Source organism: Xenopus laevis, chromosome 2L (genome assembly GCF_017654675.1).
Source record: "Xenopus laevis strain J_2021 chromosome 2L, Xenopus_laevis_v10.1, whole genome shotgun sequence".
NCBI lineage: Eukaryota > Metazoa > Chordata > Amphibia > Anura > Pipidae > Xenopus > Xenopus laevis.
The window spans coordinates 152,309,433-152,381,521 of record NC_054373.1 but is presented as its reverse complement, the minus strand read 5'-3'; the positions used below and the strand labels follow the sequence as shown (position 1 = coordinate 152,381,521).

General features: G+C 39.9%; 3 protein-coding genes across 6 annotated transcripts in view; 2 read left to right on the top strand and 1 right to left on the bottom strand.

Moving 5' to 3' along the window:
- LOC108707555 (protein TESPA1) overlaps window positions 1–8,900 on the bottom strand; it is an 11,944-nt gene extending 3,044 nt beyond the window's left edge. The window contains exons 1-5 of one of the 2 annotated variants that reach the window (XM_041582576.1): window positions 8,820–8,900; window positions 5,525–5,721; window positions 2,739–2,784; window positions 1,204–1,250; window positions 386–439 (exon numbers count right to left, since the gene is read on the bottom strand). In XM_041582576.1, coding sequence (XP_041438510.1) covers window positions 386–439; window positions 1,204–1,250; window positions 2,739–2,784; window positions 5,525–5,690 — 313 coding nt within the window. In that variant the 5' untranslated portion in view covers window positions 5,691–5,721; window positions 8,820–8,900. The remainder of the gene's footprint in view (window positions 1–385; window positions 440–1,203; window positions 1,251–2,738; window positions 2,785–5,524; window positions 5,722–8,819) is intronic. The other variant, XM_041582577.1, reaches the window with a different exon arrangement.
- Window positions 8,901–15,401: 6,501 nt separating this feature from the next.
- endou.L (endonuclease, poly(U) specific L homeolog) lies at window positions 15,402–45,533 on the top strand. Of its 2 annotated transcripts, XM_018247536.2 has the most exons (11): window positions 15,402–15,523; window positions 18,032–18,151; window positions 20,204–20,248; window positions 29,791–29,835; window positions 33,805–33,999; window positions 35,645–35,792; window positions 39,572–39,771; window positions 40,173–40,283; window positions 41,989–42,095; window positions 43,504–43,646; window positions 44,960–45,533. In XM_018247536.2, exons 1-11 carry the CDS (start codon window positions 15,448–15,450, stop codon window positions 45,069–45,071), a joined length of 1,302 nt encoding a protein of 433 aa, XP_018103025.1. In that variant the 5' UTR covers window positions 15,402–15,447; the 3' UTR covers window positions 45,072–45,533. The 2 variants fall into 2 exon arrangements, with proteins under 2 accessions (XP_018103025.1, XP_041438509.1); XM_041582575.1 differs by lacking the exon at window positions 29,791–29,835.
- Window positions 45,534–59,983: 14,450 nt separating this feature from the next.
- On the top strand, window positions 59,984–65,355 carry neurod4.L (neuronal differentiation 4 L homeolog). Of its 2 annotated transcripts, XM_018244853.2 has the most exons (2): window positions 59,984–60,181; window positions 63,307–65,355. In XM_018244853.2, exon 2 carries the CDS (start codon window positions 63,342–63,344, stop codon window positions 64,287–64,289), a length of 948 nt encoding a protein of 315 aa, XP_018100342.1. In that variant the 5' UTR covers window positions 59,984–60,181; window positions 63,307–63,341; the 3' UTR covers window positions 64,290–65,355.
- Window positions 65,356–72,089: the final 6,734 nt, after the last annotated feature.

Sequence of the window (72,089 nt, the reverse complement as noted above, 5' to 3'; positions counted from 1 at the left end):
ATATTCAATATAACATACTAAGCAAATGCTCCATTTGAGCAAAAATAAACTCTCTAAAGGATTTTATTGGTGTCACGAAGGGACACGAAGGAAGCTGCCACTGGTGTAGCAGAAATGGTTGGCCTTTTAAAATAATATAAATGTATTGCAATAAATTTGGAACTTAAAGGAGAACTAAAGCCTAAACAAAGAAGAAGACTAGAAATCCAATCTTTTTTTTTACTGCAGCCATTTGGCAGGGAAGATCCGTGCCTCTGAATATGCCCCCAGTTATTGTCATTTTAGCTAGAAACGTAAAATGAATTATTGCTGTCCATGGCAAAACAAATGTCTATAACAGGTTGAGGACATTATCTAATTCTTTATCATCTAGCGTTGAATTTACCTTCAGCTCCCAGGTTGAAATCATCATCAGTGCTGTTTTCTTTACTCCATGTGCCTGCAGGGGAAAATGTCAATTAGTGCCACTAAACGGCTAAATATTTGAACATTGCCCAGTCCTATTGTGGCTGTACACCCCATATGGGATGAAAGTTACTTCTGAGCTTGGAAGCATGATTTACAGTACACAGTAAAATATCTGGCTTTGAATGCACAAGTCTAAATGTGACCATAGATGGGAGTATGTGCCCTGCATCATCAGCCCATGGGCCAAACGGATGGACAGAATATGGGGGCCGGTAGCCTCTGAGCAATTTCACATTCATTTCTTTTGAGGGCTTTACATTTTCATTAAAAAAAAATCATCTTTGTTTCTATGTTTGGCCACATGATGGCACTGTTTGCTGCATGTATGGAAGTTTCACATTTGCATTAGCAGCTTTAAAATGTCTTTGGAGGCCTTAAAGGGATAATGTCATGAGAAAACATGTTTTCTTCAAAACACATCAGTTATTAGTGCTGCTCCAGCATGTATGGGATCTGTTATCATGAAACCTGTTATCCAGAAAGCTCTGAATTACAGAAAGTCTGTCTCCCATAGACATTTTATGCAAATAATCCAAATTTATAAAAAACTATTTCCATGTACTTATAATAATACTTAATCCTTATTGGAAGCAAAATCAGCCTATTAGGTATATTTAATGTATAAATTATTTTCTACTAGACTTCAGGTATTTTCAGAAAGACTTCATATCCGGAAAACTCCAGGTCCCGAGTATTCTGGATTACAGGTCCCATACCTGTACAATTGTTTATTACCTTTGAGAGATTGAGGCGTATCTTCAGGTGCTCCTTCCACAGAAGATCTACAGGGTTTGGAAATATGCAATGTTTCATTACGGTGAAATATATATAATTATCTATATATGATTGTCTAGGGGCAAAAGAATAAACACACTTCCTGCTAGATGCAATGGGCCACTTACATAGGTGCTAATTTGCACAAGTGCAGTTGCCAAGAGCGACCGATTGGCAACCAGTTTACTGCAAGTAAGAAAATACTGAGCAAAATAAACAGAAATTTATTTCAGTTACAAGGGTCCATCTGTAATATCCACTTTCCTAAACTAAAGGAAAGATTGTTTGTGCATGAGATGTGCTAGCTTTAGAAGCAGCAACAAAACATTTTGACTTGGTGTATTTTAGATGCATTTGGGTGGGACGTTAGCATTGGCGTTTCTGCAGAAAAACGCAAATACTGGTGTTGCGTGACGGATGTTGGCTCACAATCACCCAGTGGGTATTGCTATATTAATTCCATTCATTTCAATAGGGCTTCATTTTGTGCGTATTTATGCTCGGCTGCACGTTTTTAAAAACGCATTGTAAAAATGACACGTTACCTTGCCCTAACTGTCCCTGTACAATTAAATTAACTCTTGAGTTTCTGACTTTTAGTTGAGCCAAAAGCCTGCTCTTAGCAGTCCAATACAGTCTAATAATTCACTAAAGATAGAAAATAGATGTAAATTGCAAAGCTGCTCATAGAAGCATCCCAAAAAATTTTACACCAACTACTATTTTGTGCTAAGATGGCATTTTAATAAATGAAGCAATTATTACAAAAGGGGTGCTTCTAATACTTGGGGGCCCAGAGAAAAATGCCCTCTGTTTCATATATTATATTGGCAATTCCTATGGTCATTTTGCTTCTCAGCTTTAAGCAAGCGAACAGTTTCACTGTTATACTGCTGGGTCACAGGGTGGCACTGGGTGTGCCTGATATTGCTAGTTTGCACTTTCCTAAGAAGCAGGGCACATTTTACACTTCCTCTGCACATCCTCTGCTATGAACTAACCGTGGGATATAGTAAACCCCTTCTATATGCAGTGGGCTCTCTCAATAAATGCACCCAAATGTGCATTTATTGCATTTATCCTTCCACCTTTTGATACTTTTCCTCAGTGCTCCGCCGGCGGGACGGTGCAGCTGTACAGGACTTGGCTTTTGTCAGCTCACTGGTAAACACAGGATGTGAGGTTTAGCTGAGAAACAGTCGGAAACTAAATTTAGTACTTTGTTTTGTATTCATTCTATTTTAAGAGACAGTTCATGATTTCCTTTGGGGTTTGGCCGATCATTAACCTAACCTGTATTGTTTGATCATTCAATAAAGAAAGACATTGTAACTGCTTTGTAGATGAGAATAATAAATGGCCCAGTTCCTGATATGATCCACCTGCATGAAATAGCAGCTAACACATAGGCACAGAGCATTCATTTGCCATACTGGCATACATTGTCCAATATTGCTTTTTTTTTATTATTATTGCGTGTCACCTCCCATAACTACCTGCAGTCTTGAAGCCAATGTTGGATCATGTTAATGGAACTTCCTTCTGAAAACAGAGTGATCAATATTAAAATGACAGAATGTGACATTAGTCAGTAGGCTCAGTGCACCCCTAGTGCTAAAGATGCGCCATGCGTTCATTTAGTGTGTCCTTAAAATACTTTCTTAAACAGTGCCCCTCCCATTTGTTGCATAACTACAACACTGTGTCAGCATCAGAAAACTCTGGTTGAAGCTGCAGTTTTAAAATGTCAGAAGTTTAGAAACTAGGAATGATGGGAGTTGCCTGTATTGTAAAAACTGAACAATGCAGCTTAGAGGGATCCGAATTTATCTCATATTATATAAAAAAAACATGACCAAACTCCCATGCCCAAGTTTAGCTTATTTATTAACTTATTTATTAAAAACTCGATAAAAACGAGTGGCAACCTGAATCAGGCTTTTTTCCTGAATTGCTTGGATATTTTAAGTTTTTGCCTGAAAACCCCAGTCAGATTTTTTGGGCTAAACCCAGCGCAGACCTAACTAAAATTGAGATAGGTGCCTCTCTGGCTTTTTTGCAGATTTGGGGTATAATAAATCTCACAATAACAAGTTTGAGATTTCTAGTGAAAAAAACTCAAATTTCTTGAGATTTTGACATTCAGATTTTAATAAATAACCCCACAGTGCTTGAATTACACTCACAAATCCATAAGGGCTCATTTACTATAGCAAGTGCAAAGTGCAAAAGTGAACGCAAACCAGTATGTTTTTACCCACAATGCAATGTGATTTCCCAGGATTTTAAAGTAAATGTTGGCTCCCATTACGTAGCGTGCTCTTCAGCTTGCACAAATGGTATGTAAATTGCATTCACATTTTGCTGGGAACAGTGTGGGTACAATAATCATGGCGCCAGTAACTGCATTAGTGTTCAATTCATTAGGTGCAAATCAGTGAATGTAGGTGCTTTTCACCTTATTTTGCAAAGCAAAGGAAGCGCAACTGTCATATTTAAGGCAAAGTGTAAATATAATGTGCCATATAATTTTGTGCTTTGCACTAGTATTACCAATTAAGCCTCTAGTGTAAAATGTTTCTATTAAATAGCATCAAAATTGGACTGAAACCAGGGCAGCAATTTTCATCCAACTAAACTGGGCCAATAATAACACCAGCGATATAAAAGTTTAAGAGCAACATATTTAAAGGAGAACTAATGTTTAACATAAAAGTAGGCTGGAAAGACTGTGTATTACCGTATATACTCGAGTATAAGCCGACCCAAGTATAAGCCGAGGTACCTAATTTTACCTACGAAAACTGGGAAAACTTATTGACTCTAGTATAAACCTACACAGATTTAGAGTGCTCACCTGAACGTAATTACCCTCTCGGGTGCCGGGTGCTAGACAGTCCACAGGACCTCCTGCTCAAGGTCCAAATATTTCGAACATCCAAAGAAAACTGTAGCACACCGATCAAACTTGTCTTGTGAAGAAAAGTGTTTTTATTGGCTCACGGCAGACATAAAGTTTGGCAACGTTTCGGGCCACGCAGGGCCCTTTATCAAGCCTTGATAAAGGGCCCTGCGTGGCCCGAAACATTGCCAAACTTTATGTCTGCCGTGAGCCAATAAAAACACTTTTCTTCACAAGACAAGTTTGATCTAGTATAAACCTAGACACAACTACAGCCCTGTCTCCCAGCAGCGCACATTCTGCCAAAGCGACCCCCCCAGCGATCAACCGGACTTCTTTGCAAAGTTGATGGTGACAGAGAATTGCCAAACAGATTACTGTGTGCATTGTCCCACTGTCCCACTACCATGTGCAGAGGGTGCTGTGTGATATTGCAGTCACTGTTATTCTTTCATATAACCAACAGAGGGCGCTGTGTGATATCTCCCCAAGTGAACTGTTGGTATAGGAATGATTAAAAGTGACTGCAATCTCAGCTACTGCCCGCTGACCCGAGTATAAACCGAGGTAGACTTTTTCAGCACATTTTGGATGCTGAAAATCTCGGTTTATACTCGAGTATATACGGTATATGCTGAGATTCTGTACCAGCCCAAAGCAATGACAGCCCTTTAGCAGTAAAGATCTGTGTCTCCAAAGATGCCCTAGTTAGAGTCCTGCATTGGTCCATTTTTTGGAACCCGTACCTGACCTGTACCCGCAACCTGCAATCCGCAACCCAGACCCGCAACCCGCATTCTTACCCGCTCGGACCCGCTACCCGACCCAACCCGCAAGTACCTTATTCGCAACCCGGACCCGCGACCCACTGACCATCAAGAATCAAGAATTGCTGTCATTGTAAACCGGAAGTGACATCATCGGAAGTAGACGTGATCAGAAAAAAGGAGTAAAAATCACTATTGAGAAGACCCTCGACCTGCAAACCCACACAACCACTGGTTTTTGTGGGTAACCTGCGGGTACTCGACAGTCAGGGGCGGATTAACGCCTAGGCTACCCTAGGCTATAGCTTAGGGGCCCATTGGTGGTAGGGGCCCATGGGTTTTTTACTAAAAAAAATTTTTTTTAATTTTAAAAATCTACCAGGTCCAGGTGCGGGTCCAGGTGCGGGTCCAGGTTCCCCCCCCGGGGACTGGGAGAAGTACAAGGTATGCGGCGTGTGTGCACAGCGTGATGATGCTCTCTGCGTTAAACCAATGGTCAGCAGAACTGCTTGAATAGGCCCTTCCTGACTAGAACTGGCATTTAGGAATAATCACCTCCATCAAAAACACATTCCATGCCCTGACTAGCACAGTACTAACAATTTGTACTCACTTTCTGCAAATACGTTATCCAGATCTTGGTATGTGAATGCTGGCATTTTCATGATTACATCCACGGTTTCATCCTCATCCACCACTGTCTGCCAGTGACGTGAGCGTTGCATCCAGGCTGAATGGCGCTCGGATGTGCAAGACCTCTTTGAATGTGAGCATTTCATGTGCGATAGGACTTGGCACCAGCAAGGCACACTGCCGGATGACATTAAAATAATGGAGGTTTTTACTTTACAGTTACCTTAGTGCCACTTACCCAACCTGACAAAGTCATAACTAAAGGGGAAGCTGACACAGCGAGAGGCCTATAGGACAACAAGCCCTTTAAGGCCAAGCAAAGTTCCCATGTATTTGCATGTGGCAAAGGAGGAACACTTTTGCCAGGGGACAGGGTCATGGAGTTACATCCCTTTTGACAGTACAGGTATAGGATCCATTATCTAAAAACCCATTATCCAGAAAGCTCTGAATTACGGAAAGGCCATCTCCCATAGAATCCATTTTATCCAAATAAAGTATTTTATTTTTAATTATGTTCATTTTCTCTGTAATAATAAAAAAGTACCTTGTACTTGATTAGGGTTGCCACCTGGCTGGTATTTTACCGGCCTGGCCGTTAAAAATGATGGTAGATCCCAAAGTTATTAATAGGGAAAAAGATAAATATATTGGAAGGCCGGTGGCAAGCTTATACTTGATCCAAACTAACATATAATTAATCCTTATTGGATGCAAAACCAGAATATTGGGTTTATTGAATGTTTACATGATTTTCTAGTAGATTTTATGAAGATGAAGTTCTAATGAAGAACTAGTGTCCTTTCTTTCTGCCCTGCTGGCCACGCAACAGTTCTACAAATGGAACAGCTTATAGGCAGGACTCAATCACCTTTTTATTGGAATATATGGATTATATACAATCATAGGTCAGATCTTTGGTCTCTCTATCTCTCCAAAACCAGTAACAAGAATGTAAAATAAGACTATGCATTTTAAACAATATTGTTATTCTGTACAGCATATGTATAGCAAAATAAAGCTAAACTATAATTATAAATGACATATATTTACCCTTTAATTCTCTCTAAGCATATACACATATCTCAAAACTTTCGAAGGCAATCCCACTTTAAAAAATGAAAAAAACGCCAGCGTTTTTTAATAACTTTTATGAGTTTCTGGCACACATGATATGATGTCACTTACATAAGATTAAGGAGGATGTAGCTCTGTTATTTCAGTTTCCCTGGTCTAAGGTGGCGAAGGAAACTCTGGCGAAAGAGGTAACGTTTTGTAAAATTCATACTTTAGTGAATTTGGAGTAACGACCATTCACCTGAGCGAAAATAAGCCTGGCGAATGTGCATGAAACTAGTGACAGTCTCTTTCGATAGCGAATTGTCGTCTACACTTTTGATGTCCCTGCGATGAGATTTCTGGCAAATTGTTGATATCGACGGCCACTTCGCCCTTTAGTAAACCTGCCCCATAAACTCACTTTTATAGGACACAAATATTTCTTAATATGTCATTCTCATTTATTCTAAGTCAGGAATGTTCAAGTGGACACACTAGGATTACATAGAGACATTCAAGGGCCCGGTATGTCCTGCAACGAGTTTAAAAATTGACATTCCTGTTTGAATCACATAATTTGCATATAATATCCTGTAAATTATATCATTATAAACAGTGACTAGCGATGTTGTCAGTTATAAACGGTGAGTAGTGATGTCATTTTTGTCACATGACTCGCTAAAACTTGTGTATTATATAATAAATAAAGTACCCTTTGTTGGAAAATATGAGGATATTAGAAGTCTTTCGCCTCGTGCTTTTATATGGTCATGGAACTCCTCATATCCTTATATTTTACAATAAAGGGTACTTTATTCACTATATATTATACAAAAGCCATGAATATCCTTTAAATTATATCCCTGTAAAGTGTTGTTAGTGATGTTGTTGGTTATAATCAGAGCTTTGTGTGTCAAATATCAAGTCAGGCTGTAGCCAGAGGCGTATTTACCATGTAGGTACTCAAGGGCCTGTGCCTAGATTGGCAGCTTTAAACGGTGACCCTTGGATGCCTATATGGTCCAAAAAAAAACTTTCTGAAAAAAAACACCACTTCCCCTGCTGCTGGAAACATTACTATCAAATCTGGCAGCAGATGTGGGGGTCCCAGTAGCAGCATGCAGGCGGAGGTGACGTCACAAGTATTAGTGCTGCACAGTGACGCCACATCTTTCAACATCACAATCTGTAGTGTAACTGGCTGTAGCAGTGAAACCTTTTCACTTGTGAACTCTCTGGCTGGATACACTCATGACAGGTGATCAATGTGTTTCAGACTTACCAGTGGGCATAAGATAAAGTCAGTTCAATCTTATTAGTGACTGGCAGCACTATGCATAAACAGCTGCTGACCCTACATTATATAGATATTTTCAAGTGTAGGAAAGTGCAGTTGTAACTGTCTCAGCTTTAGTTTTGGGAATATACAATATGTACGGTATAATAGCTTATAATAATTATCCATTACCTATGTTCCCCTTAGGCCAGGGGGCAAAAACATTTTGGATTCTCTGATTTACATGCATTGCATGCATAATTTGCTTTATATATTTGTATATATTTTAATGCATTTGTCTTGCTGTAAAAAAACTCAACAAAATCTTAAAGGGGTTGTTCACTTTAGAGTTAACTGTTAGTATATGTAAAGAGGTACATTCTGAGACAATTAATTTGCAATTGTTGTAATTTTTTTGTTTTTTGGGGTTTTTAAGTTATTTAGCTTTTTATTCAGCAGCTCTCCAGTTTGCAATTTCAGCCATCTGGTTGCTAGGGTCCAAATTACCCTAGCAACCATCCAACTGATTTGAATAAGAGACTGGGATATAAATAGGGGAGGCCTGAATAGAAAAACGAGTGATACAAATTAACAATACCAATGCATTTGTAGCCTTACAGAGCATTTTTTTAGATGGGGTCAGTGACCCCCATTGGAAAGCTGGGAAGAGTGAGAAGAAGAAGGCAAATAATTCAAAAACTATAAAACAATGAAGACCAGTTGAAAAGTCGCTTGGAATTGGCCATTCTATAACATTTTAAAAGTTAACTTAAAGATGAACAGACCCTTTAAGGCTCCTTCCCAAGCCTGCCTTCCTCCCATTTAGGGTTCATTTAGAATTTACAATTTCCCTTTACCCCCCCCCCTTATAATATATTTGTTCTTTAACAAAAACAACCTGAATTGCAAACAAAACACCCAGGCATCACCATTCACTTACCAAATGCTCCGGCTCTGACTTCAACTGCCGGCTTGAACTGCAGTGAGAAAGTCCCCAGCAGATGCTTATGGTACAGGAAGTTTATGTGACAGTTATGTGAGGTTATCTTGACATGGCAAGGCTTTTTTTTTTTTGTAAAACCACAGATATGTCATTTCTTGCTCTCCATCGTCGCTTCCTAGATCTCTATCACAAGTGGCTGAAATTACTGTTATTAGTTACCAAGAACTGCGCACAAGCATTTGCATATAGCAGCCGGTGAGCCAAATTATACCTGAACCGGAAGTACAGTGAAGGCAGAGAAATGAGCTTCCCTATCAAGTACCTACAAAGTCTTACAAGGTACAATTTACTCTTTACAGGAGTTTTTTTTTTTAAATTTTAGTTACAATCTTCCTCGTAAATCTTTATAGCTCTTAGACACACAAAATAAACACTCTGCAATGCCAAACAAGTGTAGTTTTTTACTGTATTTACCATGCTCTGTTGTTGCCTTGTAGAAAGAAACATAGAAAGTTTACACTGAAATGTGCAATGATTTACACAAGTAACTGTTGGTTCTGTGGAGCTGGGCCCTTCTTCCATCTGTCTCTTAAGGGCTAGTTCACACGAGGAGATTCGGGGAGGTTTTGTCGCCTGGCGACTAATCGCCTTGTTTTTTGTGCGACTATCCCCCCGAACTGCCTCAGCGTTTTTCCACATAGGCTACAATGCAAAGTCGCCTGCGCTAATGCACACGCGGCGATGCGTTATCAATAGTCGCCCAAAGTTGCCTCAATGACGCAAAAGACGAGGCGATTAGTCGACCAAGTGACAAAATCTCCCCGAATCTCCTCGTGTGGCCTTACCCTAAAGGGGTGGTTCACCTCCCAGCTAAATTTTAGTATGTTTAACAAATGGCCAATTACTAGCAACTTTTCCGTTTTCTTGTAGTTTTTTTCTATAGTTTTTAAATTATTTGCCTTCTTCCTCTGACTCTTTCCAGCTGTCGAAACATCTAAAAAAACAAATGCTCTGTAAGGCTACAAATATATTGTTATTCCTCATCTTTCTATTTAGGCCCTCTCCTATTCATATTCCAATCTCTTATTCAATTCAAGGCATGGCTGCTAGTGTCATTAGGACCTTAGCAACCAGATTGCTGAAATTTCCAAACTGGAGAGCTGCTGAATAAAAAGCTAAATAACTAAAAAAAACACAAGTAATAAAAAATGAAAGCCAATTGCAAATTGTCTCAGAATATCACTCTCTACATCATACTAAAACTTTATTTAAAGGCAAACAACCCCTTTTATTCACAGTGATTGGCCCCTACATACCGTAGGTACTGTAAGTTTCAAAGGGATACTGTCATCAGAAAACATGTTTTTTTTCAAAATGAATCAGTTAATAGTGTTACTCCAGCAGACTTCTGCACTGAAATCCATTTCTCAAAAGAGCAAACAGATTTTTTTTATATTCAATTTTGAAATCTGACATGGGGCTAGACATTTTGTCAATTTCCCAGCTGCCCCTGGTCATGTGACTTGTGCCTGCACTTTAGGAGAGAAATGCTTTCTGGCAGGCTGCTGTTTTTCCTTCACAATGTAATTGAATGTGTCTCAGTGGGACATGGGTTTTTACTATTGAGTGTTGTTCTTAGATCTACCAGGCAGCTGTTATCTTGTGTTAGGGAGCTGCTATCTGGTTACCTTCCCATTGTTCTTTTGTTTGGCTGCTGGGGGGAAAAGGGAGGGGGTGATATCACTCCAACTTGCAGTAAAGAGTGATTGAAGTTTATCAGAGCACAAGTCACATGACTTAGGGCAGCTGGGAAATTGACAAAATGTCTAGCCCCATGTCAGATTTCAAAATTGAATATAAAAAAATCTGTTTGCTCTTTTGAGAAATGGATTTCAGTGCAGAATTCTGCTGGAGCAGCACTATTAACTGATTCATTTTGAAATGTATTTTTTTTTTCCCATGACAGTATCCCTTTTATGTAAAGCTGTACAGCATTACTCTCATTGAGTAAGGGATGAGAGGGAATACACTCCCCACTCCATATACCTTACCATAAAAAATGTGCTTCCCACCCGCCAAGAGTATTTTCTCACAGCACTAATACAAATTTGCAATAATGCTGCCACATTAAACACACCAGTTTTATAAATATAAACACACACACAGGGCAAATATGTTCACTGTGCAAATCATGCTGTGCTGCTTGGAGTTTATGAATGAGCCCCCTGTGTAATGTTATATATTCTTACATATGGTAAAGTAATTAGACTTGTGATCCCAAAGGCTGCACAACTACACTGGGCTATAAATGGAACTGGATTGTACAATGAAGAGACTGTGTTTACCATAGAGCTGAAGCTTCAGAGACCAACCAATCAAAACCCGACCATTTTTGCCAATATAATACTTGTAAATGCTACAGAATACTCTAGGAACAAGGAGCAGCTTGTAGCGTAGGTGTCATTTTCCTCTAACATCTGGGCCATGATTAATAACAATTCTGTGGGAGCCAGTTTAACCAGTCTCTGCCAATTACAACGGTAATTATAACAAGGGCAGCACCCACAAGCTTATTGTGAACTAGGATGAAGCAAAGCACCACACCCATGTACAAATATCCATCTGTCTCTATCTGAGCAATGTAGGATGATATCAGGTTGCAGGAATGTCTGAATAACCAACTGAGTTATTACTAAATTATGGTCATACTACTAATAATAAACCTGTATGTTGAGGGAAGGAAGATTTCTTTTACATGGAGGCCACATAGGGTGATTCGCCATAGGAAATAAATAGGAAATAACACCCAGTAGAAGTCACTGGAGCTCATTTATAAACACTGGGCAAATTTGCAGTTACCCATAGCAACCAATCAGATGATTGCTTTTAGTGTTTATCCTGCAGCTGGCTGAAAAAAAAGCTAATCACTGATTGGTTGCTATGGGTAACTGCCCAAGTGCAAATTTGCCCGTTGTTAATAAATGAGCCCCGCTGTCAATATAACAAGAGCACACGAGTGCAAAGCAGCGGTGTAAATGATTAATCTAACTGCATTAATCTGCTCAACAAAACTTCTCTCTTACTAGTCTCATGCAGTTTTATCCATCTCCTCGATGGGTCTGATAAAAGTGTTATTCTGATCTTGTCCTCCCACAGTGACTGAAACCAGTGCTCCAGTCAGCAGGCGCCATCAGTTACCCAATGTGAAAAGAATCATATCAAACAGAAATATCAATACAGACTTGTGATATATTGGTTTTATCTGCAGCAGCAGCAGCACTCATACAGCGCTAGAGCCTCTCTCACTAACATCATACTGCCAGTATAATAAGGAACCAAATCTAAAAGTCTAATATTCTAATACTCTATAGTAGCTAATATTCCCACAGATGGAATGGTTGCACCACATCACTTGTGCTAAATGTGTATTTATAGCTAATTCACAGGAAAGAGGAAGAATTTCATCTAAGGCTGCAAACTGTCAAGGCAGAGATGATTTTAATAAGAGGCTTATAGGATAGAATTGGTATGACTAAGGCTGCACCCCCAGCTAGGACCTACTAAAGCCAGAATCTGCATCTATTGGCAAAGCATAGAAAGCTGTTGTTCACACAGATATTTCAAATAGTTCCACCTGAAGGAGTTAGGCAGCAACTCAACATATAATATATATACATATAATACACACACACACACATATATATATATATATATATATATATATATATATATATATATATATATATATATATATATATATAATGAGATCACCTTTGCCTACTGCCCCACATATTTCCAATCTAAGAATCTATTATGGTATGGGATCTGTTATCTGGAAACCCGTTATCCAGAATTTTAATCAAATACTTTAGATTTTTCAAAATGATTTCCTTTTTCTCTATAATATCAAAGCAACACCTTGTACAGAATTAGACTCCATTTTATCCAAATAATCCAAATTTTTAAAAGCTATTGCAGTATATAAACAGGTATGAGACCCGTCAATCAGAAAGCTCAGATTTACGGAAAAGGTCGTCTCCCATAGACTCCGTTTTATCGAAAAATTCAAAGTTTTAAAACTGATTTCCTTTATCTCTGTAATAATAAAACAGTATATTGTACTTGTTCCAAACTAAGATCTACTTCATCCTTATTGGAAGCAAAATAAGCATATTGGGTTTATTTAATGTTTACATGATTTTCTAGTAGACTTAAGGTGTGAAGATGAAAATCACCATCTTGGAAAGTGTCTGTGACTCTCACATGCTCAGTGGGCTCTGAGCAGCTGTTGAGAAGCTAAGCTTAGGGGTCGTCACTAATTATCAAGCAGAAAATGAAGTTGGCCTGTAATATAAGCTGATGCTACAGGGCTGATTATAAAATTCTGATGCTAGTTGCACTGGTTTCTGTGATGCTGTGTAATAATTATCTGTATTAATTACTAATCAGTCTTATATTGTGACATTTCTATTCTATGTGTACTGTATATTGTGAGTGGGTCCCTAAGCTCAGTAAATGACAACAGCACAGAGCATGTGCAGTGAATCAGCAGAAAAGAAGATGGGGAGCTACTGGGGCATCTTTGGAGACACAGATCTTTACTGTTAAAGTGCTGTGGTTGCCTTGGGCTGGCACAGAAGCCCAAAACTTTATGCATAACATTTCTAGCTACTTTAGTTAGGCTTTAGTTCTCTTTTAAATAAGTAAGTAAGTAAGTAAGATTCTTTATCAAGACTCCCCAGCTATTTGTATTATCTGTGAGGCTTTTACAGAGAAAACAATGCTTAGTCAGATTATTTACAAGAGGGCAGGACATTATTGTACATGGGGAACAACTGACAAAGCAGGTGAATCGAGTGGCATTCTCGCAATGTACTTTAGACTCCTTATAAACAGAAATTCGACATCACCAACAAGGAAGCAGTAAAGGATAAGCCTTGTATGAGCCAAGAGGTGTGCCTGGCAGTTTGCAGAAGATATGTTATTAAATGTGTAGATGCCAGACCAAACATCTAATATAATCGGTGAGGCTAAAGCTAACATCTCTACACATAGCAAATGTCTGAATGATTTTCTGTAGCAGATCTGCAATCAATAATCTGATATAGTTCAGTACTAGGCCACATTTAGTTCTTCAAACACAACAGAACTACAATTACCAACATACTACTGATTTATTATGACAGGGATGCATGTTGTGGATTTAGTGCTCCAAATAGGTCTAAACTGCATCCCGCAGCCAACTTCTCTGAGAACTGTAGAGAGGTGTAGAGAGCTGAAATTTGGTGCCCCTAATATGAGACAACTACAATTCCCTTAGAAGAAATAGAGGACAGCACAAACAGTATAATGCCAAGTGTTACCTTATTTTAGTCAACCACAGTTAACTGGGGAGAAGGGGAGGATGTGTTTATCAACATATTCCATAACACTGTACATCGCTGGCATTGTCAATGCTGGATACCCGTATGGTTTGGACACCCATACCACTTGTACCGGGCTACGTACACTAACATTTACCAGACACCTAGGTACCCAATAATCCATAAAATTCAAATTTGGAAGAAAAGGCATAATTTATGAATTTAACAGTCCATTGTGTATAAAAACACCATGAAACATTAGCACAGTTATTGAGTAAAAATACAACTTTATAAAAATGAATGACCCAAAATCACTTTTCGGCTGCACCAATAGAACTCACTGAGGCACAGCCCCCTGCTGACCACCTATATTGGTTTTCTTCCAAGTCTGCCCTTCAAACCTTCTTGGTGGCCTTCCACCTTTCCATAAAACCTCAATACTGACCAATCTTATCATAACCTACACTCCTTTTAGAAACCTAAGGGCTTCCTCCCAAGGAGAAGTCCCCCCCAAGGAGAAGTCCCCCCCAAGGAGAAGCCCATAGTCACTGATTTAACTATGTAATGCCCACCCCCTGTTAACAGAAGTTATATAATTTCCCAGGCAAAACAGTTGGTTTATTGATGATTGACTTGCTGCATCATTTCTAGTCTAAATGTTTTCTTCAAATATGACAAAACATTCCGTAAATATTGATTTAGTGAGAGGGCAAACAATGTCATTATATGTAGTCAGGGAAGCTATGCATGGAGAATGTTACAGAGCAGAATACTAGGAATAGTTTGCAGTGTTATTGAGTATACTAAGTCACACAGTCCATCACAAACTTCACAGAAATACCACTCTTAAACTGCAATGCATGAAATACTTGTATTACAAGTACATGCTATAAGTATATATTACAATAATGCTCAGATAATTTTGCTCTATTAATCCGCTGACTCAGGATGGGTAACCCAGTGAAATACACTCCTACCCGCTCCGTATAAAAGAGGGAAGCAATTGTTAGAACTGGAATGACAGGGTTGCTCAACATTTAATTACTAGCTGCCAGTTGTGGGAGGAAGTAGTTAAGTGACCTGGGGAGGATGGAGGTGCCTTGACTGGTTCACTTTGCAATCACTTTAATGTCATAAAAAATGTTGTTGTTTTTAAATCATAAAAATATGCTCCTCCTTTTCCAAGTTTCCTTTAAAAAGCCGAACCCGTATACTGAACAGTATCACTGGGAATTAGCAGGCTGGACCTGCCTTAACGCACCATGAGGAACCTTCAGCTACTCCTTGTCCTGTCCATTGGCACTGCCATCCTTGCATTTGATACCTGCCCAAGTGACCGTAAGTTCTGCTCCTTACCTGTCACAACCAGGCTTATTTACTATACTGGGAATGTGGTTCACTGTCCTATTACATGATGGGTAATGGGATTATTTTACCATGGAGCTACAGTTTTATTATTGCAGAGAAAAAAATAATTATTGGCTTAAAATGGACTCTGTGGGGTATGGCCTTCCCACTCAAGGCCTCATTTACTACTGTCTCTGCTGCAAATTTGCAACAGAAGCAGTGGTGGGCTCATGCTGTGCTTCTGACAGATCTGACAGACAGTACAGGGTTCCTGTATGATTCACAAGATAGGGGATATGTAGGGGCACCCGAGGCAGGAGACAGGTATATAGATTTGCATCTACCCGCAAGTAAAGACCTGCAGCTGTTTTCAGCAGGGTTGAGTGAAAATGTGCAAATATATTTAGCACTTTTTAAGTGAACCTTTACGTGTACTGTTGAACTGCAGGACTCAAGCATGTGACTGGTGAGAGATTACAAGAGTTATTGTCAAATAATATATGGTCCCAATGCTGGACATATCTGCAGAAGCAGGATTCTCTAGCTGCAAAAAAAACTGTATTGTGTATTATCTGTTTATTGTCAACTGAGCTAATTGCAGTGCCATAATACAGTAGATCCCACCCAGGGGTCCCCTTCTCAATTCCACTAAAGTTCACCACCAGTCGCAATTAAGCAAGCGGTGGGTAAGCAGTTGGGGGGGGGGGTGCAGAGTTACTGGTGCACAAGCCCCCCCCTAAAGATTTTTTTTGCAGGGGGATTCAATTGTTAAATGCTCTGTGAGACGCACCAGTTCATTTTGTGATTGGTTGCGTTTCCCAGAAATTAATACATACACATCTGTATCTACTTTACATGGTGGTGAGAAAAAAAGTCTCCTACTCAGCAGCTCCGAAATTTCACACTCATCTCAAATTTACATTCACATACATATTTATGAACGCTACATAATACTTACATAGTAACAACCTGTTCTCAAAGTATCATTTTCGGTAGAGATAAGGAGCAGAACAGATATATTCTTTCAGAGGGTTGCTGTGTTTGAACCTTGGGGAAAATCTAAATAGGGATAATTAAAAACCCGAAAACAATGTGATGATGGAATTCTTTCTATAATTGCACAACAGGGTGGCTTCATACATCATTTATATTAATTTGTGTTTGTTGTTCAGAAACATGATAGGTAGATGATTCATTATGTTGCCAAAACACTGACTGGTACAGAAGGCAATCTTTCCTGGAGAACTGTATCAGGGTGTTTGGATTTTTTGCTCACTTGTGGCTTTACATGGTTCTTACCCCCGATGTAAATGGGTTGGACAAAACAGCGTTGGCACTTTCCCTGAGGCCCCTGAATGAGAGACCCCCCCCCCCAAGTAGAATATGTAACTGGTGAAAGTCAATATGACATATTCTCCTTTTCCTGTAACTCGTAACAACTATAAATGCAACTTTAAGTGGTCTGCTGTTTAAAAGCAAACAGTTTTAAAGGGATCCAGTCATCGGAAAACATGTTTTTTTTTCAAAACACATCAGTTAATAGTGCTACTCCAGCAGAATTCTGCACTGAAATCTATTTCTCAAAAGAGCAAACAGATTTTTTATATTGAAATTTATAATCTGACATGGGGCTAGACATATTGTCAATTTCCCAGCTGCCCCCAGTCATGTGACTTGTGCCTGCACTTTAGGAGAGAAATGCTTTCTGGCAGGCTGCTGTTTTTCCTTCTCAATGTAACTGAATGTGTCTCAGTGGGACATGGGTTTTTACTATTGAGTGTTGTTCTTAGATCTACCAGGCAGCTGTTATCTTGTGTTAGGGAGCTGCTATCTGGTTACCTTCCCATTGTTCTTTTGTTTGGCTGCTGGGGGGGAAAAGGGAGGGGGTGATATCACTCCAACTTGCAGTACAGCAGTAAAGAGTGATTGAAGTTTATCAGAGCACAAGTCGCATGATTTGGGGCAGCTGGGAAATTGACAAAATGTCTATCCCCATGTCAGATTTCAAAATTGAATATAAAAAAATCTGTTTGCTCTTTTGAGAAATGGATTTCAGTGCAGAATTCTGCTGGAGCAGCACTATTAACTGATTCATTTTGAAAAAAAATGTTTTTCCCATGACAGTATCCCTTTAAGGACAGGGTTGCCTTCCAGTCCTGTACCTGCCAGTGCTCCCTAATTTGTGTGTCTGGATGATTCGCAAGTTGGGGGATGGCTTTGTAGATGGGTAGTAGAATTAGGGTCCATGAGCACAGCCCTGGACCAACAACCATGGGAGTGGATAAAACATCATAATATAGCAAAACAAAATAAAAAGTAACAAATTTAGTATTTTAGCAAAGAACGGGCTGTGTTGTAGAGCCTTCCCAGTGGATTAAGGCTCTGACAATTCCCAGTGTAGGGTGTAAAGAATATCACAACTGGTTTATGGTCCAGACCTCCAGGTCAAATGTTATTAGATCTTATGAGATTTCATAACTGCTGTTTCCTTTCCTGAAGGTTGTGAAGACTCATGCAAGAATCGCTGTGGAGACAAGCCAAGCAAATCCTTCGGATGTCAATGCAATGAGAAGTGTGAGCAGTTTGATGACTGCTGCCATGACTACCACTTGTGCCTATGTAAGCCAAGCGTACAAACTACATTGATCATGTATAATGCACAGGGCTTAGCGTCCATCATGTACAGTATGTCTTGTGGCAAAACCAGGAAAAGGATGTTCTGACTCTGAGCTGGGGGAATTACAATTAGTTGATAAATTCAGTCTGCCTTTAAGGGTCACTGTAATATAAAAGATTGAACTTGCTCACCTTGGGGAGTAGAAAGCTTCAATTCAATGTGGTTGATTAACATATGGTTTAAAATACACAGAAGACCATGTGTTATCCTATTTTCACTTGGATGGTTACTAGGGATGCACCGAATCCAGGATTCGGTTCGGGATTCGGCCAGGATTCGGCCTTTTTCAGCAGGATTTGTATTCAGCCGAATCCTTCTGACAGGCCAAACCGAATCCTAATTTGCATATTCAAATTAGGGGCGGGGAGAAAAATTGCGTGACTTTTTGTCAGAAAACAAGGAAGTAAAAAATGTTTTCCCCTTCCCACCCCTAATTTGCATATGCAAATTATGGTTCGGATTCGGTTCAGTATTCGGCCGAATCTTTCTCAAAGTATTCTGGGGTTTGGCCGAATCCAAAACAGTGGATTCGGTGCATCCCTAATGGTTACACAGCTGCTTATTTATATAAATTACAGTATATTCAAGCCTTTGCAACCCTGCTACTTTACTTTGGTTCACCTAATGTTGCTGGACTACAACTCCCTGCATGCATTTATCTTTTCATACTGTATATGTTGAAGAATGCTATGGGGTCGAAAAAACTTAGAAATTCCACCATCAAATAGAATCCTCCGGAATTCAAAGATGGAAGATTTTATACATCGTACGATCGTATTCCGATCGTAGTACGATCTTACGATCCTACTCCGAACGTACTTCGAATCGATCGATTCGAACAATTTTATCGTACAATCGTACGATTTTCCTTTGAATACAAAAAACTTTGCTCTGGAAGGTCCCCATAGGCTAACATAGCACTTCGGCAGGTTTAAGTTGGCGAAGTATTGAAGTTGAAGTATTTTTAAAGAGATTATCGAATGGTTGAATTGTCGAACGATTTTTACTTCGAATCAAAGTCGAAGTGAATTCAAAGTCGTAGTATCCTATTCGATGGTTGAAGTATCCAAAAGATTTTCGAATATTTTTAATGCGAAAATTCCCTCAAATTCACTTTGCCCCTTGATAAATCTGCCCCTATGTGTTATAGTCTAGATATCAAATCTGGAGTCCCAAGGTTAAGATATTTTTAGGGGGTTCTTAAGTAAACATGCAGTTTGTATCAGCGAAGGTCAGCTTAACTTTATATTAAACTGTACAGAAAATTGTGTGTCTTACAGGTCAAGTTATACATGCTTCACATTAAAGGCAATAGTTGTTCAACATAACCCAAGAACATACAGTAAATAATTATTACTTGTCATGTTACTTTAAATGCAAGGACTGGGCCATTTAGCCCAAAAACATATATGTTGCTCAGTCAAATATAAAGTAACCTAAAGGTAAGGGCTGGTCAATATAGCCCAAGGACCTATATATATACTGCCCAATAAATATGCACCGACTAAGAAATTACAATTGTTACTTGAATATTTCAGAGTGGCTGTAATGTCTCCCCCTAGTGGCCCACAAACTTACAGTAAACTACAGTAATGCTGAATCTCCTGATTCGGGGAAAAATGATAAGATTTCAAATAAACACATTTTTCTAACACATTCCCCACATCAAACAGTGTTTTTATATAATACATTAGTGGGCTTATCAGAGACAGTAGGAAGAAGCTGACAGTGACTCTCTCCAACCCACTGCAAGCCTGGGATCATCTGAAGTTTCTTTCCATTATAGGCTATAGAAAGAAAGTGTCATAAAATAAAGCTGATATGCATTTGACCCAGAGACAAGGCAATCAAAATCGGGGCTTTGTGTTACATTGTTATATTACCCTAATGGTTGTAAATCATGTTGAATTCCTGTGCATCACCCTTGATGTCAGAAATGCTGTATAACTGCTTTATGTTCCTAAAGTTAATGGTCTTTCATTTCTGTTTAACAGATAAAGACGCTTCCTTAGATGAATCCTCTCATCACAGCAAATCAGGTAATATTCTGCCTTTGGGTATTTAGAGGTTATCCATTCATATTTAGAGCAGGTGGGTATGTATTGAGTAATATCAGGCATTTCAAAGACAAAGAGACTTACTAAACTGAATTGGTACAGCGAGTATGCCATGCTGGTGTTTTCTTTTGGAATAGCTATAGAAATAATTACATGCAAAGCTACAGAATTAGATCAAATTCTAAACCAGTTAGTGCTGGTATTCCCAATAGAGATGTCGCGAACTGTTCGCCGGCGAACTTGTTCGCGCGAACATCGGGTGTTCGCGCTCGCCGGAAGTTCGCGAACGTCGCGCGACGTTCGCCATTTTGGGTTCGCCATTGTTGGCGCTTTTTTTTGCCCTCTCACCCCAGACCAGCAGGTACATGGCAGCCAATCAGGAAGCTCTCCCCTGGACCACTCCCCTTCCCTATAAAAACCGAAGCCCTGCAGCGTTTTTTCACTCTGCCTGTGTGTGCTGAAGAGATAGTGTAGGGAGAGAGCTGCTGCCTGTTAGTGATTTCAGGGACAGTTGAAAGTTTGCTGGCTAGTAATCGTTTTGATACTGCTCTGTTATTGGAGGGACAGAAGTCTGCAGGGGTTTGAGGGACATTTTAGCTTAGGTAGCTTTGCTGGCTAATAATCTACCTTCTACTGCAGTGCTCTGTATGTAGCTGCAGTGGGCAGCTGTCCTGCTTCTGATCTCATCTGCTGACTGCTGCAATAACAGTAGTCCTTGTAAGGACTGCTTTTATTTATTTTTTTGTTGTTTTACTACTACTACTACTACTACTACTATAAGAGCCCAGTGCTATTAGTCTAGCAGTGTTGGGGAGTGGGACTGGTGTGCTAATCTGCTGCTCCTAGTAGTTCAGCAGCACCAACTTTAATTTTTTTTTTTTAATATTCATTTTTTTTTTATTTTACTACCGCTGTAGTAGTGTATAAGTTGACCTTTTAGGCATTATTTGCCCTGTAGGCATTATTTGCACACTGTTTTCTTCAACCCGCCATCGAGCTGTGTGACCTTGTTCCCATTCTGTCTAAATATCCATAATATTACCGTCTCCAGAAAAAACACCGGAGTCACTTTTTTCAAGCAGCCATAATATATTTTACGTAATCCGTATCCACCGCTGTAGTAGTGTATACGTTGGCCTTGTAGGCATTATTTGCACACTGTTTTCTTCAACCCGCCATCGAGCTGTGTGACCTTGTTCCCATTCTGTCTAAATATCCATAATATTACCGTCTCCAGAAAAAACACCGGAGTCACTTTTTTCAAGCAGCCATAATATATTTTACGTAATCCGTATCCACCGCTGTAGTAGTGTATACGTTGGCCTTGTAGGCATTATTTGCACACTGTTTTCTTCAACCCGCCATCGAGCTGTGTGACCTTGTTCCCATTCTGTCTAAATATCCATAATATTACCGTCTCCAGAAAAAACACCGGAGTCACTTTTTTCAAGCAGCCATAATATATTTTACGTAATCCGTATCCACCGCTGTAGTAGTGTATACGTTGGCCTTGTAGGCATTATTTGCACACTGTTTTCTTCAACCCGCCATCGAGCTGTGTGACCTTGTTCCCATTCTGTCTAAATATCCATAATATTACCGTCTCCAGAAAAAAACACCGGAGTCACTTTTTTCAAGCAGCCATAATATATTTTACGTAATCCGTATCCACCGCTGTAGTAGTGTATACGTTGGCCTTGTAGGCATTATTTGCACACTGTTTTCTTCAACCCGCCATCGAGCTGTGTGACCTTGTTCCCATTCTGTCTAAATATCCATAATATTACCGTCTCCAGAAAAAAACACCGGAGTCACTTTTTTCAAGCAGCCATAATATATTTTACGTAATCCGTATCCACCGCTGTAGTAGTGTATACGTTGGCCTTGTAGGCATTATTTGCACACTGTTTTCTTCAACCCGCCATCGAGCTGTGTGACCTTGTTCACATTTTGTCTAAATATTGATAATATTATCGTCTCTAGAAAACCACTTGAGTTACTTTTTTTCAAGCAGCATTCATATATTTTACGTAATCCGTATCCACCGCTGTAGTAGTGTATACGTTGACCTTGTAGGCATTATTTGCACACTGTTTTCTTCAACCCGCCATCGAGCTGTGTGACCTTGTTCACATTTTGTCTAAATATTGATAATATTATCGTCTCTAGAAAAACCACTTGAGTTACTTTTTTTCAAGCAGCATTCATATATTTTACGTAATCCGTATCCACCGCTGTAGTAGTGTATACGTTGACCTTGTAGGCATTATTTGCACACTGTTTTCTTCAACCCGCCATCGAGCTGTGTGACCTTGTTCACATTTTGTCTAAATATTGATAATATTATCGTCTCTAGAAAAACCACTTGAGTTACTTTTTTTCAAGCAGCATTCATATATTTTACGTAATCCGTATCCACCGCTGTAGTAGTGTATACGTTGACCTTGTAGGCATTATTTGCACAGTGTTTTCTTCAACCCGCCATCGAGCTGTGTGACCTTGTTCACATTTTGTCTAAATATTGATAATATTATCGTCTCTAGAAAAAACCACTTGAGTTACTTTTTTTCAAGCAGCATTCATATATTTTACGTAATCCGTATCCACCGCTGTAGTAGTGTATACGTTGACTTTGTAGGCATTATTTGCACAGTGTTTTCTTCAACCCGCCATCTAGCTGTGTGTATTATCGTTTCCAGAAAAACCAACTGAGTTTTTGTTGTTGTTGTTGTTTTTTTAAAAATAATGCCAGGCAAAGGCAGGCCGCCACGCAGAGGCCGTGCTAGGGGCCGTGCTGCTATGCAATCCTGTGGCCCTAGCAAATTGCCCAGTTTTAAAAAGCCAATGACCCTGAACTCCCAAAATGCTAAAGAGGTAGTTGACTGGCTTACACAGCACACCCCATCCTCTACCGTTTCTAACTTTACCACAACATCCTCCTCATCCTCCACTGCTATGGCCACCCCACGTAACACTTCCTCCACCACCGGTGCCCCTTCTTCACTGGGGTCAGAGGAGTTATTTTCCAATGAGTTTCTTGAACTGAGTAATGCGCAACCATTATTGCCAGAAGAAGATGAAGGAGATGAGGACCTTACACCAGATTTAATTCTGGCAGAGAACACGATAGAGATGGACATAATGAGTGATGAGGAGGAGGTCCCCGCTGCTGCTTCCTTCTGTGATGTGTCAGAAGAAATTGATGCATCTGAGGAGAATGATGATGAGGAGATTGATGTTTTGTGGGTGCCTAGTAGAAGAGAGCAAGAGGAGGGTAGTTCAGATGGAGAGACGGAGAGTCAGAGAGGCAGTAGGAGAATAAGACTTAGAAGAAGCAGGGAGGACAGCCCGCAGGGATCAGTAGGGCAACAACATGTATCGGCACCTGTGTTCAGCCGGCCAACGCACCCGCCATTGCCGCCAATACCGCAAACTCCGCCAACTTCTACTGTTACCGCCAGATCGCACACTTCCAAAAAGTCAGCAGTGTGGGATTTTTTTAATGTGTGTGCCTCTGACAAAAGCATTGTAATTTGCAATGAGTGCAGTCAGAAACTGAGCCTTGGTAAGCCCAACAGCCACATAGGTACAACTTCTATGCGAAGGCACATGAGCGGCAAGCACAAAGCACTTTGGGAGCAACACCTCAAAGGCAACAGGCAAACTAAAAGCCACACTCCTTCTGGTCCAGCATCTTACTGCTCTACCTCTGCTCTCCTTGACCCGTCTGAACCACCCTCCACTCCGCCTTCCACCTTGACCACCTGTTCCCATTCCCAGTCATCTGCCACCAGCCAAGTTTCTGTGAAGGCCATGTTTGAGCGTAAGAAGCCAATGTCTGACTGTCACCCCCTTGCCCGGCGTCTGACAGCTGGCTTGTCTGCACTCTTAGCCCGCCAGCTTTTACCATACCAGCTGGTGGACTCTGAGGCCTTCCGCAAATTTGTAGCAATTGGGACACCGCAGTGGAAGGTACCCAGCCGCAATTTTTTTTCTAAAAAGGGAATACCACACCTGTACCAACATGTGCAGAGCCAAGTTACCGCATCTCTGTCACTTAGTGTTGGGCCAAAGGTCCATATGACTACTGACGCATGGTCCTCCAAGCATGGTCAGGGCAGGTATGTCACCTACACTGCCCACTGGGTGAACTTGGTAATGGCTGGGAAGCAGGGAATGGGTAGCTCAACAACAACAGTGGAGTTGGTGTCACCGCCACGGATTGCACGCGGTTCTGCCACCACCTCTACTCCTCCATCGCTCTCTACCTCGTCTTCTTCTTCTTCTTACTCTGCTGCTGGGTCCTCCTTCTCCTCCTCCACACCTGTGCACCCCCAGCTCCCCCTAGGCTATTCGACGTGCCAGGTACGCCGTTGTCACGCTGTCTTGGGGATGACGTGCCTGGAAAGCAAAAACCATACCGGATCTGTACTCCTGTCATCTCTGCAGTCACAGGCCGATCGGTGGCTGACCCCACACCAACTGCAGATCGGAAAAGTGGTGTGTGACAATGGAAGCAATCTGTTGGCAGCGTTGAGACTAGGCAATTTAACACATGTGCCCTGCATGGCACATGTGTTAAATTTAATAGTCCAACGTTTTGTCTCCAAGTACCCAGGATTCCAGGACGTTCTCACCCAGTCCAGAAAGGTGTCGGCCCATTTCAGACGTTCCTACACAGCCATGGCACGCCTTGCTGACATTCAGCAGCGCTACAACATGCCAGTCAGGCGTTTGATTTCTGACAGCCAGACTCGCTGGAATTCAACGCTCCTTATGTTGGAACGTCTGCTGCAACAACAAAGGGCCGTCAACGAGTACCTTTTTGAACTGGGTGGTAGGACTGGATCTGCACAGCTGGGGATTTTTTTCCCCCGTTACTGGGTGCTTATGCGCGATGCCTGCAGGCTCATGCGACCTTTTGAAGAGGTGACAAATATGGTCAGTCGCACCGAAGGCACCATCAGCGACCTAATACCCTTCGCTTTCTTCCTGGAGCGTGCCGTGCGACGAGTGACAGATGAGGCTGTAGACCAGCGTGACGAGGAGCTGGAAGCGCGCGATTTCTGGTCGGAATCACCAGAACGAACCCAGGCACCTGCTGCAACGCAGGGAGAGGTGCCAGAAGTGGAGTCAGAGGAGGAAGGTGGCTTTGTGGAGGAGGAGGAGGAGGACCAACAGGAGCAGGCTTCCCAGGGGGCTAGTGGTGACCTTTTGGGGACCCCTGGTCTTGTACGTGGCTGGGGGGAGGAGACCGTGGATGATGCAGTCCTTGATAATGAGGAAGCGGAGATGGATAGCTCTGCATCCAACCTTGTGAGAATGGGGTCTTTCATGCTGTCATGCCTGTTGAAGGACCCCCGTATCAAGAGGCTTAAGGAGAAGGACCTGTACTGGGTCGCAACGCTACTAGACCCTCGGTACAAGCATAAAGTGTCAGAAATGTTACCAACATACCACAAGTCCGAAAAGATGCGGCATTTACAAACCAGCCTGCAAAACATGTTGTACAATGCTTTTAAGGGTGATGTCACTTCAGGAACTCATCAACATTCCAGGGGCAGAGGTGCCAGTAATCCTGCCACGAGCACACCTGCAAGGACAAAGCCCTTTGGCCAGTCTGTAACGTCAGACATGCAAATGTTTTTCTGTCCAAGGCAGCGCCACAACCCTTCTGGATCCACCCTCAAAGAACGCCTCGACCGGCAGGTAGCGGACTACCTGGCATTAACTGCAGATATCGACACTCTGAGGAGCGATGAACCCCTGGACTACTGGGTGCGCAGGCTTGATCTGTGGCCAGAGCTGTCACAATTTGCCATGAACCTCTTGTCTTGCCCAGCCTCAAGTGTGCTCTCAGAAAGGACCTTCAGTGCAGCAGGAGGGATTGTAACTGAGAAGAGAACTCGCCTAGGTCACAAAAGTGTCGATTACCTGACCTTTATTAAAATGAATGAGGGGTGGATCTCGGAGGGTTACTGCACGCCGGAAGACTTGTTCTGACTTCTATGCAGCTGTCCTTCTCTTCAAGCCTCATGACTCCACACACAGCTGTCCTTTAGCGTCCTCCTCCTCCCTCCGCCACCGTTACAAACTAGGGTGCAAACCCTACTGGTTTAATTTTTTCTGGCCTCTGTGCTTCAGTGGCTGCGACCAAAAAAATGCCTATTTTCTGCATTTATATGACATAATTTTTCTGGCCTCTGTGCTTCAGTGGCTGCAACCAAAAAAATTTATATTTTCAGCATTTATATGGCATAATTTTTCTGTCAACTGTGCTTCAGTGGCTGCGACCAAACAAATGCATATTTTCTGCATTTATATGGCATAATTTTTCTGGCCTCTGTGCTTCAGTGGCTGCAACCAAAAAAATTACTATTTTCAGCATTTATATGGCATATTTTTTCTGGCAACTGTGCTTCAGTGGCTGCGACCAAAAAAATGCATATTTTCTGCATTTATATGGCATAATTTTTCTGGCCTCTGTGCTTCAGTGGCTGCAACCAAAAAAATTTATATTTTCAGCATTTATATGGCATAATTTTTCTGTCAACTGTGCTTCAGTGGCTGCGACCAAAAAAATGCATATTTTCTGCATTTATATGGCATAATTTTTCTGGCCTCTGTGCTTCAGTGGCTGCAACCAAAAAAATTTATATTTTCAGCATTTATATGGCATAATTTTTCTGGCAACTGTGCTTCAGTGGCTGCGACCAAAAAAATGACTATTTTCAGCATTTATATGGCATATTTTTTCTGGCCTCTGTGCTTCAGTGGCTGTGGCCAAAAAAACTGGGCAAACAATGCCTACAAGGTCAACGACGTTGACCTTGTAGGCATTGTTTGCCCAGTTTTTTTGGCCACAGCCACTGAAGCACAGAGGCCAGAAAAAATATGCCATATAAATGCTGAAAATAGTCATTTTTTGCCATACGTTGACTCAACGTATATGGCAAAAAATGACTATTTTCAGCATTTATGTGGCATATTTTTTCTGGCAACTGTGCTTCAGTGGCTGCAACCAAAAAAACTGGGCAAACAATGTCTACAAGGTCAACGTATGGCGAAAAATTACTATTTTCAGCATTTATATGGCATATTTTTTCTGGCAACTGTGCTTCAGTGGCTGCGTCCAAAAAAACTGGGCAAACAATGTCTACAAGGTCAACGTATGGCGAAAAATGACTATTTTCAGCATTTATATGGCATATTTTTTCTGGCAACTGTGCTTCAGTGGCTGCGTCCAAAAAAACTGGGCAAACAATGCCTACAAGGTCAACGTATGGCAGTTGTTTAAAGAGAACAGTAGATTACTAGCCAGCAAAGCTACCTAAGCTAAAATGTCCCTCAAATCCCTGCAGACTTCTGTCCCTCCAATACAGAGCAGTATCAAGCAGATTACTAGCCAGCAAACTTACTATCATCTGTCCCTGAAATCACTAACAGCTCTCCCCCTACACTATCTCTTCCAAGCACACACAGGCAGATTTTTCAGATACATTTTTGCCCTTGATCCCCCTCTGGCATGCCACTGTCCAGGTCGTTGCACCCTTTAAACAACTTTAAAATCATTTTTCTGGCCAGAAATGTCTTTTCTAGATGTTAAAGTTCGCCTTCCCATTGAAGTCTATGGGGTTCGCGAACCGTTCGCGAACCGCTCGCATTTTTGCGCAAGTTCGCGAATATGTTCGCGAACTTTTTTTCCGACGTTCGCTACATCCCTAATTCCCAATAGCATAGCCAATTCTGGTCTAAGGATGTTACCAAAATATGCATTACCCATAATGTTACACCTTGGCCATTTACAGTATCTCAAAGTAGGAACATCCAATTTGTAATTCTTCAAAAATGTCCCTTTAAAGTTGGAGGGGAAGTGGCAATATAGACTGCATCCTATTATTTTATGCTATCAGCATTTCACTCACCCGCATAAATAGGAAGGAAATACTGATGATTTCATAATCTGACAGGAAGTGAAAGATCTGAACATTTTTAGACATACTTGCATTAATAAAAGGACTTTTAAACATAGAAAAATTAGAAATGATAAGGATTTGAGTAGCTATAAACCATTGGTTTACTATATTAGTTCTTAGTGCTAATATCGTTTTTAATTTGAACCAGTTTTCACCAATCAGTCATTACCAACACACTCACATTATAATAGAAATTAGGGATGCACCGAATCCAGGATTCGGTTCAGGATTCAGCCAGGATTCGGCCTTTTTCAGCAGGATTTGGATTCAGCCGAATCCTTCTGCCTGGCCGAGCCAAATCCAAATCCTAATTTGCATATGCAAATTGTGGGGAGGGAGGGATTTCACTTGACATTTTGTTACAAAACAAGGAAGTAAACATATGCAAATTAGGATTCGGATTCTGTTCGGGATTCGGCCGAATCTTCAAAGATGGATTCGGCCGAATCCAAAATAATGGATTCGGTGCATCTCGAGTAAAAAATGTTTTCCCCTTCCCACCCCTAATTTGCATATGCAAATTAGGGTTCGGATTCGGTTTGGTATTTGGACAAATCTTTCGCAAAGGATTCGGGAGTTCGGCCGAATCCAAAATAGTGTATTCGGTGCATCCCTAATAGAAATAAACAGAAAAAATGAACTATAGAGCGGAGTTTTTGCAGAGAGCCCCTGAGTCACCGGAATCTTATCCTATGTGTTATAGTCTAGATAGCAAATCTGGAAACCCAAGGTTAAGAAATTTTTAGGGGGTTCTTAAGTAAACATGCAGTTTGTATCAGCCAAGGTCAGCTTAACTATATATTAAACTGTACAGAAAACTGTGTGTCTTACAGGTCAAGTTATACATGCTTCACATTAAAGGCAATAGTTGTTCAACATAACCCAAGAACATACAGTAAATAATTATTACTTGTCATGTTACTTTAAATGCAAGGACTGGGCCAATTAGCGCAAAAACATATATGTTGCTCAGTCAAATATAAAGTAACCTAAAGGTAAAGGCTGGTCAATATAGCCCAAGGACCTATATATATACTGCCCAATAAATATGCACCGACTAAGAAATTACAATTGTTACTTGAATATTTCAGAGTGGCTGTAATGTCTCCCCCTAGTGGCCCACAAACTTACAGTAAACTACAGTAATGCTGAATCTCCTGATTCGGGGAAAAATTATAAGACTTCAAATAAACACATTTTTCTAACACATTCCCCACATCAAACAGTGTTTTTATATATTACATTAGTGGGCTTATCAGAGACAGTAGGAAGAAGCTGACGGTGACTCTCTCCAACCCACTGCAAGCCTGGGATCATCTGAAGTTTCTTTCCATTATAGGCTATGGAAAGAAAGTGTCATAAAATAAAGCTGATATGCATTTTACCCACAGGCAAGGCAATCAAAATTGGGGCTTTGTGTTACATTGTTATATTACCCTAATGGTTGTAAATCATGTTGAATTGCCTGTGCATCACCCTTGATGTCAGAAATGCTGTATAACTGCTTTATGTTCCTAAAGTTAATGGTCTTTCATTTCTGTCTAACAGTTAAAGACGCTTCCTTAGATGAATCCTCTCATCACAGCAAATCAGGTAATATTCTGCCTTTGGGTATTTAGAGGTTATCCATTCATATTTAGAGCTGGTGGGTATGTATTGAGTAATATCAGGCATTTCAAAGACAAAGAGACTTACTAAACTGAATTGGTACAGCGAGTATGCCATGCTGGTGTTTTCTTTTGGAATAGCTATAGAAATAATTACATGGCAAAGCTACAGTATTAGATCAAATTCTAAACCAGTTAGTGCTGGTATTCCCAATAGCATAGCCAATTCTGGTCTAAGGATGTTACCAAAATATGCATTACCCATAGTGTTACACCTTGGCCATTTACAGTATCTCAAAGTAGGAACATCCAATTTGTAATTCTTCAAAAATGCCCCTTTAAAGTTGGAGGGGAAGTGGCAATATAGACTGCATCCTATTATTTTATGCTATCAGCATTTCACTCACCCGCATAAATAGGAAGGAAATACTGATGATTTCATAATCTGACAGGAAGTGAAAGATCTGAACATTTTTAGACATACTTGCATAAATAAAAGGACTTTTAAACATAGAAAAATTAGAAATGATAAGGATTCGAGTAGCTATAAACCATAAAACTGGTTTACTATATTAGTTCTTAGTGCCAATATCGTTTTTAATGTGAACCAGTTTTCACCAATCAGTCATTACCAACACACTCACATTATAATAGAAATTAGGGATGCACAGAATCCAGGATTCGGTTCAGGATTCAGCCTTTTTCAGCAGGATTCAGCCGAATCCTTCTGCCTGGCCGAACCAAATCGGAATCCTAATTTGCATATGCAAATTAGGGTCAGGGAGGGAAATCGCATGACTATTCGTCAGAAAACAAGGGAGTAAAAAATAGGGATCCAGGATTCGGTTCGGGATTCGGCCAAGATTCAGCCTTTTTCAGCAGGATTCAGATTCGGCCGAATCCTTGTGCCTGGCCGAACCAAATCCTAATTTGCATATGCAAATTGTGGGGAGGGATTTCACGTGACTTTTGTTACAAAACAAGGAAGTAAACAAATTTTTTCCACTTTTTCATTTTCCGCCCCTAATTTGCATATGCAAATTAGGATTCGGATTCAGTTGGGGATTCGGCCGAATCTTCCAAGATGGATTCGGCCGAATCCAAAATAATGGATTCGGTGCATCCCTAGTAAAAAATGTTTTCCCCTTCCCATCCCTAATTTGCATATGCAAACATTATTGTAAATGCATATGCAAATTAGGGTTCGGATTCGGACGAATCTTTCGTAAAGGATTCGGGAGTTTGGCTAAATCCAAAATAGTGGATTCGGTACATCCCTAATAGAAATAAACAGAAAAAATTAACTATAGAGCGGAGTCTTTGCAGATAGCCCCTGAGTCACCAGAATCTAAGGACTCTCAAGGAGCACATCGTTTTTTAAAGGGAAGGGTTTAAAAAATTGGTGGTGACTAACGACATAGGTATTTGGAAGCTCCAAAACTGTTTTGATTTACCTTCAGGAGCCATAGAAAATACAGCAGCTGCACATATAACAGGGCCTTTTGCCTAACATTATATTTATGTACTAAACTTGCTATACCATTGTGTCTCTATTACATGCTCATTGTAATTCCCAGCATCCTACAGCTATGGAAGACTATTTGGTAGGGATGTCGCGGACTGTTCGCCCGCGAACTAATTCGCGCGAACATCGACCGTTCGCGTCCGCCGAATGTTCGCGAACGTCGCGCGACGTTCGCCAATTTGGGTTCGCCTTAGCTGGCGCTTATTTTTGACCTCTCACCCCAGACCAGCAGATACATGGCAGCCAATCAGGAAGCTCTCCCTCCTGGACCACCCCCACACCCCCTGGACCACTCCCCTTCCATATATAAACTGAAGCCCTGCAGCGTTTTTTCATTCTGCCTGTGTGTGCTTGGAAGAGCTAGTGTAGGGAGAGAGCTGTTGAGTGATTTGAGGGACAGTTGATAGTAACTTTGCTGGCTAGTAATCTACTTGATACTGCTCTGTATTGTAGGGACAGAACTCTGCAGGGATTTGAGGGACATTTTAGGTTAGGTAGCTTTGCTGGCTAGTAATCTACCTTCTACTGCAGTGCTCTGTATGTAGCTGCTGTGGGCAGCTGTCCTGCTGCTGATCTCTCATCTGCTAACTGCTGCCTGTAACCCAATAGTCCTTGTAAGGACTGCTTTTATTTTCTTTTTTGTTTTTTTACTTTGCTACTATAAGAGCCCAGTGCTATTAGTCTAGCTGTGTTGGGGAGAGGGACTGGTGTGCTGCTCCTCCTAGTAGTTCACCACTACCAGCACCAACCAGAGTCAAAATTGTTACAAACTATCTTATTTGCACCTGTTAGCTGTTCTGAGCTCTCTGCCAAAAGCTAATTAAGTTAGAAACTGTTTTTTTTCTGGCTGTTCAGTTCAGAGAAAATAGGGACTGGTGTGCTGCTCCTCCTAGTAGTTCACCACTACCAGCACCAACTAGAGTCAAAATTGTTACAAAGTATCTTATTTGCACCTGTTAGCTGTTCTGAGCTCTCTGCCAAAAGCCAATTAAGTTAGAAACTGGTTTTTTTCTGGCTGTTCAGTGCAGAGCAAAGAGGGACTTTCCAGTACAAAAGAGGGACAGGGGGTTGAGTGGTCAAAAGAGGGACAGTTGGGAGGTATGCAAGTGCCACCTAGCTGTGTGAGCTTTTTCACATTCTGTCTAAATAACAATAATAATTCCGTGTCCGTAAACATCACCTGAGTGATGTTTTTACAGCAGCAATAATATATTCCGTATCCACTACTGTATACGTTGCCCTTGCAGGCATTGTTTGCCCAGTCTTTAACCAAGTGCCACCTAGCTGTGTGAGCTTTTTCACATTCCGTGTCCAGAAACATCACCTGAGTGACGTAGTGTGATTTCTGCCCTTTACAGCACAAAACGCAGCGCTGTGTCAACAATGTATTTTTCAGATACATTTTTGCCCTTGATCCCCCTCTGGCATGCCACTGTCCAGGTCGTTGCACCCTTTAAACAACTTTAAAATCATTTTTCTGGCCAGAAATGTCTTTTCTAGCTTTTAAAATTCGCCTTCCCATTGAAGTCTATGGGGTTCGCGACGTTCGCGAACCGTTCGCATTTTTGACGCAAGTTCGCGAATATGTTCGCGAACATTTTTTCCGACGTTCGCTACATCCCTACTATTTGGTACAAGGCTGGGAGTAAATCATCAGCATTCATAGGGCTGCACGTTGACCATTATTGCTTTAAACACTGATCATGTAGATTTGTGTTCCTTCATTCAATCATCCAGGGCCACATAGAAATTGCTGACTGAAATATCCCTGTGTGAGTTGGGGCCTTTTTTATAAAATGGGATGAAAAGTGCAAAAGATTGGCCCAATCTGCCTTGGATGTTGCTCCCAGTGGCCTCAAAGCAAGTGCCTATTTTTGAATTCCTGGCTTGGAGGCAAGTTTTAGTTGCATAAAAACCAGATACACTTCCAAACAGAGCCTCCTGTAGTCTACGCTGTCCCCAAAGGGGATTTTGTACTTGCCCTGGAACTTTTTTCATGCTTGTGTTGCTCTCCACCTCTTTTTACATTTGAATGTGGTTCATGGGCAAAAAAAGTTGCGGACCTCAGACATAGACATTGCATTTGCTTATATCTTGTTCAACTTTCTGCCAAGAAGCTACAATGGAATACAGGGTTATGGGAGATAGCTCATAGCACAAGTTGATCCAGGGACAAGTCCGATTGCCATTTCGGAGTCAGAAAGGATTTTTTTCCCCCTCTGAGGCAAATTGGAGAGGCTTCAGATGGGGTTTTTTTTTGCCTTTCTCTGGATCAACTGGCAGTTAGACAGATTAAAAAAAAAAAAAAAAGATGAACGTGTGTCTTTTTTCAACCTTACTTACTATGTTACTATGTTACTATGTTACAATATTGGATAGCATTTACAATAATGTTTTACCTCATTGATTATTAATATTCCTTGCACCAAGATCGTTCTTGCAAAGGAAAATGCACAGAGAAATACAATAAGAAGAACTCCTGCCACTGCAGCAAGAAGTGCAAGAAATTCGACAACTGCTGCAGTGACTATGAGACAGTATGTGGGGGGAAAGCCAGTAGTAAAGACAACACTGGCAGCTCTAGTAGCATCCGTGATGGCGGCAGCAGCAAGAGTTGCAGCAGTGGTAAGTCAGTGCACATTCCCTGGTCCCTTGCTTCATTACTCATTTAGTATCTGCTTATATTTTCAAAAACAGGAGTTTCATTTAAAAGAGCCATAAATATATGTTATACATGTAAATTGTATCCTTATAAGCAGTGCTTAGTAACTTCATCAGTCATAATCAGTGCTCAGTCACATGACCCATTGAAACATGTGCATTATAATAAATGATGTACTCCTTGTTGTAAAATATGAGGATATTAGAAGTCACCTTGACGTTCCATGACCTGCATGCAAGCACTCAGTTTTTAGCCCTGTGCCTTTATATGGTCATGAAACTCCTTGGTGGCTTATAATAAATATATATTTTACACTAGAGAGTGTGTAATTAACTATATAAAAACAAAGCCCCCATGCTAAACCCCACATTGTTATCATTACTATTAATTTCTGGCCATATTTATTATAGTAATAATATATATATTAGTACCTCCCTGTCTGGTTGCATCTCTTGGGAATAAATGTCTCCTGACCTGTGAATTGGTCTCAGTCCCAGGGTTTGAGATTACCAAAAGGCCAGAATTTGTGGGCAGGCCACATCAGCACTGGGGACTGGATGGCAGATTTTGACAGTGGTATGAGTCTCCGGTCCATCCAGTCTCCAGTGGAAGACATTGCAATGGGCCCAAAGAAGCAACGCTGGCGAGGGAAGCAGGTAGGTTTTTGAGCACTGGGAGAAGTTGGGGGCAGGGAGATGCAAGTGGTGGTGGAGGCCTAGAGGCACAGCGTCTTGAAGAGAGAGATCGGTCAGACTAGTAATACTACAATGAAACAAAATAGCTGATTGGGTGCTGTAGGTTACTTTACATATATACCAGGTACTGTAGCTCAAGATTAGGTATGTCCCAATTCCAACATCCATAATGAATCTTTAATGAATATTTGGTTCAAATTCTAAAAGAAAAACAACAAATTGCAACGTCTGTGAATAATAAATTGTTGCCTTCAGAACTTTAAAGTTCCATAACTTAAATTGTATATGTATATAGTAAATACCAACAATCGATAGACATTCATATATTTACCCCCAAGAGGCACCTGAATATTCTGGGGGCCAAGAGCCCAAGCCCAGCTTGAATCAGACATTCCTGAATGCAACTGAACTTGTCTTTATATGTAAATACTGTATATTGCTTGTAGCTGTGTGTAGCTGAGGCAATGATCTCCGAACCTTACCTTTTACACTTTCATAAACTAGGCCTAAAATTGCTTAGGAATTATGACCAGTGCAAGCATCAAGACATTATAAGGATAAAATAAAAATCTATATTGGCAAAACATTTTTCTTTCAGGCTTAAATATCCTATGTAAGTTTTTGCATTCAAGAATATTTTCTAAAAAAAAATATTGTATTCGGAAAAATCCAGACATTTATCTTACAGGCTTAAATTTCATATTTAAGTTTTTGGATGCAAGAACATTTTTTTAAAATGATTTGTTTTCGGTCAGATTGGTTTGTAACCTAGTCACCCTGAGAAAGTCACCCAGTCTCCTCTGTGTGCCTTTGATGGCTCCCTTGATGCTGTTCATGTTGTTAAGTAATATGAGAAAAGTTCTCCCATTTTTGGCCTTTAAGATGCAAGTTACTGTATATTTGCATTCTGCAGGAACAGATATCAGCAATGATGAGATTAAAGCAGTATCAGAGAAGCTGTACAAACTGGATGTTAACAAAGCAGGAGAATCTGACATTATTCTAAATAAACAGGACAAGGCACATAATACGAGAGAGAAAGAGGATCTGTGTGACGAACCGTAAGTGTTCCCTGCTTTACAGCAAAAGACCAACATCAAGATATTTCTAAGAATGAGTATAATCAACTGGACCCCTATTGGCGCCTGCGATCCGTACTTATAGACTAGGCTGTTTATTGATGGAGCAAGCCTGTAAGAGGGTTGCCGGGTGTTGTATCAAACGTGAGTGTGAATTGTGTGAAATGAAAATATTGTGAAATGTTGAATGATTGGAAATTGTCTGTAAATTAAAGTGTAATTTGTGAGTGTCACCACAAGGCGGTAGTAGAGTTTAATTTGGTGTTTAGGTGCAGTTCCTTCCCCAGCCACTAGAGGGTAAAGAAGGTTATTTAAGGAGATTGTTACATAGTTACATAGTTAAATCGGTTTGAAAAAATACAAAGTCCATCAAGTTCAACCGCTCCAAATGGAAACCCAGCATCCATACACACACCCCTCCCTACTTTCATATAAATTCTATATACCCATACCTATACTAACTATAGAGTTTAGTATCACAATAGCCTTTGATATTATGTCTGTCCAAGAAATCATCCAAGCCATTCTTAAAGTCATTAACTGAATCAGCCATCACAACATCACCCGGCAGTGCATTCCACAACCTCACTGTCCTGACTGTGAAGAACCCTCTACGTTGCTTCAAATGAAAGTTCTTTTCTTCTAGTCTAAAGGGGTGGCCTCTGGTACGGTGATCCACTTTATGGGTAAAAAGGTCCCCTGTTATTTGTCTATAATGTCCTCTAATGTACTTGTAAAGTGTAATCATGTCCCCTCGCAAGCGACCTATTCCCAGAGAAAACAACCCCAACCTTGACAGTCTACCCTCATAATTTAAGTCTTTCACACCTCTAACCAGTTTAGTTGCACATCTCTGCACTCTCTCCAGTTCATTTATATCCCTCTTAAGGATACAAAAACAAGGTGATCCTTTCAAAAGTGAATTTAACCCACGGCGGAGGCAGAGGTCTGACCTAAGTCAGAGATTTAAATTAATTCTATAAGCAAAAGAAAAAAAGAACCCCAATTGCCTCCCACTCGTACCGCAGTTCCTCAGATATTACACTACTTATAAAGTATTTTGTGATTGCGTGAGGGCAATCACTGAACGCTAAAAAAATATACTAATGTGCTTGGTTTGCACAAATTACAATTATATTAAAGTGCCAGTGCTATAAGAATTAATTCAGTTAAATGTACTTAGACTTAAAGGTTGATAGATACTCAATACAATTAATGCTTTACACAAATAAATAATTAACCTTTTACGCCAGTGTATTATCCAATACCTTATATTATCACCCACAATTAATCCAACCAGGAATTAAAAAAACTAAAGTGCTTTAGGTGCTAAAAGGTTTATTGTAAGGTCGCAATTACTAAAATTTCATAATTGCTTACAATTAATTAGTTGTAAAGTGCTAAAAAGTGCCAAGTAATTATCAATAATAAATAGTGTAGTTGATATAAAGAGGACCGCAGTTAATGGGATAAATAATTTAAAAACACAAATTGCTCAGGTTAAAAAGGTTTCAAGTAGGAAATAGAAAATTGGAGAGGGTGGAGCTGTCCCAAAAGCTGCTACCTAAATAGTTTTCTATCCCTGGGACACCACAAAGATAAGGAGGCAGAATACCCGGGACTTGTGGTCTTGAGTTATTAACTAAATCCTGTTCTGTAAGAGAGTAGGGATGTAGCGAACCGCCGCCGATGTGTTCGCGAACGCCGTTCGCGAACACCGGCAAAATTTGCGAACTGTTCGCGAACTGTTCGCGAACTTCGATCATCCGAAAATCGTTCGATTCGAACGATCGAAGGATTTTAATCGTTCGATCGAACGATTTTCGTTCGAATCGAACGAAAATCGTTCGATTTTAGCGATCGAATGGTCGAATGGGCGACCGATTTTGACGCGAACGCCTATTGGCGAACGTCGCGCGACGTTCGCGAACTTGCGGCGGACGCGAACAGTCGAAGTTCGCGCGAACTAGTTCGCCGGCGAACAGTTCGCTACATCCCTATAAGAGAGCTAAATAAGCCTAAAAAAACCACGAATCCACGGGCTCTTGTGAGCTTTAGCAACAGAGAAAGGAGATATCCGAGCACTAATTAGAAATAGATTTCTTTTCCCACCCCTTCTATTCCGTTTCCCATTACGCCTTGATAAAGCAATCACTGCGAAACGCGCGTCGGCGTTTGGAATCTTTTTAACTTATAACTTTTAGAATATTCTCAGTCTTTGGGAAACGGAATAGAAGGGGTGGGAGGCAATTGGGGTTCTTTTTTTCTTTTGCTTATAGAATCCCTCTTAAGGACACACCGAGGCAGGGTTCTTTCCATTCTGGAGTAGATAGAGACAGGGCTCTGAGTGTGAAGTACTAGGTACTTGTATGTGTATGTATGTATGTATATTTTTTATTTGTAAAGAGCTCCTTGAGGGCAAAGCACTGTACAGCAAAACAATAAATTAGTAGTAAAAACAAACAAGGGGGTCATTGAAATAAAAAGTAACAATAAGTGCATCATTAAAAATACAATTCATGTAAATATAAAATATAATTACAATATAGCTTAAGTGCTCAGTGTCAAGGAGACAAAAGGCTGGAGGACCCTACCCCGTAGGGCTTACAGTCTAAATGGGAGGGTAACATACACACTCAATTCGGAGGGGTTTAAAGTGCTGTAGGTTACAGTTTGTTACACTGTCAAATAAGTGCCAGATAGGTACTTCAGCTAGTTTAGGGAATAACTAGCATGGGTAGCTAAGACCCTAACAAGGAGGTAGGGGCTTAAGAGCCAAGGCTAAGCCAGTCAGGGCAGAAGTGTTAGTGAGGCATAGGGGCATCCTGAAGGAGGGCAAGATATTCCTACCCAGAGTAGGACAGGGGGGTAGAGTGTATACGCTGGGCTGTCAGGACCGGGAGGTGTGAGTAACCCTGGAAAGGGATGAGCTTGTGGAGCCTCAGGTGGGGTACCGGAATGCTGAAGGTGTACGCTTGGCAAGTGTGGGAGTAATTGGAATTGAGCCGTGATATGAATATCTGAATACTCTGGAGTGTGAAATTGAACTGAATGGATGTATGGAAGTATGTATAATAAATATTTCTTTATTTGGATCAACGGTTTCGGACTTCTTATGCCTCCAGAAGGAAACTGGTAAATACACCAAGGAATCTGGTAATGACAACAGGGTAATTTGGTTAATTCCCCTTACAAGCTGAATGCCCACCCTTTGTCTCATATGGACAGGCCCCCAACTTTCTTATGTAGATGTTACACTGGTTGCTACTATAATGTTTTCATATGTTTTGGTGCCTTGTAATGTGCTAGGGGACCCTGAAGGGTGTCACCCCAAAGGTGAGATAGGTAGTGATGGGCGAATTTGCGCCGTTTCGCTTCGCCGAAAAATTCGCGAATTTCGCGCGAAATTCGCGAAACGGCGAAAAATTCGCGAAACGGCGCCGGCGTCTCGTTTTTGACGCCGGCGCCCGTTTTTGACGCCGGCTCCCGTTTTTCCGACGCCGGCGCCCGTTTTTGACGCCGGCGTCCGTTTTTCGAAAAAAATTTTTGGCGCCGGTGAATTTTTTCGGCGAATTTTCGCAGGCGTTTCGCGAATTTATTCGCCTGCCGCGAATAAATTCGCCCATCACTAAAGATAGGGATTTATATAGCCTGATGGTCCATGTGTCTGTATGTCAATTATTCACATACTGTTGAAGCAGCAAGTGTATTTATTCCCTTAGGGTATCTATGTAGGGAAAATAAACTCTTCTGTTCCGCAGCTTGTACAAGTACGTAAATGAAAAACTTTTCACGCGTCCAACCTACGCTGCCTTCATTGCTTTGCTGGACAATTACGATAGGAAGACAGGAATAGACGAGACCTACTGTGATGCTGAAATTAAGGAGCAAGAGCACTTCCTGCAGGAAATCATGAAAACCAAACTTTTAAAAGAGCTTTACAGTTTCTTCCAGTCAAAGGGTACGGATTGTGCTTTGCTTGTTTATGTAATGATTTGGGGTAATGGCATCTTAAAGGAGTCACTAAAAGGAGTAATATAAAATAGGGGCACAGTTTGCCCAGATCTTGTAAATCTGTAACAGCCAATTAAATGTTTGATTGGATGCTACAGATTATTAGCACTGAGGGAAACTTTATGACTTACCCAATTAATGTTCAAGTTTAACATCAAGCTATAGCCAATGTACATTAAATACTCTCCTTGGCACTTGTCCAATCATAACCCACCTTGTATAGGTTGCACTTGGTACTATGCCCAAGTTGTACAGAATCAACCAATAAGAAATGCTTTGGAATTACAAATCACTATATAACTTGTGTTTTTGTAATAATTTCCACTATGGATGTGCTTTCACCCCCAGGTTTGTACAAAACGGAAAAGGAGTTCGTGAAGGACCTGCAACAAATGTGGTTTGGGCTTTACTCTCGATCCACAGGTGCAGATTCAAGTGGATTTGAGCACGTGTTTGTAGGTATGTAGCTTTGCTTTTTTTGGGGGTGCTTATTAATGTGGAAAATGTGGAATTTTCATGTCCACTTCAGGAAAGGTAGAGATTTAGACAGTCTTTTATATATGAACCCACTAATATCTAAATACTCATTAACATAAATTAATGCACATTAAAGGGGTGGCTCACCTTTAAATAAAGTTTTAGTATGGTATAGAGAGTGATATTCTGAGTAAGTTGCAATTGGTTATAATTTCTTGTTTGTGAGCTATTTAACTTTTTATTCACCAGCCCTCCAGTTTGCAATTTCAGCAATTAGGTTTCTAGGGTCCAAATTACCCTAGCAACCATGCATTCATATGGATAAGAGATTGGAATATAAATAGGAGAGGGCCTGAATAGAAAGATCAGTAATAAATGTATTTTTATCAAGGTCCGAATTTATCTCAATATCGGCTGCTACAAACTCCGATCTAAGCCGCTTGGGTTTTTAAAGGAGAAGGAAAACTACGGAGGCATTTTATTGCCAATAGATTAGCTGCAATAGTGCAAGCTAGAATGCTATATTTATTCTGTAAAATATTTTACCATACCTGAGTAAAAAGCTCTAGAAATTCTCTGTTTGTTTAGAATAGGAGCTGCAGTATTAATGTGGTGTGACATCACTTCCTGCCTGAGTCTCTCCGTGCTCTGGGCTCAGATTACAGTAGAGAAGGGAGGGGTGGGGGGAGAGGAGCAAACTGAGCATGCTCTTGCCCAGGGCAATGAGGTTTAAGCTGAAGGCAGGAAGTCTGATACAGAAGTCCATGTGTACACAATAGAAGGAAAGAAATGCTGTGTTTCTTTTGACAGAGGACTCAGAGCAGCATTACTTTGGGGGTTTACTGGTATATTTAGATGGACCTTTCTGATAAGGCTTACTTAGTTTTAACCTTTCCTTCTCCTTGAACGCTTATTTATTATCACATTTTCCCGAAAATTTGCTTTGCGGGAAAAGCTCCAATTTTCACGATTTGGAGTTTTCACCCGAAAGCTCTGAAAACATTGTGAAATTGACCGAAACCCCCGACACAACCAAAAATCAATGGGACTGTTCCCATTGACTTTTATGCAATCATCACAGGTTTGAGATGCCGTGTTTTTATATTCTGGCTTTTTTCCCTCGGGGTTTAATAAATTCCGCAAAATTCGTGATTTTTTTTAAAAGCCTATTATAACACAAAAAATACCTAATTTTTTGAATGTCAGGGAATTTCGGGTATTCGGAGCTTAGTAAATAACCCCCTAATATTTTCAGCCTTACAGAGCTATTTTATATAGATGGAGTCAGTGACCCCATTTGAAAGTTCGAAAGAGTCAGGAAAAGAATGCAAATAATTCAAAAACTATAAAAAAAAAAATTAAAACTAAGGCCAATTTGCTTAGTACTGGTCATTCTATAACATAATAAAAATTAACTTAGAGTAATGCAGCTTTATGGCTTCCTCTGTGCCTGAGTGGAAGTCAGAAAAGCATAAAAGCACAATACTTGTCTTAGAAAAAGATCTTTCTCACAACTTTGATACTGTTACTGTATATGTGTTATATATATACAATATATATATATATATATATATATATATATATATATATATATATATATATATATATATGTGTGTGTGTGACACAGCTTATTTCTATATGGGATCACTAGGAGTAGGGTGAAACCTCCATTCTTTTGTGTTTCTAGGGGAAGTAAAGAAGGGAATAGTGTCTGGATTTCACAGCTGGATCCGGTTCTACATGTTGGAAAAGAAGGGTCTATTGGATTATTACAGTTACAACTTTGATGGGCCGGTGAGTTCTCTGTCTTCGCTTTCTCTGTCTTGTTTCAATCCAGGAACTGTGTTCACTTTTATGTTTTTATCCCATATAAAAACACACGACTTTAACAAAGCTGTATTATCTCATTCATAGCAGTATCTCTCTGTATGTATGTGATTTTCTATTGACTCATATGTCCCACTGTATAAACACATTACCATTGATTCCCTTGACTCCTAACATCTCACTGCACATTAACAGTACTATTAATTCCTGGTATCTTACTGTACATGCATGTTTGTATTGACTCCATATCACCATCTCACTGTACATACACTATTGCCTTCTGGAATCTTAGTGTACATGTGTGGTTGCATTTATGCATGCCATCAGATCAAACATGCATTTCTTCTGACTTCTGCCATCTCATCTCATTGTACATTCATACTTCCATTGACTTCTTTCATCTTACTGTACATGAATAATTCTATTGACTTCTGCTATCTCACTAAACGTGCACACTTCTAAAGACTCCAGCTATTTCACTGTACTTTTCTATTGACTCCTGTACATAATTGCTTCTATTGACGCCTGCCATATTACTATACATGCAGATTCTTATTGATTCCTGCCCACTCACTGTACACACACTTCTATTGACACCTGCCATCTCACTATACACACACACACACTTCTATCAACTGCTACTATATTACTATACACACAGACTCTGATTGATTCCAGCCTACTCACTGTACATACCCACTTCTTTTGTCTCCTGCCATCTCACTGTACATAAACACTTCTATTGGCTCTTTACTGTGTATCTCCCCCAAAACAGCTTCTTGCCTCTTTTAACAGGCTTCTTGCGAGTAACATCTGCAGCATTTACATCAGTGTATTTCCCTTTGTTTTGTCCTGTGTGAGAGTCATTTGGAATCAGCTATACTACGTTAACCTTTTCGAGTGGAATAACTGTCACTGATCCTAAATGTTCATCAGGGCTGGTATCCCAGAGGACAGCAGCAGTGCAAACAGGACAATTAGATTTTGTCCCAAATTGCTGGGGACAATTTAATTATGACCAAGCAGAACCCTGTGCTGTTGACACTTCGGTTGTGCTGACTGAGAAAAGCAAATTAGGTTAAGTGCACAATGTTCATTGTAATAATAACGTAACCCGGCCAGCTGCAAGCTTTGCACACAGTCTGCCATAAATACATCATCTATAGACACTCTTATTGCATTGCCCTCTCTTTGGTTCTGACCTTCTTCAGCTGAGATGTGTTCCTTTTATTTGGGGGGGTGGGGTTGAGTTTTTTCAAGTTCCTGTTACATAATTTATTTTAATTCATTTGTTACAAAAAGCAAAGAAATTTTCATTTCTAACTGAAAAGTTAAGAATTACATTTTTTTTAATGCCGTGTTGCTTGTATTGCAGTGGACCTGTTACCCTGATGTTCTGGGGAAGCAGTTTTACTGGGACGGTTTCTATAAGGAAGTCGGGAGCCAGTTCATCGGCTCCAGTCCCGAGTTTGATTTTAGCATATACACATTGTGCTTCATCAGTCGACCGGGCAAGAAGTAAGTACAGTTCTTACACTGACTCTATAGAAACTATAGATGTAATATACCTACAGAGCATATTTATTTAGCAAAAAATGTCATACTTACAGTCAAAATAATTGTGCTAAAGAGACCAAAGCAGTGGGCCAGAACTGGAAACACTATGGTTGCCATTCTTGCAGTAATATGTCTGATTTTGGCCGAACTGCCTGATCAGGGCAAGTCTGGAGGCTGCTTTTACAGGTATGGTTGCCACTTTACCCCTTTAATACAGGCCATGTATTGAATCTATGCCATGATGCATCTAAATGAATTGCTAACTAGCTATGCAGCATGTGGATTTACACTGTGGCCAATAATAAAGGGGTAAAATGGCAACTCTATTTCTAGGTTATCAAAACAGTTCTACTGTATGGCAGTCAGTCTGTCCACAAGGGCGGTACATCAGCAAACATGGAGGAAGTGACATGAAACATTGCCTTTCTATTTCTATCTACTGACACTTACTTTTTTTTTATTTTTATAGTCAAGTTTGTCTTTCTAACCTTTTGCCCTATTTTAATTTGGTTTATTTTTCAATAAACAGTCCTTTCCTCATTTTCTTTTTTTCATCAATTTTTTTCTCCCATTTTTCTTTCATTTTTCTCTTCCTCTTTTTTCTATTCCTCTTCCCTTCAATTCTTTTCCTTCATTTTCTCTTTTCCTCTTAACCTGTCTCTGTACAGCTTTGTCAGGCACACAATGGTGTTTATTCCCTTTTCATTATGTCACAGGACTAGACTACAGTCTTTTGGGGCAACCCTGTCTGTACAAATTACTACATTATGGGATCTGTTATCTGGAAACCTATTATCCAGAAAGCTCAGAATAACAGAAAGGCTCCATTTTATCCAAATAAGCCAATTTTTTAAAAATTATATCTTGTTTCTCTGCAATAATAATAAAACAGTAACTAATTGATCCAAACTAAGATACAATTAATCCTTATTGGAGGCAAAACCAGCCCTTTGGGTTAATTTAATGTTTACATGATTTCCTAGTAGACTTAAGGTATGAAGATTCATATTACGGACAGGTACGTTATCCAGAAAATCCCAAGTCCTTAGCATTCTAGATAACAGCTCCCATACCTGCATGTATACTATCATATGAGATGCTGAGACATACAATACTCCTCAAACAATGTAATATGTTCTTGAAGAATTCACTTTTCACTATGTATTTCATATTAGCAGAAATGTAGTCTTGCCATCAGCATAGGAAGGGTTTCATTGTGGATCTTGCAAAAATGGCTATGTATGCTTGTGCTAATATACCTCCTCTATTTTCAGATGTAAAATCAGCTTGGGAGGCCATGGGCTTTCTATACAGACCTACGTATGGACCAAGTCGACCTATGACAATGGCAAGAAGTTCATTGCAACGGCTTATGCTGAGTCTTAATATGTAATTGGAACCTGGGATGTGGACAACTTTTGTTTATTAGAAACCTTACAAATGAAACTTGAATATCAGAGTGATTCTGATCTATGTCAATGTAATGAAGCAAGCAAACACTATCAACACTGCCTAGCACAGACCAATAAGCAGACACAATTATTCTTCTATATGAAAGTAGAGAAAATGGACAAAGCCCGATGTCAATTCATTTCCATAAATGATGTACATCATGGCCCCACGTTCATTTGAGCTGTGACATGGCCCAAGAGCATGGCATTCACTCACTGCTAGCTGATCTACATGATATAGGGGAAGACATTCAAAGTGCACATTTCCTATACTACATTGACATCAATTACATTACTTTCACTCAACATACTCATTTTAAAATATTTTTTTTTAAATGTAAATCATACAACACTGAAGAATTGTGGAGGAAATAAATAAAATAAATGGGCCATAAAACGACTGTTTTACGTGATTCATTTATTGCAATTCCTTTAATATGTGTTAATACCTGTTGGAAACATTAATACAGCTCATCTGGCTATAAAGAGGTTACAAAAACAGTTCATTACACCACTTATTTACAAGTTTCTATAGGCAATCTAATGCAACTTGTGCTACCATATCTCAGTGAGAAAATTACATAGTAACAGTAAGTTAGGTTGAATTTTAGCAATCTAGTTGCATGTCCAAGTTACCCTAGCAACCATGCATTGATTTTAATAAGAGACTGGAATATGAATAGGAGAGGGACTCCTATTCATATATAGAAAGAATAGAAAGATGAGTAATAAAAAGTAGCAATAACAATACATTTGTAGCCTTACACAGCATTTGATTTTAGATAGGGTCAGTGACCCCCAGTTGAAAATTTCAAAGAGTCAGAAGAAGGCAAATAATTAAAAAACTCAATAATTGAAAAAAAAAATAAAGACCAATTGAAAAAGGTACTGAGAATTAGTTTAATGTTCATATCAATTATATCTTGTCTGGATTTTTTATGGTTGGTCAACATGTTAGCAGAAAATAACCCTCTGTTGCTACCTTGGAACACTTGTATTTGTTGGGCTGTAGGATGAGTGGGCAAATTAAAACTAGAGCACCACTTGGCTTTATTTTACAGCTGGATTGGAGAGTATCAGTGTCAGTGCTAAGGGAAGTAATAAGCTTGATTGTTACAAGTTCAACTAATGCATTGTTATCTTACATACAGGCAAGTTCAATCAGTGATACTTTCATAGATGTTAGAAGGGAAAAAGCAAAGGCAAAATACAAGGCTTCTTAAATCCATTAGATTAATATACAGCTAAAATAGAAAATGAAAGTACAGGGACCCATTAGATCACACAGTTCAGAGTGAAAGGGCATCAGGGAAAATTTGTGAAGAGGAAACATCATATTGCTGAAGCATAGTACAAACTGCAAAAACACCCTTCTACATGGGGAGTGCATGGGGAATTAGTACGAGCATTCGAGGAATGATATTACCTGCAAGGAACAACCAGTGACTTGAGCATTTTAAGTTAAATAATGAACAAATGAGAATCTGTGGTCTATTGAAGAGTGCCAGCTCTGTAGACAGGCATAGAAGGCAATAAATTGTATTCAATAGGTAAGTTATAAACATTTCCACTAGGTGTCACCACACATATAGTTTTCACCCACAAGAAAATTGTGAGCCATGTCCATGTCATTGAATCACACTAATAACAAAACTCCCATTTAATAGCAGTGTAATTTGCATTCAATGCAGAAATAGCAGTAGAAATTAACTTAAAATATTGTCCATATTTAAGTTAATTTGTGCTTAAACTGGTGTTTGTAACCTGCTGACTATGAAAGGCCAGGGGTATCTAGCAGAGGAAAGTCTAAAGAAACTGGACTTCTGAGTTTTCTAAACTCATCCAAGTGGCTTCTTCAGTTCAACTGAGTAGTAGGGAATTCCCCTAATAATGATTCCCCTAATAACGCAAAGTCTTGTGTAATAATAACAGATCATATACTGAACATTGGAGAAGAAGAAACGAGTGCTATGATCAGACGAGTTACAGTACATCCAATTGAGATGTTCTTGGAAAGTTCCATCCCACGTTCTCTGTGGTTAATCAAGTAATTAAAAAATATGCTGAATTCTTGTAATGAGACACAGGGAGATACACAGAAGTGCGACTAGCTCCACCTTGTGGACTCCTAGAAAGATTAGCCATGCAAGTAGGCATACATTAGTATGTCTATAATTGTCATTATCATTGTAATCCTTTATACAGTGCACATATGATTACTTAGATAAAATATATTTCATATTTAAGTATTTAAGCTTAGCATTTGAATTAATATGGTTAAATATGGCCTTCAAGGCAGTCAGCATGATATTGGCATGTGTTTCCAGGGTTTGAAGAAACTGTGAGCCCAAGCTCTAAGCGTTTCTAAACACACACACATATATATATATTATATATTATATATATATATATATATATATATATATATATATATATATATATATATATATATATATATATATATATATATATATATATATATATATATATATATATATATATATATATATATATAAGCACTCCCACACGGATATCCATCAGACCCAGGTGCTATTCCTTGCCAATTGTACAGAATTGTTTGAATATAGGAATGCACACCGGGATTTTAAAAAAAAAATCTTCTTTATTTATTCCAACATTAAAAGAAACAGGTCAACGTTTCGGTCCCCGTCTTGATAAAGGTCCAAGCAGGGGACCGAAACGTTGGCCTGTTTCTTTTAATGTTGGAATAAATAAAGAAGATTTTTTTATTAAAATCCCAGTGTGCATTCCTATATTCAAACAATTCTCTCTCTCTCTCTCTCTCTCTCTCTCTCTCTCTCTCTCTATATATATATATATTATGTTGGGGCAGATAGTGATATATATTCAAAATTTTATCCATAGCCGACTTAGATCAGTGGGGATAAAATTTGATACTGTTAACACTGGCAACATCTATAGCGATTCTATGCTTTGATTTTCTATATTAGAAAAATGTTACATGTGTATATTATTTAATATCCTTACTTGTGTCTAGTTTTTAATTGTTGCCTATATTAGGGCTCTTACTGACGAGCGGTTGAAGCTGCGCTTCCCTGTGTTCTGTTTTTCGGCATTCAGCCGCAGGGGAGCACAGGAATAGACGCATTTAGCTTTTTTCAATGGGGCTGTACTCACACAGGCGCGTGTAGGCAGGAAAAATGCAGCATGTTGTGTCTCAACCTGCGTTCAGCGCCTACACGCGCCTGTGATGAGCACAACTTTCCCTTGTTTGTTTTTATACAGGAGCAGTGACCAGCTCCATGTTGTAGCTCCCACCCTTCCCAGCTATAGTCAGGTGATCCCACTGGTGTCTAATAAAAGGGCAGCCAAGTTTGGGAGTTTTACTTTGAAAGCAGCAAGTAAGTTGCAGGTAAAACTTAGTCCCTTTGTAAAATGTATAATGAAGTAATAGAATTCTTAATGAATCAGATGAAAATTAAGCGTAGGACTGGCCAGATATGGGATGACTTTGACATAGTTGGCCAGCTTAAATATATTGCAATATATGGACAAACAATCCCTGTGTTGTTTAAAGGGTAAGGCATTTTTCAGTAGCTGTATGCACAAAATGTCTCTGTCTTAAATATATCAGTAATTTTAATTTATCCGTAATTGGATACGTTATTTTAAAGGGAAACACAACCCCCAGAAAAAGGTTGCATTAGCAAAAGTGCACAGGTTCCATCGCCCCCTCCCCAAATGCATTGGCATTAATACCCCCAACTGAAATGGGCTCCTGTAGCACCTTGTGAACAGCACTGGGCTGGGGGACATGTGCCCTCAAGGTTAAAATAATCCTTGTCCATCCAGGTCCATCAATAACCTACTAAAAGTTAATGTAAAGGTGAACTTATTTAAAATGTGTTTAAAACGAATCTTCTCCTGGAACTAGAGAACAGGGTTAGTTAAGGACAGGTGGTGAGAAGCTTATGGTCATGGTTGACTTCAGGATTAGGGACTATTTCAGTGTTCATGAGCTTTACGGGCAACAGTGGGCCCACAGCAAAGACCACAATGGTAGAGCCAGAGCCCTAAGGAATGTGTTATAGAATGAACCTCAAGCAGGTGAAGTTTAATATAATATAATATTATTAATATAATATGGCAGGCAATAAAGGCAATTTAGGTAGCAGAACACAGTGTGCAAAGAGCAAAAATGACCGCAATCTGCCTGCTGTTGTAGAATGGACACAGGCCTCTACTCTCTATAGAACATATGATCTGGTGGGCAATGGGCAGATGGGGCCACATGATTCTTGGGGGTGTACTTAGTAATTAAAAAGGTGCAATATTGTAGTATTTAAATAGTGCAATATTGTTAAATGATTTGCAAGTGATTAAGAGAAATCTGAACTGAATTATGTGTATGACAGGTAACAAGTAGAGGAACTGTTAGAGAGGGGCAGCACCCTGACTGTACACCCATAAGATAAATGCTGTTGAGCTTATAAATATTAATCCATCTACATACAAATATTCTTTGATTTAGAGCAATAGTTACATGATTTTTTCATTGACATCAGCATCCGAGTCCATGGCACTAACGAGTTAATACACTGAAGCATGTGTAACTAGCAGGGGATTTCTCAGCCTGTTAAAACAATATCTTACTGTACCGGCAAGGGGCCAGGACACTGAAATACAAGCGAGACAGCATTTCTGCAGACACAAAACCCCTAGGTTTAAAGGGGCAAGCTTCAAATAGAGGCTTTTCAATGAAAAGTGCACATCAAACGCTCTATATAAGGCAGTGCCCTACTTCCTTCAACTTGCACATTTTTGAACCTCTCTTTTCTAAAGATCTTTATTTTTATGTCATTTGATTAGATAGGGAAGCAAAGAAAAGGAGAGAAGTTCAGGAGCATGTGAGTAACCCTCACTTCGAATAATAGAATGGTCCTACATAAGCTCTCTGAGCCCTAAAGTGGAGGAAAGATGACAGTTGGATAATAAGTTGGCCTTTCCTTAGGACACAATATTATTACTATTTTCATTCCGTTTCGCTTAAGTGTATTTGCCAAAAATGCAGCACATAGCTTTAAGGCAAGGCCAGATGGGGACATTCTCTTAGCGCTTAATTGCTGCAGGAAAGTTGTTCAAACTAAATCAATGGTGACCTGCAGAATCAGCCCCACAGCTCAGTGACAGCTGAGACTCTCCTAATGTTCCTGGCTGGGAGCATCTATGTAAATGGACCAAGGTAATAGTTTTTCACATCAGAAAGCACTTATTTATCCCTTAAATCAGCATATGGTGGTTGTCTTTAGGGGCCATTCATCGTCTTTACCCTATGGTCATGGCCATTAAGGCATCATGCCGCGTGATTCACAGTCATCGTCTGACAGCAGGCTGTTGGCAGCCCGCAACTTGGCAGTATGGATGAATCAGGCTTTATTGATGCATCTGATACAGACAGAACCATGTTTTTTTGATGGGAGAATTGGTGTGGCATTGGGTGTCAAATGCACCATATACCATAACAATAAAGGCTTGAACTTTAAGTAGAAACTTTAAATTTGTGTCTTGCCATAATGTCATAAACTCTGTAAAGTAATCCCATCCAATTCCTGTTTGCATTTAGGCAAAATGTTACATGATATTTCAGGCCACTCTCATTAAAGTCTCCGCTGAATGGCTAAAGCTAGGTTACAAGAAGAAACATATAGACTGCAATTATTTACCCGAACAGCCAATCAAAATGGACAGTTATATGCAACAATGTAGCTGCCCTGGTAAACGTTTTCTAAACAATGAGCCACATATTCTGTATATTGCTTGCGGTAATAAAATACAGTGATGTCACGATAAAACAATGATGTCACTAGATTAAGTCTTAAGATTCCTTGGCAATGTTGGTGATCTAATAATTCCTTGGAGGGTCACATCTGGCCTTTGGGGTAGTTTAACTGCCATATCAAACAAATGAGTAATGGTTTACAATAGCAATTAAAATAGTGGAAATAAGAAATCATTGGAATTTTCCCTAGCTTGGGAACTGGGCTACTGACCTGTGCTCTGGCAGATCAGTATGCCTGTCTGTGTAAATGGGGTCGCATGGTGGGGGATGACGAGCCATGGGAGGCAGAAACCTTGATATAAGAATTTATAATCACTTAAGCCGAAATGTGGGACTGACACAAAAGGGTCTAGTTTCATATCGAATGTCAGCAACAGAAACATAAACCCCTATAATCCAACTTTCATACTCTCCAAACCAAAGGTGGGATCCCTTGCCTAGAGTTCAAATGTTTTACTTATGTTACCAGATCATTTGATTTTGAACTACAGCTCCCAGAATTCCACTTATAGCTCAAGGCTGATGGCCACAAGTTCCAGTTCCCTGTATAACATATTGGCCCACAGTGAGCTTTACAGTTAATTTCTTTGATTTTACATTTTTACATATTTCTCCACATGTATTTATTAGGGAATATGTTGACGGACCTATAATTAACATATTCATTTATACATTTCCGAAAATCACTAATGTATTATCATCAATGTACACATTTCTTTACACAAATCTCACATATCTCAGCTTTGTTCCTGATAATATAAACACATTTAAGACTATAATGGGGCAATCAGAAGCTGTGTACTTTCATTAAATTGATCCTATTTTGCAGGACTGGCTTTTGGACTGTTTAACTTGTGTGGCTGGAAATGGCCAGTGCCACCTTACACCCGAATATAATGCACCACATTTTATCCTTTATTTATAAATATAGCGCTGACATATTTGGCTGTCGTAGAGAGATCAGGGCTGTTTCTGAGCCCTATGTTACCCAAATCAGTCGATTTGATATTGCAATCCCCATTCATCATTTCTGAATGAATATCTGATTTAAAAAACAAATTCTGGCTCTTAAATTTATCAGGGGCACCTTTTTTCCACCCCTCGTAAAATACCACCCACTTCTGCCTAAGTCAAGATACTCACATTGCCCCAAAGCAAGAACAGCACTGAGAGAAATTGCTTATCATTCATGCCAATCCCTACTCCATTAGACCCTACATTGTAAAGATAGTCATGCAATTATAAGTGCCATTGGACTGAGTTGCCAGCTTGTTGGCACATGTATGAGGCCCACCAATGAGCCTTCCTAACTGATATTTCGCTGAGAATCAGCCACATGTCAATTGGGCAGGTTTGAAAATTTCATCAAGTCAATGACCCCATAGGCTCCATAATGCAGTCCTTGCCCCAATGCCTCTATCCCTGTCATTGTGATCTAGTTGTTTGGTCCATCACCTCTATATCTCCTGCCTTGAAGTGGGCATATTGGGGAAAGGTCTGCTCATTTGACCACCATGATTGCCTACTAGTGATGTGCAGGCCGATACCCAAGGGACTCGTAGATTGGGTGGGTTCAGGCCAACCATGCTGCTCCTCTTGCGGGTCTCGGGTCTCGGGTCGCAGGCGGGTTCAGGTCCAACTTCCTGTTTAATAGACTCCTGCCTGCCCTGCCACTTTTGTGACATTAACAGCGGGGTGGGTCGGTGTCTATAAATGGAGGGGGGAAGGCTGGTTTGGCGGACAGGTACATGTTGGGTGGGTGTGGGTTAAGGTTTTGATGAACCCTGTCTTCAATGTTTTCTAAATATACCTCTTAAATACCATATAAGTGAATAGAGAGCTGTGGAGGTTCCCTCTGGTGATCTGAACAATCATTTCAGCAGATTCCATTTAACCCATTGACAGGCTGCATGGGCGCCTGCACTGCCAAAGTATCATTGCTTATTGCTTATACCTGAATAGACTTTTCTCTCCCACAGCTGAGTCTAGCTGGGTGCCAGACGATGTTTGGACTGGGTCAGCCACCCCTGATCACACCCTTTATCTGGAGACAGTTGAGGAACCAGCACTGTGCAATGAACTTCAATTGGGACTCAACCTGCAGCAATCCCTGGGAATTCTAAAAATCACAGATGGACAGTTTGCTTTGTGTGCCCAGTTCTTAGCCTCTTAGCCAGTTTAGTAAGCTGTTTGCCTCTCATTCAGATACTTGCCATTTATTATATATGGGACATAATACTTTAAAGGTAGAAAAAGGAGAAGCACATAGCTACTGAGGATTGGGTGTGAAAAGTGAGAGATGTAGGAGGGGGAGCTGGGAGATGCAGGGACAGTTGAAAACCTAAAGCTGACAGATGGGCGGCTTTCAATTTGTTTTCCCCGGGGGAAGCCTTTAGCGAAGCAATACCTTGTGATCAAGCCAGTCAAAGGGGACTCTGACAAAGCAACAGGGGTGCCTGCAAGGGCAGTGCTCAAACTTCTAAGCAATGAGTGAATGCAATGAGTTTACTGATCCGTAAGCCAGAGATGTACAGCAACACGTTATGCCTCCTTCTCATGCCTTTCCTGAATGTGAGGAAGGACACAAGGGGCAAATGCCATGCAATGACTGTGGTAAAGGAAGATATAAACAATTGTACTCCACATGGGTGGGCATTTTAAGTATTTTAAAGTGTTTTAGGAACAACACTAGAACACATGGAACTACTGTATTCTAATACCTAACAATACTTCTAACTTCTTATGCTACAGTACAGATATATATGTGTTATTGCTATGGCTAAAAAGAAAACAATTTAAAGGGGCTATTCACCTTTGAGTTAAATTTTAGTATGGGGTAGAAAGCGATAACTTGAGGCAATTTGCAATTGGTTTTCATTTTTTATTATTGTGGTCCCTGGTTTGCGATTTCCGCTATCTGGTTGCTAGGATCCAAATTAACCCTAGCAACCATGCAGTGATTTGAAAAAAAGACTGGAATATAATTAGGAGAGGACGTAAATAGAAAGATGAGTAGTAGAAAGTAGCAATAACAATAAAAGTGTAGCCTTAAAGGTAAGTTGTTTAGCACTTGGCGTGACAAATGTCAGGCACCCCCAAGTAAATGTATATACTTACCAGGCCCGGATTTGCAGCAAAGCCGCATAGGCCCGGGCCTAGGGCGGCAAAGAAATAGGGGCAGCATGCCACCCAGCCGCCGTTCAACTGCACCAGCTGCGCCGGCGTTTTTTCGCCGGCGCGCTGGGAAGGCGGGCGCTAGGACCGCGCGGCCTCCTGCTCAGACCGCGCAGCCGCCTGGTCGGACCGCGCGGCCTAGGGGCGCCCAAAAGTGAAATCCGGCGCTGATACTTACCTTTATACAGCAGCAAACTGCACCCGATTGGGGTTATTCAAGTGAGCACCACGGAGCGCTCCTCTTCCGGCTTCTTCTTTCTTCGCACTGCTGCACATGCGCATTAGAGCGAAAAGCTGAAATTTAACTAAAAAGTTTGCTTTTTCATTCTACTACGTATGCGTCTGGCCCGGGAAATCTGAAGAAAAAATCGGAAGGATCGTTCTGTGGTGCCCCCTGGAATAACCCCAGGCCGGTGCAGTTTAATAGGAGGCCGGGGTTTCACATAAGTATATACATTCACTTGGGGGTCCCTTACATTTGGCACCCCGTGTGCTGAACGACTTTTCTTCTCCTTTAGGAAGTCAGAAGAAGAAGGCAAACAGTTAAATAGTCAGTGACCCCATTTGAAAGATTTGGAAAGAGTCAGAAGTCGAATAATTAAAAAAAAAAGTATAGCAAATAAAAAATGATGACCAATTGAAAAGTTGCTTAGAAATGGATATTTTATTCCGTTCTAAAAGTGCATTTAAAGGTGAACCACCCCTTTACTAAACTTCAATATTCTACACAGTTGGATGGTGAGATCTTTAGAACTATTAGAACAGAGTGGATTTGAGCATCTGGCACACAGTCATGTCCCCCTCCCCCTTTTTAAAATAAATGATTGTATTGTGTGCCCTCTGCACCCCAGATTCATCAAGAAAGACTGCTACACCCCAAGGACACTGGGAACACTGCAACTCTGCGCTGTAGATTCACTGTTGGAGAGGACAGGATTATATTCTCCTGCAAGGAATAGATGGCACCCCTGGAATTATTTATTTTACCTATACATTGAGTTTAGAGGAGCTTAATTAGATACGACAGTTCAAGAAACAGGACCAGGGCTGACTGGGCAATGGCAAATAGTGTTACATGCCTGGGCTTCTGGACAGGGCCAGGCGCTAAAGAATGTGCTGCATTAGGCACAAGTCTGCGACAGATGTGACTGCCTCAGGACAATGGGACACGAGCAGAGACACAAGGAGCAGAGACAAAGGGAAGAGAGGAGACTTGTCAGACAGAAAGGCGGATAAATAGCAGCCCCATATGTTCCCTTCCACCGGCTGGGGAGGACCCTTGTCATAACACTGCAGGCTCTTTCCTTGTGCCTCTCTCTCCCCATCCCACCTCCACTGGCCTATTGTCAGCAAACGGCGCTGGAAACATGAACCTGTTGCTCCCATCTGCTCCCAGTTACAGAGGGGGCGGGAGGGGACAGATTTTATGTTTGTTTCCAACGGCAGATTCCTCAGAGAAGCGCTGCTTGCGGCTTTTATTATATGGAAACGCGGCGATTTCTAATGAACGGATTCCTATTGGCTGGGAGACGCCCTCTCTACTTTGTTACTGCACCTTCTTTATGGGGCGCTAGGAGCCATGTGCTGGGGCAGGGACCGAGGACTTCATAGAGTACTGCTCACAGGGAGACAAATAAAAAGCACAATTATTATTATTAATATTATTATTATTAATATTGATATAACTGAGCGTTTTTTTTTTACAGAGAGCGCACATGGGGCTTTGAAAGCCAGAGTTTTCCATCTTCATTTTTTCATCAGAAGGAACCATAGCAATGACTCAATGAATCAGTCTTATGGCAGGTGTCTGTCATTGTAATTGCATGTAGGATATCTGTCTGTCCTATATGTCATGTACTTATCTATCTTGCACAACTGACTCAATACAGTTGTGTTTCTGATGAGGATGCACCGAATCCAGGATTTGGTTCGGGATTCGGCCAGGATTCGGGCTCTTCCAGCAGGATTTGGATACGGAATCCTTCTGCCCGGCCCGACCGAATCAGAATCTTAATTAGCATATGCAGATTAAGGACGAGGAGGGAAATCACGTGACTTTTACAAGGAAGTAAAAAAATGTCCCCTTCCCACCCCTAATTTGAATATGCAAATTAGGATTCGGATTCGGTTCGGTATTGGGCCGAATCTTTCATAAAGAATTCAGGGGTTCGGCCGAATACAAAATAGTGGATTCGGTGCATCCCTAGTTTCTGACTTAGTGTAATTGTAAGTGTCTGCTGGTTCATTTGCTGGCACAGTGATCATATTACATACAGTGTTATTGGGCCCACAGCAAATTCATTCTAGGGCCCCCAAAATATCCAAAGGTTATAGCAATATATGTTGAAATTGCTCATTAATTAGGGTTTCATGGGGCCCCTATACCTCCTGGGTTCCCCCCTGCAGCCACAGGGTCTGCATCCTCTATGTTTACTCCTCTGTAATTAAAGGGGAACTATTGCGAAAATGAGAACTTAAAGGACCAGTAACATCAAAAAAAATTTGTTAGTATTAGGGATGCACCGAATCCAGGATTCGGCCAGAATTTTCAGCAGGATTCGGATGCACCGAATCCTTATGACCGGCCGAACCGAATCCCAATCCCAATTTGCATATGCAAATTAGGGACGGGAGGGAAATCACATGACTTTTTGTCACAAAACAGGGAAGTAAAAAATGTTTTCCCCTTCCCGCCTCTGATTTGCATATGCAAATTAGGATTCGGTATTCGGCTGAATCTTTTGAGAAGGATTCAGGGGTTCAGCTGAATCCAAAATAGGGGATTGGGTCCATTCCTAGTTAATATAAGCTTCATCATACTGAAATAAGAAACTTTCTAAATACATTCAATTAAAAATTCTGCATAGTTTCTGAAATAATCAAGTTTATCTTCACTATTCCTCTCTCAGCATCTGTTTGTCTTCATTCTGTCTTCATGCAGAAGTTGGGTGTCAAATAATTATTGACAGTTTGATCCAATATATCTTATAGGGGGGCTCCTTTTGCCTAGAAGATGTATTAGAGCTCACTCTAAAATCACCAGACGTCATGTCTCTCTACATGCAGGATTTGTGCAAAAGGCATTTTTTTTTTTTTGGTTTTGTTTGTACTGTAATCAGTTGTTTGTGTTAGCTCTAATAAATCTGCTAGGAAATGAAGGACCCCCCCCCATAAAATAAATTCGATCATTTCAGAAACGGTAAAGAATTTTTAAATGATTGTATTTAGAAAGTTTTTTATTTCAGTATGCTGAAGTGTATATTAAATTTTCATTTTCGCCATAGTTCCCCTTTAAGGTTCTCTAAAATCAACGTATAGGTAAAATGAATAATCCCAAAACTGACAGCTACCCCTTGCTAGGGATGTCGCGGACTGTTCGCCGGCGAACTTGTTCGCGCGAACATCGACCGTTCGCGTCCGCCGAATGTTCGCGAACGTAACGCAACGTTCGCCAATTTGGGTTCGCCTTAGCTGGCGCTTTTTTTTGCCATTTCTCCCCCAGACCAGCAGATACATGGCAGCCAATCAGGAAGCTCTCCCTCCTGGACACCCCCACACCCCCTGGACCACTCCCCTTCCATATATAAACTGAAGCCCTGCAGCGTTTTTTCATTCTGCCTGTGTGTGCTTGGAAGAGCTAGTGTAGGGAGAGAGCTGTTAGTGATTTGAGGGATAGTTGATAGTAAGTTTGCTGGCTAGTAATCTACTTGATACTGCTCTGTATTGTAGGGACAGAAGTCTGCAGGGATTTGAGGGACATTTTAGGTTAGGTAGCTTTGCTGCTGGCTAGTAATCTACCTTCTACTGCAGTGCTCTGTATGTAGCTGCTGTGGGCAGCTGTCTGTCCTGCTGCTGATCTCTCATCTGCATCTGTTCTTCAAACCACTGCCACCTAGCTGTGTGAGCTTTTTCACATTCTGTCTAAATATCAATAATAATACCGTCTCCAGAAACACCACCTGAGTGACGTAGTGTGATTTCTGCCCTTTACAGCACAAAACGCAGCGCTGTGTCAACAATGGATTTTTTAGAAACATATTTGCCCTTGATCCCCCTCTGGCATGCCACTGTCCAGGTCGTTGCACCCTTTAAACAACTTTAAAATCATTTTTCTGGCCAGAAATGTCTTTTCTAGCTTTTAAAATTCGCCTTCCCATTGAAGTCTATGGGGTTCGCAACATTCGCGAACCGTTCGCTTTTTTGTCCGGACGTTCGCGAACATGTCCGCGAACATTTTTTCCGACGTTCGCTACATCCCTACCCCTTGCACCCCTTGCAGGAGAATATAATCTTGTCCTCTCCAGCAGAGGATCAACAGCACAGAGTTGCAGTGTTCCTAATGTTCTTGGGGTGTAGCAGTCTTTCATGTCTTTGCATGCACTTCTTTTGGCTGGTATTGGCACTTTTCATGGCACCCAGAGGGCATAAAAAGGGTGGGCTGCCTCTAGATCTAAAACTTAGATTCATAATGGAGATAAATAAAAATATGATCATTTTAAGTTAAAAAAAAAAATTAAACATTCTATTAGTAGGTTTAACTGGTGCATTAGGTTCCTGAGATACTGAAAAATGGCAACAAATAGTTTTTTTTTGCAGATCAAAACGACTTTGTGTCTGTATACAGAGGTAGATCATTCTAAAATTAAGTGCTGTTTTCAGGGGATGTGTAATCTATCTTCATTTTTAAATATTTTCATTTTCTCTTCTGCACATCTCTGACCTGAGATTTGAAATGCCCACATATTCCTCCTATTGAACCTGTTTTTGACTTCCAGTCTGTCATTCAAACCAGTGGCTGGTTGCTAAGGTTGGACCTGAGCAACGAAATATATTTAAATTACACTCTGAGAAGAAGCAGAACAAATATAGCAAATTGCTTTAGAATATCAATGTGTCCATTATCCACAATAGTGTTTTTTTTTTAAAGGAGATGACAGCAATTTAGTGGTTAGCATGGATTTTGGATTTTGTATGTTCTCCCTGTGCTTATCTCCCTGTGTTATCTCTATGGCTTCCTCCCCACACTCCGAAATCATTTTTAGTTTGTGTGAAGTTTAAATTGTAAACTCCACTGGGGTAGGGACTGATGTCAGTGGCAATGGCGTGTAATCTCTATAAAGCACTTCAACGTGTGTCTGCTGTAAATATAAAGAATAATGAGCCTGTGGGTACCATGAACAGCATAACATCTACAGCAGCTCTCTCTTATTGCCAAATCTGTACCATATCGCATGTACAGCAGCTCTCTTTTATTGCCAAATCTGTACTATATCACATGTAAAGTAGCTCTCTCTTATTGCCAAATTACTATATCACATGTACAGCAGTTCTCTCTTATTGCCAAACTTGTACTATATGGGATCTACAGCATCTCCCTCTTTGCCAAATCTGTGCTATATATTATCTACAGCAGCTCTCTCAATGCCAAATTACTATATGACATGTACATCAGCACTCCTTATAGCCAAGATCTTCTCTCTTTCTGAACTTAAATCCTCTGTAGTGCAACCTTCCCATTCTGGGGTACATCTAGTATCTTCTACTCCCTAATTGTGATTGTCTACAACCGGCAGTGCAATAAACAAATTCTTTGCTGCTTGTGACAAAAATGGATTTGGGAGAGGATTTCAGTTTGTACAGCAATAGAGAAAGGGATGCCTTCAGTTCAGGGGAAGACATTAAGACCCTAAAACAAGCTACAAACGGTTAAGCCCTAACTATATTAACCTTTGCAGATGGGAGTATTAGGCAGGGAGGGGTTAAGGGACACAGGAGACTGACTTGCACAACCTTGAGCTCTGCCTACTGCGAGGGGAGGAGCTTAACTACAAACCTTAGTAGTGGGAAGGGAGGAGTGAGCGGCAGTGCTCTCATTAACATTGCGTGCAGCGAGTCCGCCCGGGAGCTGTCCAGCGCTCCAGCCTCCTGAAATAACTCCGCTAACAAATCCGACCTGCCTCCTGCTATAGATACAACTCACTGTCTCCTGCTGCAACTCACCGTCTCCTGCTGCTACTCACTGTCTCCAGCTCCGGCCTGGGCAGAGTAAGGTAAGAATGCCTGGAGTTTATGTTATTTTATTAAATATATATATACAGTGGGATCCTCAGTATTATCCCGTGCTGCACCTGTACTCTCTGTGACTTGGATATGTATAACGATATGTATGGGGAGTAGAAGTCTTGCAGCAGTAAATCAATATAATTATTACTGGCTAATGCCTCCCATTATAATACAAATATGTTCTCTAATAATTTGAAGTGGAATCGGCCGACTTAAATTGTTGTGCGCCGACAGATGCTAGAGGGACAGACAGGCAGATAGATAGATCTATAGACAGAGAGAGAGACGGATATAGATTATGGAAATTAAATGATTAGTTAGAAAATTAAAGTATTCAAGAATTGTAGGTGAGTGGAGGCATTCCTAACACACAGGTTATAGTAATACTGTAGCTGTGCAGTGTCATACCTGTAACACAGTATTATTTTTGTCATGAACTGAGAGCAGTGTTGTCCTTTGTTACATCACACCACTAGTGGTTTACCTGAAACCAAAAACAGTGATAACAATAGATGCAGGATGGTCCTGTTTTCATTACACTGTAGGTTTAAAGTGATAGCCCCTTGAAGAAAAAAAAAACATGTCATCATTTTAGATTGTTAGATATTTTTAGTAGGCTGACTTCCAGAGCTGGAAGTTGTAGTTTACCAATTGGTTTATCAGTGACCAAAATTTTAACCCTCAAATTTGTCCTCTAGGCTTCTTGCAATGGTCAAGGACCACTGATCTCTAAATTTAGCCCTAAGTTTATGTTTTTATAATGGCACATGATCATTTGGGATATCAGCTTTGTTACATTTACTGGTAAAGTGTCATCAACTTTAATACAAAGTAATAGAAAAGCGAAGCATGTCACCAGTATAGCAGTACAATTTAACTTCCAATAAATAGTAAAAACAAGTGATATCATCTTGCTTGTAGTACAAGCTAATAGCAATGTGGTGCACAGCGATATCAAATTGTGTTAAGATTGATACACATTAGCAGTAATACTAGGCTTGCATTCTAACAGTAAAGTTTTGTGTGTAATATACTGTATACTAATGGCAAAGTGATAAACTGTAGTAGCAAGTTGTTTTATTAGGTTTCAATTTAAAGCTATTTTGTGTTGGGTATACGACATTGTTTCTGTATTTCCTTTGCAGCAAAATTGATACACAGTGATGGCAGTTTGAATTGTTTTGGTTAACACCAAGGGGCCCATTTACTTAGCTCGAGTGAAGGAATAGAATAAAAAATACTTCGAATTTCGAAGTATTTTTTTGGCTACTTCGAACATCGAATTGGCTACTTTGACCTTCGACTACAACTTCGACGTCGAATCGAATCGAACCGAGCATCAATGTTAGCCTATGGGGAAGGTTCGATTCTAAGGATTTAATCGTTCGATCGAACGATTATTCCTTCGAACGTTCGATCAAACGAATAGCGCTAAATCCTTCGATATTCGAAGTCGAAGGATTTAACTTCGAGGGTCGAATATCGAGGGTTAATGAACCCTCGATATTCGACCATTAGTAAATGTGCCCCCAAATCTCACCTATGATAAAAATGTAGTATTTAAAAAATAAACACAAAAGAAAACGTTTAGAACAGAATAATGTCTTTGCCGGCAAATATATTTGCAGATCTATAAAATTGCAAAAAAAAAAAAATAAATGGTTGGGGGCAGGTAACAGAAAATCATATAAATCTAAAATTAAAGAATCCTTGTGTTTTTCTTCTACCTTACATTTAGCAGCTAAAAAAAAGCCTGGCACCATATGTACAGGTGTTACTTTCTTATATTTTTAGGAACAAACAATATGGAATGTGAAGGCGTTACTTATATAGAAACACATACTGGCTGGTTTATTAATGGTCCAATCTGTATTTTTTCTTTCTTTCTTTTTTTTTCTTTCGTTCTTGAATGTTACAATTAAAATTTGTTTTACTTTAATATGTTGTAGAGGAAAGTAAATTATACAGTTTTGCATACATTTTATTTTTTCTATTAACTTGGCATTTTAAGCTGCCTCTATACTTGTAGGGCCAAATGACTGTAGCCTCCAGGCAACACTTTAAATTCCAAATTTTTAAATGATCTAAAAACTAAAAAAAATATGAAGGCAGATACAAATTGTGGAAGAATCACTGTCTACTTCATTCTAAAAATTAACTTGAAAAACAGGTTTAAAACTGTAGTAACATTTTAGATATTCTAGATCCAAAAACTAAAATCAATAAGAAAGCTTTGACCAAAACAGGATGTTTTTCATCTTTTGCCTTTTTATAAATAAACCCCATAGAACAGTGTATTAAAGGTGTTACACTTTTAATAATGAACTTTGATGAAACAGCGTAATAAACCCACTGGGGCAATGGGGCATATTTATAAAAGAGTATACTAAATAAACAGTATACTGAAAAAAGGTGTACAAATAAATGGAGTATACAAATAAATGGAGTACCCTTTGTTACCCTTACCTTTGATTTAACTCTATATATCACAATCATGGAATAATCTATTCAACTATAATTTATAGAATCAAACCATCTGTATTACCTCTCTCTAGACCTGACATAACCCATTCAAGTCAATGGACAAATTAATTCAGTAAAAATAATATTTATCCATAGAAAGCAGTTTAAAAAGTAGGGAGAAACCGGATTTTATGTAGTTTCTTTTGAAAAAAAAACAAAAAAAACACTTCCTTTCTTTACACCCAAAATTTAAACTCTGTCACCTAAAATAATTACACCTTTATAACTAGAACTATATGTAAATGAACATGGCATTAAAGTTGCACTTTAGTGTATTTACACATTCCCAGCCAGTACACCACAGTAACTTATACATTGAGGAGAGTTTATTCTTCCCATTAAATAAGCTTTTGCATACAGTTGTGCAGTGTATCTTAAATACATACTGACACCAGAAATGAGGATAACATTGTCTTTGCATTCTTGTTTATAATTTCATTTTAACAGTGTTTGCCAGATGTGTTTACAGTGCCTGTGTACTAGCTTGAGTATTTTGAACTCTGTACTAGCTTTAGTGATATCTGTATGTAAAAACAAAACTGAGTATCCAATTAAATGTTGATTACTCTTTCATGGTTTGTGATTGCAGGACACAGTTTGAAGAACACATAAAATCCTGCTAAGATGTCGGAGATGGTCAATGTGCATGGGTGGATGGAGGAAGCCCTTAGTTCCCAGGATGAGATGAAGGAGAGGAATCAGTCTGCCTATGATATAATTTCAGGTCTATGCCATGAGGAAAGGGGCAGCATTGATGGAGAAGAGGATGATGAAGAAGAAGAGGATGGAGAGAAACCAAAAAAGAGGGGACCCAAAAAAAAGAAGATGACCAAGGCTAGAGTGGAGAGGTTCCGTGTCCGTAGAGTAAAAGCCAATGCCAGGGAGCGTTCAAGAATGCATGGACTTAATGATGCCCTGGAAAATTTGAGAAGGGTTATGCCTTGCTATTCCAAAACACAAAAGTTGTCTAAAATTGAGACCCTTAGACTGGCCAGAAACTATATATGGGCATTATCTGATATTCTAGAACAAGGTCAAAATGCAGAGGGAAAGGGCTTCCTGGAAATACTCTGCAAAGGTCTTTCTCAGCCAACAAGCAACTTAGTAGCTGGCTGCTTGCAACTTGGACCTCAGGCCATGTTCTTGGATAAACACGAAGAAAAGTCTCATATATGTGACTCCTCTCTTACTGGTCATACTTATAATTACCAGTCCCCAGGACTACCCAGTCCTCCTTATGGTAACATTGATGTTCACCACTTGCACTTGAAACCCTCTTCTTTCAAACCAGTAATGGATCCTTCTGTGGTAACCCATACACTTAACTGTACCACTCCACCATATGAAGGAGCTCTAACACCTCCACTCAGCATCGGTGGTAATTTTTCTTTGAAGCAAGATAGTTCACCCGATATGGATAAATCATATGCATTCAGGTCCCCCTATCCAGCTCTTGGGCTTGGTGGATCTCATGGACATGGGTCACACTTTCATACCAGTGTTCCAAGGTATGAACTACCCATAGACATGGCTTACGAGCCTTACCCACACCATGCTATATTCACTGAATAAACACGCTACACAAATTACTTTCTATATTTGACCCTATCATGACATTTTTGGATGACAATGAAGATGAGTTTCACTTTTCCTCTTGAATTCTTAATGTATGGTGCAGAACTCATTCATCAGAATGCTTTTCTAATGTCATCATCCCCTAAGACTGTTTATCCTATTGTACATACTGTATGTTTTGTAGTTTGTTTGTAAGCCTGGGAAATGATGTATAGAAAATTGAGTCCATTACATTGATAGTTACAAATTATAACGGAAAATTAAAAACACTGATGTGAACTTTGCTATTTGGTGTAAACATATAGTAGCAGATCATAAGAATAGGAACTCAGCTCAGGTGAACAATGCTGGGGAGCGCATTGCTTCTCTAAACTCTCTTCTAGAACTGTTAATTTCATGGAAGATAAAAAAAAAAAGTGCAATGTATGCAAGAATCAATTTAAAGCACAATTTTTTTATGTACCAATTGCACTACAATATCCAATGCTATATGAGCTGTTCATCGTTGATACTACCACTGTATCGAACAGAGCCATTAATGCATTTTTAATACAATGTGTATATTTTTGTTGAGAATGCCCACACCTAGAGATCATTAAGCACATTAGGGCCAAAAACCCCTCTTAATTATTATTTATACAAGTTTTTAATTTATTTTATTATTATTTTGTATTATTGTGTTTGTCAAATTACCATAAAATAGAATGCTCTTACTTTGCTGTGGCTCACACTGTTAATGAATGATCATTTTGTATTTGTTGTTTTGCAAACTGCATCCTTATTTATGTCATTATTTATTTTAATCAAATTTTTTTAATTGATCTGTTGTTAGGAGTTAAAGACGTCTGGTCTATTTTTATTTAAGTTCGTTGATAGATAAATCCTCAACAGTGATTGAACTGGCCAATCCTCGTCTTCGCTCCTGCCCAATATTGTGAGGCTGACTTACCATACCGTAATGTTTTGTATTAGAAACTTTTAATAATGTGACTGCATTTTCGAGATCACTGTACAGAAAAGTGATATTTTCAAATAAAAATGGAGAAAATGTCCTCTGACTTGGCACGTTGGATATTAAGAACTTGATTTTCTCAAGCAATTGATTTTCTCAATGGAGGAGTGGATGCTATTTATAGGGAACCAGTATGAAGAGGAGGCTGTGTGTTAGCAGATGCATTAAAACAAAGTAGAAGTAGGAAAACATTAAGGGAAAGGTTTATTCAAGAAACACTAGCATTGTCATGGCTCAAACTGCCTTTTGTAGCTACTGGCAACACTGGAATGGCAATGCTTTACAGCACAAATAGTAGTCGTTTTTAAAGGGGAGCTATCGCAAATTTAATTTAATTAGCTTCGGCATACTGAAATATGAAACTTTGTAAATACAATCAATTAAATTCTGTACCATTTCTGAAATAATCAAGTTTATATTCTCTCTCAGCATCTGTTTCTCTTCATTCTGCCTAAAAGTTGTATTAGAGCTCACTCTTTTAAAATCACCAATTCTGTCTCTCTACATGCAGAATTTGTGCAAAAGGCAGGTATTTTGTTAGATTTTGCTTGTACTGGAATCACTTATTTGAATGAGCTCTAATTCATCTGCTAGGAAAGGAAGCTCCCCTATAAGATATATTGGATCATTCATCTGACACCCAACTGCTGCATGAAGACAGAATGCTGAGAGAGGGATAGTGAATAAACAGATGCTGAGAGAGGGATTGTGAATATAAACTTGGATATTTCAGAAACAATACAGAGATTTTAATTAATTGTATTTAGAAAGTTTCTTATTTCAGTATGTTGAAGGTTATATTAAATCTTCATTTTCGCAATAGTTCCCTTTTAAGAATGAAAGGCCTAAAGCATCTTTACCTCCATAATTAGCCATGAAACATCACATTCCTCTGGATCAGCAGATAAATGTTCTGGAAAGTGATATGGAAAGGATGAACCTGATGGACCTTAACATTTAGGGGCACATTTACTAAGGGTCTAATATCGAGGGTTACGATAAAATCGATAAAATCGATAAAATCCTTCGAATCGAACGTTTCGAACGATTTTAAGCGATTGATCAAAGGATTTTTCTTCGATCAAAAAAAGAAAAGTGATGGGGAAGGTCCCCATAGGCTAACATTGTACCTCGGTAGGTTTAAACTGCCGAAGTATGTAGTCGAAGTTTTTTTTAAAGAGACAGTACTTCGACTATCGAATGGTCAAATAGTCAAACGATTTTTACTTCGAATCGTTCGAATCGAAGTTGAAGGTCGTAGTAGCCTATTCGATGGTCGAAGTACCCAAAAAAAATACTTTGAAATTCGAAGTTTTTTTCATTCAAATCCTTCATTCAAGCTTAGTAAATGTGCCCCTAACTGTGTATTACCAACCAAGATGATTTAATTAATTTAAAGTACATTACAGGTACAGATATTGCTCAGCAAACCAGCAGTGTCCCAATAGGACAGGGTAGCCTCATCCAAGACTTTATGACATAAGCAGGTTAGATATGAGGGTGAAAATGGAGTTTGCTCTGTGTTCATCTCTGATAAATATGCTGCTAGAAATCCTATACAAGTTCATCTGCCTCAGTGAGTATTCCATGGCTCACTTGTATGGAAAGATCTTTCCGTAGTTCCTTCCAAGAGAAATGTACACAATGTAGGTGGATATGAAAATATATCTGAATATTTCTTGCAAAGTGCACTGCTTTTTTTATTCGTATTATTAATCAGGGCTTGTTTTTGGGTAGGCAAAGGGCATTTGCTTTGGGAGCTCAGCATCTCATGGGCTCCTTGGATGAAATACAGTAATGTAGATGAAAGCATAGTGGACATATTATATTGTGTAACAGTTGTTAGATATATTGCTGTGTATATAAGGGATATCCAAAGTGTGGCCCTCTAGCTGTATTTAAAATGCAATTCCGAATACTTGGCTTTACATTAGTGTTGGGTATCTTCCAGTTCTAAAAATATTGTAGCCCCTCAGCTCTCTGCACCCCTGCAAACTGGGAGCTGTAGTTCAACAATATTTGGCAGAGAAGTATTATTATAGTGTGGCATTACAAGCTACAAAATCCACTTGACCAGTACAACCAATGAAACAGCAGCTCCACCGACTAATTCGATTGAGGGTAGGACATAGTTGGACATTATTCTGACTTGGGGGGCAAAAGGACTCAGCTCACAGCCTCTGTAATACAGATATAAGACTTATTACACAGAATGCTTAGTACCAGGTGTTTTCAGAATAAAGAAAATAAAGAAATGGCATTGTGGTATTTTAACTTTTACATAAAGGGGTGTTTCACCTTTAAATTTACTCTTAATATGTTATAGAATTGCTAATTCTGAGCTATTCAATATTTATTTATAGGGTTTTTTTTAATTATTCTTTTTCTATTGATTCTTTTCAGCTTTCAAATGGGGGGTGATGTACACATGTATTGTTATATGTAGTATTAGTATATTTTATTACTATTTAGGCCTATCCTGTTCATATTATAGTCTCTTATTCTTATTTAGCTGCTGAATAAAGAAGCTAAATAATTCAAAAACCTTAAATAATAAAAAATCAAAAAACCAATTGCAAATTGTCTCAGAATATCACTCTCTATATCATATTAAAAGTTAATTTAAAGGTGAACAACCCCTTTAAGTACAGCAGCAGATGCAAACCCAAAAATGTGACACCAATGGTACTTGCATTCAAAGCTGCAACTTGCATTTTTGCCAATGTGCCCTGCATTCTTTAATGCACCTATTGACATGGGGGAAGCCTGGAGCGACCACAACCTCAAAGGTGGCAGTTGCTCCAGGGTTACCACAGAGGCTTGCATCCAAAAATTGGGCACAGACATCATTTTGAAGCAAGCACTGAAAAGGATGGTATTCCAAAACTAAAGATTTTTCAGCAGGTTTATATTGAAGTGCATGAACAATATCAAGAGTGTGCCAGGTACATAGTCCTCTTTGACACAACTACAATGACATTGTTGAGAAAACTGTTTTGGCATGGCAACTTACACTCAAAATTGCACTTTGCTATATTCTCTTTAAAGAATGCATAACAGGGGCATAACTACTGATGAAGCAGACCCTGGGGCTGCTGGGGGGCCCAGATGGCATAAGGGGCCCTGTGAGGCCATAATTCATATATAATTTCAATAAATATTGATAAAATAGGCAAAGCTATAGACATTTTGGGGGCCTGAAAAATAATTTGCTTTGGGGCCCAGTAATATCTACTGTAGTTGCACCACTGATGCATAAGATACCGATACCGTAGATTCATTAGCAGCAGTTAAAGTGCAGGGAATACTTTTCCACTCTTGCCACCTGCTTTAAAAGCTAATAGCAGCAGTAGGAGTGTGAAAGCTTCACCCACCAAAACTTGTACAGGTAAAAGAAAGTTACAAGTGCTTGAGCAGTTGGCTAAACTGTGATTGGGGCACGTAAAAGAGACAATTCATGTCATCTGCATCCGACAGTGGGAGACAATCAAATTAACATGTCACTGGCTGTATCGCTGCAGCTGAGCATGTGCCCCCTCCTCACCCCAAAGGCATCTGCTCCCACTTTCCATGACAAAAGAAACTGCTAACCAGCGACCTCTCTCTTCTGCCAGCATCACTTAATTCCTTTCCTTCCAGTTTAGAGCCAATTAAATTAGCTTCATTGACAGCAACATGTAGATTCATTAACATAACCCTTTAGCTCGTTCAGATTATACGGAATCTCCTGACAGTTGTACAGTTATGGAGAAAGCCCTGAAGGAAGGCACCCGGGCGGGATTAGTGCAATTAAAGTGCTACCATTCACATGGGCACATTTGTGCACTTACAGGGGCAAGATGGTGAAAATGCTCCATAAAAATCTATGATAACTATGTATTTGTCAGTGTTTATTTAATATCATGAACCCATTATCCAGAAATGTCCTACATACAGTATTGTCATTTCCTGTAAAGTTCTTTTTAAAGAAATAGTTATTCTTCGTCTTTATGGGTTGGCTTTTTTTCAGTAATGAGAAGAAAGTGCCTTGTATTTGATGAGAAAAAAGCTACATACATTCCCACTGATGCCAAAACAATCCTGTTCATATTTAATTTTTTAAAGAGAGCACAGGAAACTTTGTTGCCCATTCCTAATGCATTTTATTGCGATTCCCCAAATTGAATGATATACTGTACCTGCAGTGATTTACATAAAGAGCTCTTGCAAGGTATTTCCAGGTGTTTTGTTAACTGTGCAGTGGCACAACTTTGTAGACACACAAACTAGCAGACTGGGCCTCACTGCAACCTCTGTAGTTACCCTACTGACAGGGACCGTGATTTGCCCTAGATTTGCCCAATTCAGAAAAACCCTGTATAAAGAAAAAACCCAGATCCCAAGCATTCTGGGTACTAAATCCCATACCTTCACTTTACAAGTGCCATGTAATTAATTCCCTAGATATTTTTCACTTAATCACCCAAAATGGTTATAAACGGAAAAAGATGTTTTATTATTCAATTCAAGCAAATATCCATTTAACATTAATTACAATTGAAGTCATTTGTGAACATGTTTGTTATTGAAGGCAGTATCTGTCTGTCTGATATCCTCTGCAGTGCTGCTCCTGACTGCATGTCCCATGTAGGCGGCCGTAGTCGGTGCCACATCAGGGAAGATATGGACTTCCAAAATGCCTTGCATGTTCTGTATCTAACAGGCCTGTAAAGCAGGGATAGGATGGACGTGTGTAACACTATGTGGGTAATAGATTCAGCTGTAAATGACTCCATACGTGCCAGTAACAGGTGACTGCTATCTAAATGACCCAAATTCCATCCACTCTATCAGTACCAATAGCATGCTACTGTTGCCTTAAAGGAGAAGAAAAGGCTAAAACTAAGTAAGCTTTATCAGAAAGGTCTATATAAATACACCAGTAAACCCTCAAAGTAATGCTGCTCTGAGTCCTCTGTCAAAAAATACACAGCATTTCTTTTTGGGATGCACTGAATCCAGGATTCGGTTCAGGATTCAGCCAGGATTCGACCCTTTTCAGCAGGATTCGAATTCGGCCAAATCCTTCTACCTGGCCGAATCTGAATTTACATATGCAAACTAGGGTAGGGAAATCACGTGACTTTTTAATCACAAAACAAGGAAGTAAAAAATGTTTTCCCTTTACCACCCCTAATTTGCATATTTAAATTAGGATTCGGTACTGAATTCGGCTTTGGGGGTTCGCCGAATCCAAAATAGTGGATTCTGTGCATCCCTAATTTCTTTCCTTCTATTGTGTACACATGGGCTTCTGTATCAGACTTCCTGTTTTCAGCATATACCTCCAGGGCTAGGGCTTGAGCATGCTCAGTTTGCTCCTCTCTACCTCTCCCCCTCCATTTCCCCCCTCCCTCCTCCCCTATCTGCTGTTATCTGAGTGCAGAGCTATGAAACTCAGGCAGGAAGTGATGTCACACCAAGCTAACATGGCAGCTGCTATCCTAAACAAACAGAGAGAGCTTCTAGAGCTGTTTACTCAGGTATGGCAAAGCATTCTGCAGAATAAATAGTTATAGCTTGCACTATTGGGGCTAATCTTTTGACAATAAACTGCTTTGGTTCCTTTCCTTCTCTTTTAATAACCTATAATACTCCATCCATGACAGTGAGAAGAGACTGTTGGCTCAACACTCCTTCTCCAAACTGTTACTATTAATCAGACTTTCTCTATTGAGATGATATTCTCACATGGTGACACTTGATCTGTGTGCGAATCTATCTTGCAGCTAATTTATCAGCGAGGTGCCAGTGACAGGTTAGTGATTATTGAAATAAATTATTAACACCAACAAGGCATCAGTAACCTCACTATCTCACCTTTATGGCTCTCACTATTCACCACCTCAGCTGTTCTTATTCCTAGTGCTAACGCTATCATTATTAAAGACAAAGTGCTTTCAACATAATATTTATAATTATGCATTGCCTCCTTGGCATATTTAGTTTACTCCTGCAGAATCGAAATTGTTATTTCAGGACTAATAAAGTCAAACATAGTCAGTCAATGTGCATTTATTTCATATAAACGTATAATTATAACCTACCACTTTCTATTCCACGTTCTGTTCTTGTAATGTGTTTTTTGCTGCCGCACAAGGTAACGTGTGAAATGCTGATGTTGCTTTTTCTGCTTGAATGTGGGAAAGTAATTTGTGGTACGTATGTGATTCTGCTTCTGACATACGAGCTAGGAAATCTTTATAAAACAGAATGAATCAGAGGGAGGTCAGTGGTACTCAAAGATATTGGGTTACTGGGATTTATAACTTTCCTGCACTGCATGTGGTCCTTGGTACACATTGCACATCCACTTTCTTCTCTATATGAGACAATATAGTGGAGTAACTAATACAATTACCCCTTGCTGTACAGTTGAGAGGCATGAAAGTGCAGTGCATAATTTTCTTTATTTCTTGATTTGCGTGCGTTTTATCACAGTTTGTGCATGTTCAATGGGAACTTGTCCATTTACCTGTGATAGTGGACAGTGATCCCAGAGAAGATTGTGAGTTGGATTTTATTAAAATTATGATTTTATACAAAGAAATCCGAGGGCTACGTCTGGACCAGAGTCCTCTACTTATCTTAGACTATGGAATAGTAAGAAACCATAGATGCCATGGCAGGTAATTTTTTGAGGGCATGTACTGTATCTATTCTTAGGGCTCTTACTGACGAGTGTTTTTACCTGCGCTCCCCTGCGTTCCGTTTTTCTGCGTTCAGCCGCAGGGGAGCACAGGAAT

Excerpts from the sequence above, each read along its gene's own strand:
- endou.L (XM_018247536.2), top strand. The coding sequence starts at position 15,448 with ATGAGGAACCTTCAGCTACTCCTTGTCCTGTCCATTGGCACTGCCATC. Across the intron at positions 20,249-29,790 it reads CTCTCATCACAGCAAATCAG|TTAAAGACGCTTCCTTAGAT; the intron begins GTAATATTCTGC and ends TCTGTCTAACAG. Across the intron at positions 43,647-44,959 it reads ATCAGTCGACCGGGCAAGAA|ATGTAAAATCAGCTTGGGAG; the intron begins GTAAGTACAGTT and ends CTCTATTTTCAG.
- neurod4.L (XM_018244853.2), top strand. The coding sequence starts at position 63,342 with ATGTCGGAGATGGTCAATGTGCATGGGTGGATGGAGGAAGCCCTTAGT.